Source organism: Panthera tigris, chromosome E2, assembly GCF_018350195.1.
Source record: "Panthera tigris isolate Pti1 chromosome E2, P.tigris_Pti1_mat1.1, whole genome shotgun sequence".
Classification (NCBI taxonomy): Eukaryota; Metazoa; Chordata; class Mammalia; order Carnivora; family Felidae; genus Panthera; species Panthera tigris.
Genome location: NC_056674.1, coordinates 11249316 through 11302731, shown reverse-complemented (window position 1 = coordinate 11302731; position 53416 = coordinate 11249316). Strand labels below are relative to the sequence as shown.

Here is a 53416-nt window from a genome sequence, read left to right as displayed (position 1 = left end):
CCACTGATACAAAGTTCAGGAACGGGCAAATCTAATCTACAGTGCCAGAATTCAGGATAGTGGTTACAGCTGGGAGGATGTGCCCTTTGAGCCAGGTGGACACATCAGATGTGACAGAACCCTCGGTGACCTGCCTCCCTCCAGGTCACAACCGCCCTTACCTGGTGGAGCATGGCCTGAGCACCGCCGTTCCAGGGCGAGGGGATCTTACTCTAAAACCAGGGTCCCAAGTCCAAGCCCGCCACCTCCACTTCCTCCTTTCTCTGGGGGGTCCCGAGTGGACACCAGGAGCGTTCCTTGATGGGGGGAGTCGAGATAAAGAAGGTCAGTGACACAGCACGAGGGCGAGCTCAGTGACGTCAGAGGTTACCAAGGAGGAGAACTGCCTTTCCAGCCCTCGCTGGCTACAATTCAGAATAGCAAAAACCTGCCGCCCAAATCTAAAGCGACCGGGAGATGGGCAAGGGCAGGGCTCTGACTATTTCCTCGTGCCTGGTCCTGCTACGGCCTCCCCATCTTAGGACATGACAGCGTTTCCCTTCTAGGTGCACAGAACAAAAACCTTGAAGCTGTCAATGGCTCCCCCAAGGCCCATCGCTCAGCAAATCCTGTCTGCCCCACCTCTGAAATATTAGTATGCTCAGAACCCCACTTCCCCCCACCTCCACTGTCTCTGCCTGGTCCCGCCACCATGGACACACACGGTCGTCTCTCCACTGGGCTGACAACCTCCAGCTTTGCCCCTTAGAGCCTCTGTCGGGGGGGATCCCAGGTCAGCTCACGTCCCTCCTCTGCGCAGAGCTCCCCGTGGCTCATGTGCCTCGCCTGGAATAAAAGCCAAAGGCTCAAGGAGCCCACTCTATGTAGGTTTGTATAATACATACATATGCATATGCCTTTCTTTATGGAACAGAATACAAGAGAAAAGTACCAGAATGCAACACATATGGTAAGAGCAATTATTGTTTAGAGAAACGTATGTGCTGACAATATATATAACATCTAACATATGACGTTGACATATGTGTTATATATTACATACGATAAGTTCTATATGTTTATGATACATACGAGGTATATATGTGACACGTGTATCTGTAGTTTTTCTTCGTGAAAATACAATACGAAATATCAGACTGCACTGCACGTATTAAGGGTATTTGGTGAAATTTTCATCCCAGTGGGTACACACACAATACATACATATATATATACGTGTATATATATATATATACGTATATATATATATATATATATACACGTATATATATATATATACGTATATATATATACAGTATATATATATACACGTATATATATATACTGTATATATATATATATATATATTTTTTAACGTTTATTTATTTTTGAGACAGAGAGAGACAGAGCATGAACGGGGGAGGGGCAGAGAGAGAGGGAGACACAGAACCGGAAGCAGGCTCCAGGCTCTGAGCCATCAGCCCAGAGCCCGACGTGGGGCTCGAACTCACGGAACGTGAGATCGTGACCTGAGCTGAAGTCGGACGCCTAACCGACTGAGCCACCCAGGCGCCCCTATACTGTATATATATTATACAGTATAATAATATATATATTATACAGTACTATATTACAGATTACATAAAAATATTTTTATATTCCGTTATATACTAGGCCACATAATGCACGAATTATGCCATACTTAGAACACATACAGAGTGTGAACTGTGAATTCTATAAATACGTGAATGGCGGACTGTATGAGCTCTGCTTCCCGCTGTGGCTCGCTGCCCTGGCTGAGATGCAGACTTGAGATCTGTGCGCCGTAGGGTTATGGCGGAATCTTTGGGGAAGGAGACGCGTGCAGGTGGGAGGGGAGGGAAGCCGGGCTGGGTCGGCCGTGGCTGAGGCGCGATGCTTCAGTCAGTCCTGTGGGCTGCCCAGAGCTGGGACGAGCCTCCAGAGCTGTGCCAAATGAGACAAGGTGCCAGCCTTCGCTCCCACCCGATTCCCCTTGCTCACTCTATTCCGTGGGTCAGTAAACTCTTTTTGTGTTGATTTATGGAACCTCTGTGCCCAACGTGGGGCTCCAACTCATGACCCCGAGGTCAAGAGTGGCACCGTCTTCTGACTGAGTCAGCCAGGAGCCCCCGGGAGGCAGTGAACTCTTCACGTCAAGGGCCAGGGGGTAAATACTTTCATCCCTGAAGGCCACAGGATATCCATCGCAAAGACTCAACTCTGCCAGTGGAGTTCTTACAGCTGCCTTTGGGGCTCATCTCAGAAGAGCCATCCTGATTTAAATGAGCCACCCCCATCACCCCAGAACTCTGCCACTGGACTAGCCCTTTACTTCTTGACTGTTCATCCCCTGCACTAGATGTCAGCTCTGTGATGGGGAGCAACCTGGTCTCAGTCCTGCCTGGATTCCAGCCACTAGAATGGGGCCAGGCACACAATAGGTGCTCGGTAAACGTTTGTCTAACGACAGAGTGGAGGATGTCCACTCCATTCTCCTTTGGGCATGCTCCCCTCCCGCTGTCCACTGGGGCCGGGGGCCCAGGCCTGGCCACTCAAGAGTCACAGTGGCTAGCACAGAGATGGTCACGTGGGCCCATGAATCAGGCAGGGGCTGAGCGAAGTCCATTTTCTCTAGGGGTGGCTCTCTTCAGCCAAGGGCCTGCCCAACTGGGAAACCAAGGCAGGGGACAACAGGGCCCGCCAGATGGGAGAGGCGGAGTAAATGGGTTTCTGTTTTTTTCCACCCTAGTCCTGAGTCCCTCAGGTGGGAGGGGTCTGGATTCAGTAAGGCCCCTTCTTCCCTCATCACCGCGGGGCAGGCTAACATTGGAAAAAGAAACGTCTGACTGTGCGGGTCCCCCCACTGGACTGTGAGCTCCACGAGGGCAGGGTTGGGCTGTCTTGTTCACTGCCTGGGACCTCGGCACGACATAGAACAGGGCCGGGCACACAGTGGACACCTGAGCGAAAGTGGGGGAAAAAAATTTAAAAAGACCCTTTTTTTCCTCAGGTTAACGGATTTTTTTTTTAAAGCTTTTATTTATTTAAGTAATCTCTACACACAACGTGGGGCTTGAACTCACGACACCGACTGAGCCAGCCAGGTGCCCTGAGATTTAAAAAAAAATTTTTTTAATATTTATTTTTGAGAGAGACAGAAAGAGAGAGAGAGAGACAGAGAGACAGAGACAGAGACAGAACTTGAGTGGGGGAGGGGCAGAGAGAGAGGGAGACACAGAATCCGAAGCAGGTTCCAGGCTCCGAGCTGTCAGCACAGAGCCCGACGCGGGGCTCGAACCCACGAACCGCGAGATCATGACCTGAGTGGAAGTCGGACGCTTAACCGAATGAGCCACCCAGGCGCCCCCCCGAGATTTTTTTTTAAATATATATTAAAAAATACATCAACTTGAAGACAACAACCTCATTTGCATATTTATTCTACCCTTCTCCCCAAGTCGCAAAGGTAGACAAAAGTTTAGTTAGTAGGAAACCAGAATGATGTCCAGTCCTCCAGCCTCCGCCTCGTGCACTTTGAGAGGGGATTCCTTGCATTTCCACACACCCTGATCCTACCCGCCCCCCAACACTCACACAGTGGGTGAAGCCGCTGCCTCCCACAAGGTCTGGCCACATGGAAGGACACGCGGGGCTGAGTGCTGAGTCTCGGAGCTGTGACAGCAATGCCACGTCAGGGTCAAGACTGGGCAGGGGTTAGGAGCTTGGGCTGTGGTGGAGACTGCCCCTCTCCAGGTCCCGTGTTGCTTCTTCCCTTGCCTGCGTGATCTTGGGCAGGTGACTCCCCCTTTCTGTGCCTCAATGTCCTCATGAATGAAATGACAAAAAATACTGTTAGCAGCCACTTATTTATTGACATAATGGGTGGGGGTGGGGGGTGAGGAGCATCACGGCCCCTGCCTCCGGCAACCTGTGCTCCAGAGCTGGGTCAGTGCCAGAGTGGATCCCTGGGAGCAGCCATGGAAACCAGGCACTGAGGCTGCTCACCCAGCTCTGCCCATCACCCCTCCACACAGTGGTCTCTCTCTCCGTCTTCTCCTCCTTCATCCACTCAGGTCACTTCCAATTTTATGATTTTTTGATTGGTTTATTTATTTGAGAAAGAGCGAGCGAGCACGAGCAGGGAAGGGGAAAAGACAGAGAGGGAGAGAGAGAATTCCAGTTCGGGGCTTGAACCCACGAACCACGAGATCATGACCTGAACCAGGATCAAGAGTCGGGATGCTCAACGGGCTGAGCCACCCAGGAGCCCAAGGCCACTTCCAATTTTAAAGACACCTCCACCCAGGACACCCTCCACATCCGCTTCTCCCCCTCTTCTAGAAAGAATTAAGATGATGCTTCAGAACCCATGTTTCTTGGTTTTCTACCTGGGCAGATCACCCTCCGGGCCCCCACTCTGGCCCCTGGCCCCCTGGAAGCGAGGTGAGGGAGGACAGAGGTGAAAGTAGGCCACGCCCCCCCCCTTCACCTATGGCTTCTGGGAACTGGGCCCAAGTAAAACGGATCTTGGATCTAACCCCATTCATTAAATGCTAAGATTTCAGGTGTGCTCTGGGGCCGCTGTGACTAGGAACTGAGGGCCCCCCGACCCTCAACACCGCCTCTGGGAAATGCTTTGGGCCTCTGTGTAGAGCCCTAACCAACACCCCTCCCCAGTCACTGCCTTCCCGCCCCTCTCTCTTCCTCCTCCGGCATCAGTACCCTCAAGCATCCTGCACCCCCCTCCATTCCCTTCTCTGTGCACCCCCTGCCCCCACTCTGCTCTTACTACTTCACCACCTTGGACTTTGGGGACTTGGGCCAGTCCCCTTGCTTCTCCTGGGCCTCAGGGTTCCAGGCTGGGAAAGGGTTCACAGGATGACTGCCCACGCACGCACATCAGCTTCTCTAATCCTAACGCGTCTCGTTGTACCCATTTTGGAGATCCCTGTGTTCTCAGACACACCCTGAAGATTATTCCAGACAATATCTACAGTCTGAAGCGCAGAAGGCAGACTGGTGGACTGGTGGGACCCACACCCCTCCCACACCAGGGAGATTCCTGGAAGAGACACCAGGTAGTAAAGGCCGGTTCCTGGGCTGTTCCGATCACTCTTGTGGGGAAGGCCAAACGTCCTATGGGGCTGGCAAGAGTCCCAGCGCTCTCTTGGGGTGGGGAGGCGTAGCGGGCTGAATGCTGACTCCCCCAGAGACGTGTCCACATAGTAAACCATGGGATGTGTGACTGCGAGCATATCTGGGGGGAAAAAAACCCCACCTCTGTAAATAAGTTAAGGATCCTGAAGTGAAGTCATCCTAGATTTAGGGCGGGCCCTGAATCCAAGGACAGGTGTCTTTACCAGAGACAGAAGAGGAAACAAAGGCCACGCGAAGAGGGCGCAGAGACTGGAGATCTGCGGCCACAAGCCAAGGAATGCCCGAAGTCACCAAAAGTTAGAAGAGGCAAGGGAAGATCCTCCCGTAGCGCCTTCGGACGGGCGTGGCCCCGCTGACACTTTGATTTCGGATCTCTGGCCTCCAGAACCGTGAGATGGCAAATCAAGTCTGTGGTCATTGGGTATGCTAGCCCCAGGAAACGAATAAAGGTTAAGACCGACTGGTGGCCTAGACCAGTGGGATGGAGGTGGGACGGGAGGCAATGAAGGCCCGGGGGTACTACCGCATGAAGGGGGGCTGGTGGGCCAGCCCGGAGCCCCAGAGGAGAAGGGCAAGGGCACCCAGGTCCCCAGATTTGGATGGAAGCCGAGGAATGTGATCATCTAGCCCATGGCTGGCAGGCCTCTGACAGGCCACTGAAGAACATAGCGCGGAAGGTGGGGAAGGACGGCAGGAAAGGCTCATGGACCCTGAAGGCAGGTACACAGGCTGAAGTCGGATTGGCCAGAGGCGGGGGCGACTTTTCCGCCACGGAAGGGGTGTTGGGAGAGCACTGCCACGGAAGGCCCTGCAGTCATCCGGGCGGGCTGCGCCGTGGACTAGAAGGATTGCGGGCTGGGGGGAATCTGCTGGAATATTCCACTTGGGGTCTCGGTAGGGCACCACAGATCAGGTTAAGGGGGGGGCGTATAACATTCAGTGGATCGACTGCAAGCCAAGATCCCCCTTTTCTTCCCCTCAGAGAGAGTGGTGATGCCCAGCTGGAACCCACCTTAGATGAGGGGGACAGAAAGTCACTGAAAGACACAGCATTTCTTTATAACGGTCTGTACCTGTTGACGAGGGGAAGGGGGTGTTCCGGTGAAAAGGATGAGAGTCCCGGGGAAAGGTGACACTTATCAGGTAACTGGGGGGATGGGAGGGTGGGGAGGAAACAGCTTGATTCGGCTCAAGTCCGGGGTCCCTTTTTTCTCCTGCCAGAAGACTCGGCCCGTTGTCCAGGCTGGGACCCCATAGGTCTGTGTGGTTTGGGGTGGGGGTGCAGTGATGAGCGCTGTGGACTGTACCCACGAGCTGGAGGAAGCCTTGCTGGAGCTTCACCTGCTGGGGGCCGGTCCCGGTGGAAGGTTCCACTGGTCAGTAGGGGATGACCGAATCCAAGTTCCATCAAGATCCCGGTGGTTTCCGCTGGGCCAGCACAGGCAGGGATAGTGTGGGGAGAAGGCCACATCAGAGCACACACAACCACGTCCAAGTTCAGACTTCGGCAGACTCCTGATCCTTGGATGCGGACACTGCCTTGGACGCGGATACCACCTGGGGCACGGACGCTGCTTGGGGCGCATCCCGGGCGCAGAGCTGGGCGCGCACCTCTCGCATCTGCGCCTGCAGCTCCTCCAGGGCGCTCTGCGCAGGCGCGGCCTGCGTCTGTGCCTGCGTCTGTGCCTGCAGGGTCTCCAGCGCCAGGGCCAGGCGGCCCACTTCGTCCCGCATCGCGTCCCAGGCGGCCTGCTGCTCCTCCTCCTTGTGACGCTGGTGCGCCTGGTGGCGCCAGTACTCCAGCACCAGGCAGCCGCCGCCCACGATGAAGATGGTGGCCTCACCCAGCAGCTCGGCGCCCAGCTCGGCGGCCGCGTCCTCATTCAGCGGCTTGATGACCGTGCCCCGGAAGCCCATGATGCGCATCTTGGTCCGCATCTCCACCCAGTGGTACACTGCGGGGGAAGAGAGGGGTCAGGTCCTGCGCCAGGAGCCCCCTACAAGCCCCACCCCTCCGCGTTTCGGTGTCCAGGTTGGCGCAATGGGCACACCACAGCCAGAATCACTGGGGATCGCTTTAAGCAAGACCTGCGCTGGCCTACCTAGCCCAGAGAATGGGAGCCCAGGCGGCTTTTTGAATCGCCCAGAGGATTCTGCCAAGTAGCCAGGAATGAGAAACCCTGGGGGCCGTGCCCCTGTAGGGTTACAAGCAGCTCCCAGGACACAAAGTCCGGGGAAGGTGTAAAGGCTCAGTTGCCAGAGGCTTCTGAGCTCCCTCTGCTCCTCCCCTCAAGCCACCAGCAGGCCAGCCAAGCATCCCCGGACGCAGTCGTCCAACCTGCTTCTCAGAAGCAAGGCACATTCCCCCCCCCACCCCGCCCCACTTTCTTTCTGAATCTTCCCAAAATTTAGAGTTAGGGCTGCAGCGGGGCGGGTACCCTCCTGGGCTCCAAAGAAAGGGCAGCTGAAACGTGGGAATGGATGCGAGGCGACTTGGACCACGGGGTAATTTGCAAGTCTGGTGGCTCCCCTCCTAGATTTTTCACCAGCCCCGAGGACGGAGCTAACAGTCCTGTGCGCTCTCTGCGGTGAGGTTTTGGGCACGTACCTTGGAAGAAGCTCGCGAGTTGACTGGGCGGGTGCTGCTGCAACAAAAGCTTCCTTGCCTAGCTGCCGCTTTGTGCAGGGAAATCCTCAGCATCTGAGTCTTAAAAACCGAGGCAGCACTGACGCTGGACCCTGACTCCTTCCTGGGGTAATTCACACTCATCCAGGACACACGAAATTGCTGGGGACGCCTGTCTAGCTCACTCGGAGATTCATTTCCAACACAGCACTTTACTTTTAATGCTTAATAACTACCCGTGCAAATGCCTCGTGTATGAAATGTTTCGCGTCAATTGTGGGCTCGTCTTTTTAAAAAATCCACAGGAAAATATTTTCACGTTTGCAGCCTTTCGGCCAACGGAAGCTAAACGACAATTAAAATTTGGATTTCTGTGCGTGTTTGGGTTGCTGACACATCCTTTGGTAGACAGCATTCTGCGGGGGAAGTGTAAACAGAAGTTCAAGGACAAAGTTCAAGGCATAATGTGAAATTCCTGACTGCAAAGGAAAAGCTCGTTCATTTTTTTTCCCCTTTAAACTGAAATTGCAGACAGCAAATCGCAGCAGTTATATGGATTGCATTAGATACTTGGAAGGGAAGATGGCACCAATCCGTTTGGAAATATCAATATTCATGCACACCAGAAATTATATCCTCTGCGGCGACTTGAATTCAGGAAGACAAGGCTTAGCTGTCACCTTGAAAATGCGCTAGAGGGTATACAACCTTTCAATTTTCTAAAAGGGCGGGGCGCCTGGGTGGCTCAGCTGGTTAAATGTCTGACTTCGGCTCAGGTCGTGACCTCAGGGTTTGTGAGTTCGAGCCCTGCATCAGCACAGAGCCCGCTTCAGATCCTCTGCCTCTCTCTCTCTGCCCCTCCCCTGCTTGTGCTCTTTCTCAAAAAATAAATAAGATTGGCAAACACAGTATTTTCTAAAAATGGGGTAGGGCAGCATAAAACGTTGGGCGAGCTCTGCCTGCAGCCAGCAGGAAGTAAGATCTGAGGAGGAGCGCACCCGGGGCCCTCCCGTGACCTGCCCGCGGCCGCAGTCACCATTACTAACTACTACTTGTTACGGAGACCCTGGTGGTGTGGGGTTCCTGGAGTCCAGGCGGTGCCGACCCCTCCCACACTGAGGTCTCCGCTTCGGGCCGACCTGGGGTCCACCTGGAGCTCTGCCACCTACAGAGATGACAGCCCACGCTGGGCCACCTCTGTCAAACGAGGAGATGATGACCACACCCCAGCCCCCCCCCCCCCCCGGAGCCAGGCCTGCACCTGTCACATGATCCTTTATGTCTGGCCCACGAAGCACAGTGGCCGGAGGGTGGTGAGGAGACAGTACCAGCTTCTGCTGGCATCCCTGGGCGAATGTCCCAGCATCTCACTGTAGACAAGCGTGAGGACCGGGGCCAGTGGGCGGGGGTCTGGGTGTGCAAACGGGAGCGGGCACGAGGGGTGGGGGCACACGTCCAGGCACAGGAAATTCAGTTGAAGGGTGTGTGTGTGAGAGAGACAAGGCTTTCGGGGCAGGGCTGATGGCAGTCTCTCAGGCTAGTAGCCAGACTTGGGGTTCAGGAAACAAGGCCCATGTGGGAAAGGAGAACTGGGAAGAAGGGGTAGCTGGAAAGAACAGGCCCTCAGATGTCTCCCGGACACCTCACACTCACTGTGTCCAAACCTGACCCCACAGACACTTGTTCCTCCTCCTGGGTCCATCCTGTCAGCAGGCCAGAGACCTGGGACTCAGGTACCCCTCCACCCCCTCAGCCAAGTGTCTAGTCTTCTGCGTGAAGGTCTCTCCCAAACCCTCATCCGCTGTCCGGGTCCAGGCTCTGCCCCAGCTCTGACCGATGTCCCCTCCCTGACCTCCCTATTCAGGGATCTCTATCCCTTCTGCACACGCTGTGTATTTCCTTCAGAGCGTCCATCACAACTGGGAATGATCTGGTCACCCAGTCACTTGTTTGCACCCTAGAGGGCAGGGTCCAGGACCATCACAGCCACTGCTGTGTCCCCCGCACTGGCCAGTAGCAGGCCAAGCACACACAGTGGGTCCCTGTCCCAGCGTCAGCCCCCTGCTGACCTACGGCAGCAGCCAGGAGCCGGTTAAAACAAAACAAAAACAAAAAAAGAAACTACCATTCTTTTCCTTAATAAAAATAACACATTACATGCAAATAAAGTACTCAAACTATAAAGTTGAAAGTCAGAAGTCCTGATCCTTAGGCCCACCCCAGTGGCCCCCTAGATCTCGCCCTAACTAGCCTTTTTTTCTGCTGGCATCATGGCCCTGATATCTGATAACAAGCGTACTTTGCTCACCTCTATTTCTGAATTTTTCAACTGGAAATTCACTGCTATTTACGCATTGTCTATTGACCACCCCTCCCCCCCAGCCCAAATATAAAAGATGAGACCTTTGTCTCCACGTACCTGTCCTTCCTCCGTCCCCTGTCTCTCCATTTTTACAGATGATCTGTATCTGCTTCTTGTACTATATGCTTATCACTGTCTCCCTCCTTTCGAGCTCCCCTCCCCACCCCCAGGCCAGATCATTCTTCCACGTTATCCAGGTTTGACCCACAGGTTGTTCAGTGGTTACAGCAGAACCCTCTGTACTCTGTGCCAAGTCAGAAAAGTGAAAATAAACAGCATATACCATGTGACAATCGCGGACACACTGTCCAGTGGGATGTGCTTAATCTAGAGAGGGGTCCCCCTGGTGGGCTATGTCATGAAGGGGGCCACCCGGAGGAGACGGTCTCAGCAGCGAGGTCGGATGGCATCTCTACTCTGACATTCCATCAAGCCCCTTAGAATTCCACCCCGTGTCAGTCAGCTCTCAGCTGGACAATGATTTTCTAGAACAACTAGGTCTTCCCTCACACGGTATTTCCAAAACCGCTGGTCTTGTCCCATTAGTGGGTCATGGAATCTAATTTGGTCGCAGAGACCGGCATGAAAAATATGATCATGAATATGATAGGAACCATCAGATGGCCCTTGAGGGCATTCCGCTTTAGAGAAGTAAGTCAGAGAAAGGCCAATACCACACAATTTCACTTCCCAAACTCATGGATACAACGTCCCCCACTCCTGCCAGCATATAACAGAAAACATCAAAGGCGATCTTAAGTAGTCAGGACAAGTACTGTCTCACAAAACTTTTTAAGTAGGCTTCTTGCCCGACGCGGAGCCCAACGTGGGGCTTGAACTCATGATCCTGAGATCAAGACCTGAGCTGAGATCAAGAGTCAGACGCTAAATCAACTGAGCCACCGGGGAGCCCTTGTCTCACAAAACTTTTGTTCTTGTTTTGTATGTGAGTCTGTATGTAACTGGAACAGTCAAAATGTTGAAAGCCATTGTCCCAGATTTTGGTTGGAATTCCAATGAGTCTACAGATCATTTTCAAGACAGTGACATCTTCCCGATGTTGAGTCTTTCAATCCATAAATGTAGTATCTGTCTCCATTTCATCTAACTTTCCCTGCAAATCTTTTTGATTATATTTATTCCCAGGCATTTATTTTTTTTGTTATTATCCATGGTATTTTCTTTTTACTTATTATTTTACTCATGGTATTTTAAATTCCATTTTCACTTTGGTTGGGGCTGGTACATAGAAATACAACTGTTATGTACATGATTTTTTTTTTAATCTGGTGACCTCACTACATTTATTTTTTTTCCCTTTTTAACGAAATATAACTTACATAAAATACACAAACGGTAAGTGTAGGGCATGATGATTGAAAAATTTTTTAAAGTTTTTTTTTTTTTTAAGTAATCTCTACACCCAATGTGGGGCTTGAACTCACGACCCTGTGATCAAGGATCCTATGCTCTACTGACCAAGCCAGCCAGCCATAAGCGGGATAATTTTTTTTTTTAATGTTTATTTATTTTTGAGAGAGAAAGAGACAGAGTGCAAGCAGGGGAGGGGTGGAGAGAGAGGGTGACACAGAATCTGAAGCAGGCTGCAGGCTCCAGGCTCCCAGCTGGGGCTTGAACCCAGGAACCGTGAGATCGTGACCTGAGCTGAAGTCAGACGCTTAAAACTGACTGACCCACCCAGGTGCCCCAAGCGGGATAATTTTTTAATATGTAAGCACCATGCAGATTAAGATCTAGAATATTCCTGTACTCCAACAGGCTCCCACCCTCAAGCCGGCTCTCTTCCAGGCAGTACCCCCCAAAACTGCTATTCTGACCTCCCGTGGTAGATGCTATCCCTATACTAAGTCCCTTTCTGATTTCATCGTAAATCGTTTGTACTCTCTATTCTGCCTTCTTTCACTCTGTATTACGCCTGTGAAATCTACACATCACCATGTGTTTCAGTGGCCCCCCTGGTTTATCGCTGAGTAGTCTTCCACTGTGTGGATGGACCAGTCGGGCCATCCACACCCTGCCTGCCCATGGGCATGTAGAGTGCAGACAGTAGCAGGTTTCCCAGCAGTGAAAACGGCTGAGTCACAGGACACTGCCTCACCCAGGAGACAGAAAACGGGGAGGCAGGGCTCCTCACCCATCAGCTGATGTACTCACACAGCCTGGGAGAGCAGCCAGGGCTGGGGCCCTGCAACTGCGGCTGTCCCTGGGGTGTGATAAGGGCCACGGCTCACTGTCTTCAGTGGGTTCCTTTGCTGCTGTCTCTGGATAAGTTCTAGAGGGTCCAGGGGACTGCCTTTTTTTTTTTTAATTTTAATTCATACGGGATGTCTTATTAGCTATTTTCTCTTATCATGCCTAGAATCATGATTGATGATGCTCTCGAGGTCACCAATAAATAAAAAGCTGAGAAAAGGTTTATCATAAAATGAAATGAAATGCTGGTAATGAACAAATGAATTTTAATAACGTGGAGAGGAACCAGCTCATTCAATAACATACAAACTAAAGGACATGGCTCTTACTGGTATGTTCACTATGTACAAAGTGAAACACCATTTTTATTCTCTGATCACAGAAAATCTGAATATACTTTCTGCGTCCTTGAATTCTGGTTGTATCTTTAGAAGACATAAACCTAAATTCTTTGGGGCGCCTGGGTGGCTCAGTCAGTTAAGCGTTCGACTTCGGCTCAGGTCATGATCTCAGTTTATGAGTTCGAGCCCCACGTTGGGCTCTGTGCTGATGGCTCAGAGCCTGGAGCCTGCTCCGGATTCTGTGTCTCCCTCTCTCTCTGCCCCTTCCCTACTCGGGTTCTGTCTCTCTCTGTCTCTCAAAATTAAATAAAACATTAAAAAAATTTTTTCTTAGTGCACTATTATACTAGTTCAGCTTCGTGACTTTTTTTAAAAGTTTATTTTTGAGAGAGAGACAGCACAAGCAGGGGAGGGGCAGAGAGAGAGGGAGACAGAGAATCAACTCCAAGCAGGCTCTGTGCTGACAACGCGAAGCCCAATGCAAGGCTCAAACTCGAGAACCGTGAGATCGTGACCTGAGTCGAAACCAAGAGTCGGACGCGTAACCAACTGCACCACCCAGGCGCCCCTCGGCTCCGGGACTTTTTACATTTGTATGTGTCAGTGGTTCTCAGCTAGGGACGATTTTGCCAGTGGTACCTCACAAGTTTTGACAACCAAAAATATCTCCAGGCATTGCCAACATCCAAGGGAAGGAGCAGTGCGAGGCTTTTTCCCATATGGATATGGAATTGCACTATTTACCGAATGACCATCCTTCCCCCACTGAGCTGCAGGACTCCTTTTGCTGGAAACCCACTTGTTTGTGTCGGTCTCATTTTACACAATCCATTCTGTCCCATTGCTCTATTTGTCGTACCAATACGACTCTGTGTTAATTACTGTAGCTTTCCGGTAAGTCTTGAAATCTGATAGTGTAAACCTTCAAACTTAGTTCCTCCTGAAAATTTTCTATCCCAGGATCTCTAACTTTCCTATAAATTTTAGAATCAACTTGTTTCAAACAACAAAACACGTGTTAGGGTGTTTACCGGGATTACACTGAATCTACAGTTCAATTTGGAGAGCCTTAAAAACAAGGTTACTAAGTCTTCCAGTCCATGAAGAAAGTAGTATGTTTGTTTGCTTTCGTAAATATTTTATTTTTAAGTGCTCTCTACGCTATCATGGGGCTTGAACTCACAACCCTGAGATCAAGAGTCATATGCTCCATCAACTGAGCTAGCTAGGCACCCCTTTATCTATTTTTTAAAGTATTCTTTAATTTCTCTCAGCGATATTTTATGGTTTTCAGAGTAGAGTTCTTGCACGTGTTTTGTTAAATTTATTTCTAGATATTTGAAGAGTTTGAGCATCATTGTGAATGGCATTTTAAAAAATCCACTGTCCAATGGTTAGTTTGTAGCATGTAGAAATACAACTGATTTCTGTATATGGATCTTGTATCCAGCAATCTTCCCCCAAATCATGTCTTTATTTTAATGGTTTGTTTTAGGTTCTTTGGGCTTATTTATGTACATAGTCACATCACATCAATCAAAAATCAGTTCTACTTCTTTTTCAGTTTATAGGCCTTTAACTAGTTTTTTTTGTTTGTTTGTTTGTTTGTTTGTTTGTTTGTTTGTTTTAAGCAAACTCTACCCCAACACGGGGCTGGAACTCACAACCCTGAGATCAAGAGTCACATGCTCTACTGACTGAGCCAGCCAGGTGCCCCTTATGTAGGCATATATATATGTATGTGTGTATATGTGAATATATACATATATGTACGTATTTTTGCCTTTTCACACTAGCTATAACATCCAACATTATGTTGACTGGAAGAGGTGATACTTGTCTTATTCAAAACATTGGGGGAAGTGTTCATGTTAAGTTTTAAGTATAAATTTGGTGTTAAAAAATTGAATTCTTTTGATGATATAAACTTTGTCAGATTAAGGAAGTTCCTTTCTATTCATAGTTTTTGGAGTGCTTTTATCATGATAGGTGTTGAATTTTATCAAATGCTTTCCCTGTATAATATGATCATATGGTTCTTCTCCTTTCTACCATTCCTAAGCTGAATTACATTGCTTTTCAAATGCTAACCCAACCTTCCGGTCTTAGAAAAAATCCCAATAGGTCGTGATTTATTATCCATCTTACGTATTGCTGGATTCTATTTGCTAATATTTTTGTTTAGGATATTGGAATCCATGTTCACAAGAGATCTTGGCCTAAAGTTTTCCTTTCTTGTAATAGCTTTATTAGGTTTTTGGTATTAGTATTCTACTTGACTCATTAAATAAGGAAGTGTCCCCACTTTCTTTATTATTTATTAGAGTTTAGATAATGGTATTATTTCTTTCTTAAATGTTTGGAAAAATTTACCAGCAAAGTCATTTCTTTATGGGAAGGTTTTTAATTATGGATTTGATGTCTCTAACAGATTCAGGACTATTCAGATTTTCTATTTCTTCATGTGTCAATATTGTCAAATTGTGTTTTCTCAAGGAAACTGTCCATTTCTTCTGCATTGTTAAATTTATTGGCTAAGGTTGATCAGTATCCTCTTATCATCCTATAGTTAGGATCTGTACTGATGCCTCCTCTTTCATTCCTTTTAATGGAAATTTGTGTATTTTCCCTTGAGTAGTAGTAACCTTTTCAAAGAACCATCTTTTGATTTTGCTGCTTTTCTCTGCTACATGTCTCCTAACTCCTAGTTGTCCTCAAGGATGCAGCTAAGGTGTTTGCTTCGCAGGACTTGCCTCCTGGGCTTCTACACCCCAGCCCTGATCAATCTTGGGTGCTACTGGTGAAAGATCCTTCTTCCCCACTGGATCATGAGTTCTGCAAGGGCTGGGCTCACGGTTATTTTGCTCACCCTTCCATCTCCGCCAGGGATACTATTCCCTCACTCCTCTTTTCTTACCTCACCCCAATTCATCTTTTAGGTCTCAGCTGGAATGTCCCTTCCTCCCAGAAGCCCTCCCTGATCCCTAGGCCGGGTCAGACATATCCTCTAGATTCCTCAAGCTCCCTGGGCAACCCTCATCACAACACTGTTTATTCTGGGTTGAATGGTTTTTAAAGTATGATGGTGCTTCTTGGAGTGGCTGGGTGGCTCCGTCGGTTAAGCGTCTGACCTCAGCTCAGGTCATGATGTCACAGTTTGTGAGTTTGAGCCTCACATTGGATTCTCTGCTATCAGCACAGAGCCTGCTTCGGATCTTCTGTCCCCCTCTCCCTGCCCCACCCCTGCTCACACTTGTGCTCGCTCTCTCTCTCAAAAATAAACATTACATTAAAAATAAATAAATAAACTATGATGGTCCTGCTTAAAATGGTTGTAGAAATATGTCTCAACTAGCCTTGTGTATCTTGAGGCCTCTGGCAAGTTCTCCCTTCTCCATGGGTAACTCATTTGTCACTGCCTGGAAACTGGACTGTGAGCTCCTTAAGGGCAGGCAGGTTCCCAGAAATACCCAGCCCAGGACTTGGCATCAAGAAGGCACAAGGCAATGTTTAATGAATGGATGAACAGCTCATCCTTCCTTGAAGTTTCCTCAAATTTACTGTACATAATGCCGCTATGAGTGTTCAAATTTTGTCAAAACATTCTTGTCTGTTACTGATTTTATACTTTTACTGAAGTTTGAGGTTTAGCCTGTCTCCAAAGAATCAAAAGAATGCTGCTTTTCCCAAGGGGGAGACCATTTAACACGTTGCTTTAGCGACAGAAAAGGCAATACTTGCCTAACCTATTCATCAGCCCTTAGTCACCCTGCCGGGACTTCAACACCACGCTGTGTTGTTGTACTCTGCTTTCATTTCTTGCTTGTGCACCAGATAAAGGAGGACAGAGGCCACGTTGGGCCATCTCGCTGTGGGCAAAGGAGTGCTCTTCCCTAAGCCTTAGTTCATCTTCAAACTGAGGACCCTTTCACCTGTGGACAGTATTGCCGAAATAACTAAATGAGATCATGCAAAAACCTGTCAGTTCAGGGCTGGGCTTAATAAATGGCAGGAAGGCCTTTGGGGTCATGCAGATCTAGATTCAAATCTCAGCTCTCTCACTTTCTGAGCCTGGGTTCCCCCATCAGTAAACTGGAGACCAAACTACCCAACTGACAGCGGGGGGAGAATGGCAATGAGAGACTAAGTGAGAAATTGCTCGATTCAGTAAATGTCAATCTAGCATCCTCTTCCTGACTCCTGTTTGGAATTTTGTTCCTGGAAATATGTCCCACCCGCTGGTCTCAGCTCTGCCCTTGGGCTACATAAAGTAGTGTTCTGTCTCCTCACTGGTCTCTGTGTCCTGGTTCTTTTTTTTTTTTTTTTTTTTTTTTTTTCCCCCTCCAGGCCTTGAACTCAAATGCTGAGATCAAAACCTGAACTGAGATCAAGAGTCGGACGCTCAACCAACTGAGCCATCCAGGAGCCCCTCTGGGTCCTGGTCTTTTTCCCTTTGATCTGTCCTCCACACCACAGAGTATCTCAGCTCAGATACGCCCTCCTCCACGGAGCCTGCCCTGACTCCCAGACCCCTGGGTTCCCTGCCAAACAAAGCTCCGACCACTCTGGGTAACCACGGTGTGCCGATGAACCTATCTCCCCAGTGGGACCGTGAGCCCCGTGAGGGCCGGGCTGGGGGCTGACTCCCATCGCTGCAGTGGCCCCAGCCCTGGGTAGGACGCAGAGCAGGCATTCAACGAGAGGGCTGATCTGTGGAAGTCCTCAGGAGGTAGCCACGGACCCTAGGCATGGCTCCCTCTCACCCGGCTCCGCCCACGTCCCTCATGCTCTCTATCTCATCTGTCCCCTGACACGACGAGGCACTGCACTCTGGGAGGCGTCCGCTTCTCTTGGCCCTCGTTCCCCATCTGTCCCCTGCTAGATCCCTTTCCTTGGCCTCAGGGGCTACTTCTCAGGGCACTGCCGCCCGAGGCCCACTTCTCGCTCAACCATCACATCCGCTCCCGGGGGCAACTCGGACCCTCACGACCCCAACTCGTGGGCTTGGATCTCTCTCCTCAGCCCCACAGCTCCAGGCCCCCGGGGCACCTCAGACTCCAGCACGACGGCGGACCAGCCCCTGGGAGTTTTCCGAGGGAGCGGAAGACTACCTCGGCCCAGTGAGTCCATTACAAAGAAGCACTTGGCCACGGCTAACTATTGTGGAAGCGTTTTCCTAAGCACGGGACTGCAGGTGGCCGGTATGTAACTCTTCCTCAGGAAACTGTGCAGCTGAGGACAAGGACTCCTCTTCCTCCGCAGTGGGGGCCAGGCGCCTCGGGAGCCTGCTGACAGGAGACAGGACCAGGCGCCTCTTCCCCACGGCTGGAAACACGTCTGCGGGCACGCAACGGCTGCTGCCTCGTAAAGCCAAGGGAAAGTGCTCCTAGTGGGGGCCATCACTCAACTGTGAGCAAGGAAAGAGGCACCGAGAGCACCCTACCTACTAACTAGCACCCACCGCTATCAGCCTGGGGTGATGGAAGGGCCACCACAGGGACACTAAGTACCGAACTGCTAAATGTGACCGAGCCGGTGACGACTGTTAACTATTTGAGAGGGAAGCGGTTTTTTTAAATATGGGGGGAATAAAAGCACTACGTCCTTATTTCCATGTTAGGAGGTCAACGGGCAAGAAAAACCGGAAAGTTTTAAAAAACTCAAAGTGTAAGCACCTCATTGGGAAATACGGTGACAGATACCAAAGTCAGCCGAAAGACTTAAAGCGGTCACCTGTGAGGGACAGGAATTGAGGCGGGAAAGGAAATGGCTGCATCCTCGTCTTCTTTTTTCTTTTTTTAGAGTTTATTTATTTAAGTAATCTCTACACCCAACATGGGGCCCGAACTCATGACCCCGCGATCAAGAGTTGCACGCTCTTCAGACTGAGCCAGCCAGGCGCCCCTGTGGTCTTTACTTTTTATCATGAATCACAGATGTATTTGACTCTTTTAAACTAAGTACTTGTTCTCCTTTGACAACATTAGTAATTAAAGTGATTTCTAAAACAGAAACACGTTTCAAAAACCTGCCCAAGCCAAACATTCCATCCAAAAGCAACAGAATACACATTCTTCCCAGGGCGCCTGGAGGGCTCAGTCGGTGCAGCATGTGACTCTCGATCTCGGGGTTGTGGGTTTGAGCCCCAGGTTGGGCAGAGAGATTAGTTTAAAAATAAAATTTAAAAACAATGCACATTCTTTTCAAGTGCACATGGAACATTCTCCATCACATCCACCTCCAGGGGCAACTTGAACACTTCCTCTGACCCTCAAGATCATACATTAGGCCGCAAAACAAGTTTTAACAAATTTTAGAAGACTGAAATCATACCAAGCATCTTTTCTTCTCTTTTAATTTTTTTTAAAAATTTATTTATTTTTGAGAGACAGAAAGCAAGTGAGGGAGGGGCAGAGAGAGAGGGAGACCCAGAATCTGGAGCAGGCTCCAGGCTCCAGGCTGTCAGCACAGAGCCCGATGTGGGGCTTGAACGCACAGACCGCGAGATCATGACCTGAGCCGAAGTTGGACGCTCAACCGACTGAGCCACCCGGGCGCCCCCCATCAAGCATCTTTTCTGACCACGATGGTGTAAAACTAGAAATCGATTACGAGAAGAAAACTGAGAAATTCATAAACATGCCAACATTAAATAACCAACAACCCAATAAAGCAATCAAAAAAAGAAATGAAAAATACCGTGAGACAAGCAAAAATGGAAATACAACGTCCCAAAACTTAGGGGACGCAGCAAAGCAGTTCTAAGAGGAAAGTACACAGGGATAAACGCCTACAGCAAGAAAGAAGAAAATTTTCAAATCGACAACCTAAGTTCATACCTCAAGGAACTAGAAAAAGTGCAGAGCCCAAAGGCAGTAGGAGGAAGGTAACGGCAGAGATCAGAACACAAATCAATGAAATTGAGGCTAACAAGGCAATATGAAAGACAAGTGAAAACCAAGAGCCGGTTCTTTGAGAAGATAAACCAAACTGAAAAACTTTTGGCAAGACTCACCAAGAAAAAAAAGAGCAAACACAAAATCAGACCCGAAAGGGGAGATGTTACAGCTGACACCACAGAAATACAAAGGCTAAGAGATGACTCCAAACAATTACATGTCAACCAACAGAACGAACTGAAATGGATAAAGTCCTAGAAACATACAACCTTCCAATACTGAAACATGAAGAAACAGAAAATCTGAATAGAATGATCATCGGTAAGGAGACTGAATTCAGTCATCAGAAAACCTCTCAACAGGGACGCCTGGGGGGCTCAGTCGGTCAAGTGTCTGACTTTGGCTCAGGTCATGATCTTGTGGTCTTTGAGTTCGAGTCCTGCATCAGGCTCTGTGCTGACAGCTCAGAGCCTGGAGCCTGCTTCGGATTCTGTGTCTCCTTCTCTCTCTCTCTCCCTCTCTCTCTCTCTGCCCCTCCCCCTCTCATGCTCTGTCTCTGTCTCTCTCTTAAAAATAAATAAACATTAAATAATTACTAAAAAACCCTCTCAACGAACAAAAGGACAAGAAATAACAAGGGTTGGCGAGGATGTGGAGAAAAGGGAATCCTTGTGCACTGTTGGTGGGAATATAAATGGGCCACTGTGGAAAGCAGTATGAAGGTTCCTCAAAAAATTAAAAATAGAGCTACCAAATTAAAAGTAGGCATCTGGGTGGCTCAGTTGGTTAAACGTCCGGCTTTGGCTCCGGTCTTGATCTCATGGTTTGTGAGTTTGAGCCCCACATCAGGCTCTGTGCTGACAGTGCAGAACCTGCCTGGGATTCTCTCTCTCCCTCTCTCTGCCCCTCCCTCACTTGTTCTCTCTCTCTCTCTCTCTCTCAATAAATTAACTTAAAAAAAAAAAATAGAAATACCATATGATCCAGCAATTCCAGTTCTGGAAAACAAAAATACCAATTCTAAAACATATATGCACCCCTGTGTTCACTGCAGGATAATTTAAAATAGCCAAGATATAGAAACCATCTAAGTGTCCATCGACAGATGAATGGATAAAGAAAATATTGAAAGTGTGGTATATATGGACAACAGAATAAGATTCAGCCACAAAAAAGAATGAAATCGCCATCTGCAACAACACTCCTTGAGGGCATTACACGATGTGAAATACATCACAGAGAGACAACTACTATATGATCTTACTTGTACATGGAATAAAGCCAAAACAACAACAACAACAACAACAACAACAAGTTCACAGACACAGAGAACAGACTGGTAGTTGCCAGAAGTGGAGGGCAGCCGGGAGGCCAATGGGTGGAGAGAGTTAAAAGGAACAAAGTTTCAGCTATAAAAGAAACAAGTCACGAGGATGTAACCTACAGCATGGGGACTACAGTTAATACTGCTGTGCTGCAAATCTGCAAGTTACTTAGAGAGTAAATCTTAAAAGTTCTCATCATAAGAAAAAAATAAGTTTTTATCATAAGAAAAGAACTCTATAACTATATACGGTAATATACATATTAACTATACTGTGGTGACCATTTTGCAACCCAAATATCACATCATCATGTCTTATACTTGAAACTAATGTAATGTTGAATGTCAATTACACCTCCAAGGGAAACAAAACAAGACAGGACAACTTGTCCAAGCCAGAAATGTAAGCACCGCCTTTGGGTTTCCAGGCCTCCGCCCTGGCCCAGCCACCTCCCGGATCTCTGGTCCCATCCTCATGCACGTTCCATACCTGAAGCTGAATATCGAATCAAGGTACTCTCCTGCTTAAAATCCTTCACTGGCTTCTACGGACTCTAAAATAAAGTCCAGACTCCTTAACAGACCTAAAGGTTCCCTATGCTCAGCATATTTTTTACTTCCAGTCCTCAATACATGTGGAAGAACTTTCAGTGTTCAAAACAAATTTAAATGCGTGCTCCTTTAGCCCAGGGCTCAGTTCAGAGGCCTCGCCTCCAGGAAGCCCTCCCTGATCCCCAGGCTAGGTCAGGTGCCCCTCTGGGCTCTCCCAGCCCAGCTACGCTCACTTGGGGCCATCACTGTCTAGGGACGAGTCTGTCTCTGTCTCCTCCAACAGACTTGGAATCCTAGGACAGCGGGACGGGGCTGTCTGGTTGTTGCTGTGTCCCCAGTGCTGTCCAGCACAAAATTGGACCCAGAGCGAGTACTCAGAAGGTTTGGAGAATGAAAAAAATAAATGACGGCAACACACCCCAAATTAACTTTTGGTTATTAGCAAGCACTGGTAAATAGGGTGCATGCACTCTCCCCTTCTCTCTCTTACCTATATTTAAAATTTTTTCTACAATAAACATGGATTGCTCCTCTATTTTTATTTATTTTTTTAAAGTTTATTTATTTTGAGAGAGGGAGAGAGAGAGCATGTGCACGCAACAGGGCAGGGGCAGAGAGAGAGAGAGAGAGAGAGAGAGAGAGAGAGCATGCACAAGCAGGGGAGGGGCAGAGAGACTCCCAAGCAGGCTCCACACTATCAGCACAGAGCCTGATGCAGGGCTTGGACACACAAACCATGAGATCATGACCTGAGCCAAAGTCAGGTCTCGAATTCAAAGCTTAACCAACTAAGCCACCCAGGCACCCAATTCTCTAGTTTTAGAAATTAGGAAACAAGGGGTGCCAGGGCGGTTCAGTCAGTTAAGCATCTGACTCTTGATTTCAGCTCAGGTCATGATCTCATGGTTTGTGGGGTTGAGCCCCATGTCGGGCTCGGCGCTGACAGCGCGAGGCCTGCTTGGGATTCTCTGTCTCTCTGCCCCTCCCCTGCTTGTGCTCTCTCTCAAAAAAGAAATAAACTTTAGAACAATTAGGAAAAAAACCACCAATTGCACATCCTTGGAACCACGGTTCTGATTCTAGGAATTTATCATCTCTTCTCTAAGAAAGGAAGTATGGACTTACAGAAAGTATAGAAAGGTACCAGAAAAACACACCCCTGACCCCATCATGTGTGGCCTACTTAGCAATGAGCTTCCTTCAACCTCTAGGCGAGGGATCGGCTCTGCGCTCAGCCGTGAGTGGGGGGCGGGGGGGGGTGCAGCCTGAGCCCCCACCACCCCTGAGGTGTTGACCTACAGCACTGACGGGCCTGGGGGGCAGGGGGGAGTTTATGGGTAACTTGTAGGGTGAGGCCTATGAGTGATGCATGGCACCATCTGGTGACCCAAAGGATTTACGGCCACGTGACAAGATCACTTTGAATAATCCTCATGGGGCCGATGGGTCCTTGGGATGTTAATCAGGAAGTATCTCAGTTGGGATCTGAGCTGCCTCTGGATCTCTATCAGGAAGCTTTGCAGACGGGCGTGGGCCAGCACGGCACTGGGGCCCTCTGCCAGAGCCGGGGTCACGGAGCCAAGGACCTGCTCCAGCTGGAGAAGCTGGTTCCTCAGCTCAGCTGGTAGGTAGGACTTTGTGCTCACCTGGGAACCCCTGTCCCCAGCCCTCCCTCCCCTCTCCCTTGAAGCCCTCTGCCTCCTGCTGTGGCCATTCTCTGATGACCCATGCCACCCCCCTGCCCTCTGTGAGCCTAGAACCCAAAGGTGAGTATCAGGGTTAGGAGGCTGGATCCCCAGTAGATCCTGAGGAGAGGTGAACACGTGAGGTCGGGGCGGGGGGGGGGGGGCATACAATGGTCTGAGCACGAGTTGTTTTTTTTCCTTTTTTAAATTTAGTTATTTACTTTGGAGACTCAAGAGTACAACCACAGATGGAGAAACATCAACCCTTTGAAGGTTTAAGCAAACACTTTCTGTGTGTGTCTAATGTGAGTCCACACCAAAAGAATCAACCAGATGCTCTCAGCAGCAGGTCTTTTTTTTTATAATTTTTTATTTTTTATTTTTTTTATCCTCAAGTGAGTTAACACGCGGTGTAGTCTTGGCTTCGGGAGTAGAAACCGGTGATTCATCGTTTACATAGGACACCCAGTGCTCATCCCAACAAGTGCCCTCTTTCATGGCCGTCACCCATCGTCCCCACCCCCAGCAACCCTCAGTTTGTTCTCTGCATTTAAGAGGCTTTCGTGGTTTGCCTCCCTCTCTGCTTTTATCTTGTTTTTGCTTCCCTTCCCCTATGATCATCTGTTAAGTTTCTCAAACTCTCCATAGGAGTGAAATCATGTGATATCTTTCTCTGACTTATTTCGCTTAGCATGATACCCTGCAGTTCCATCCACGTGGTTGCAAATGGCAAGATTTCATTCTTTTTCGTCACCGAGTAGTATTCCATTATATACATATACACCACGTCTTAATCTATTCATCAGCTGATGGACATTTGGGCTCTTTCCATCCTTTGGCTGTTGTTGATAGCGTTGCTATAAACATTAGGGTGCATGTGCCCCTTCGAATCGCCACTCCTGTATCCTTTGGATAAATTCCTAGTGGTGCAATTGCTGGGTCACAGGGTAGTTCTATTTTTAATTTTTTGAGGAACCTCCACACTGCCTTCCAGAACGGCTGCACCAGTTCGCATTTCCATCAACAGTGCAAGAGGGTTCTCTTTTCTCCACATCCTTGCCAACATTTGTTATTTCCCGAGTTGTTAATTTTAGCCACTCTGACCGGTGTGAGGTGATATCTCAATGTGGTTTGGATTCGCCTTTCCCTGATGATGAGTGATGTTGAGCATCTTTTCATGTATCTGTTGGCCATCTGGAGGTCTTCTTTGGAAAAGTGTCTATTCATGTCGTCTGCCCATTTCTTCACTGGATTATTTGGTTTTTTGGGGGGTGTTGACTTTGGTAAGTTCTTTATGGACTTTTGATACTAACTCTTTACCCAATATGTCATTTGCCAAGTATCTTCTCCCATTCCATCGGTTGCCTTTTAATTTTGCTGATGAGCATGAGTTTTGAAACTGCAGGTCTATGACCATAGGTTGTAAAACTGATCTTGTGTGTGATGACCAGCATCTCTTCAGACAGAAAAAAAAAAAAAAACAACAACAAACAACTTTCATACTGTATAATTCCAATTATATAAACTTCTGGAAAATGCAAACTAATCTCTAGCAGATGAGTGGCTGCCAGGGATTGGGGTGGGGGGAGGGATTACAAGGGGCAAAGGAATACCCTGGGGGTGGCGGGTATGTTCACTCTCTAGAGTGTGGTGACAGTTTCATGAGGATGCACGTCGACCAAAACTTAACAAACTGTACACGTTAAATATGTGTGGTTTACTGTACGTCGGTTATACCTCAATAAAGCCATAAACAAACAAAAGAAACAGAAGAGGATAGAACAGAACAGGGTAGACGAAGCCAGCCAAGAAGGAAGAGGAGTTGGTGTTGGCCGGGGGTGAAGGGGGATAAGAGCTGCACTTGACCCTGTTTGAGGAAACTACCCCAGGAGTTTGGAAAGCAGGAACTTTTTTTTTTTTTTTTTAATTAAAAAAAAAATTTTTTTTTTTTAATTTGTTTTACATTTATTTATTTTTGAGACAGAGAGAGACAGAGCATGAACGGGGGAGGGTCAGAGAGAGAGGAAGACACAGAATCTGAAACAGGCTCCAGGCTCTGAGTTGTCAGCACAGAGCCCGACGCGGGGCTCGAACTCGCAGACTGCGAGATCATGACCTGAGCCGAAGTCGGACACCCAACCGACTGAGCCACCCAGGCGCCCCGAAAGCAGGAACTTTTGAGGAATGCGCTAACCACGCTGCCTCTAGGCTTTCCAGCCTGCTCTCACAACCTACAGACCCTGGACTTGAGCCATGGCTCCGGCTGGGCTTGCGACTGCCCTCCGCGGACCGGCCGCGCCCGTGAGCCAGTTCCTCCATGTGCCCTTCGCCCCTGCCTGGTGGAGATTTTGTGCAATTCAGTGGTTTTCGTCAACCGACAGGCTCTTCCAGTTTGTCTGAAGTCAAGGGGAGGTGTCCAGCAACCAAGGGACCAAGGTCCCATCAGCAACCGAGGACCTCTCCCCTTCGGTCCCAAGTGGGGTTTCCTCTACTTCCAACCCAAGGTTTGACATACATCTTCCTCTCCCTCGAGCTGATTTGCGGCCCTAACTGCGTAAATGTAGGACGGACCTGTCACCCCTAGATTCTCTGATGGTTTAGTATGTTGCATACCCTTCAAGTGATACATTTTAGCTCCACATTTCAGAAACTTTGACATTAAGGCTAGCATATACTTAGGCTCAGCATATAAGGGCGAAATGTGGCTCTGCTCAATAAAACAGGAAACTATTAAACAAAAGGAAGAGCTGAACTTGAGCGAGGAGGGGAGGGGGATCCTAGGGCAGCCCAGGGTGAGCTGTTTCTGGCCCCAGGCGAGGTGCTGGTGATCCACCAGGAGGCCTGGAGGCAGCGTGGCCTGGGCCCCAAGGACGGCATGCGGGGCTCCTGTGGGCGGCTCCCAGCGGGCTGCCCAACTGAGATGAAGGAGCTCCTGGCCATCCCCAAGGGCAATACCAAGTCAGAATGTGACGGCTGCAGGAAATACAACAGGAAGAACTGCTGGGCCCCGGGAAGCATCCTCCCCTACCCCCCACGCCCCCTCTTTCCTCCTAAGCCTTCCACTTTTGAGGACTTGGGACAGGCCCGGTGGCTCTTTCTTTCCAAGAATCGAAATTATAGGCCATAGGTTCCCACAGAGTGCTCTTGGGTAGATCGCCTTGTAGTCTGCAAAACAGACCTAACTAGAGAAGCTTCCAGCCAGGGAAGATGAAGCGTGCTGTTCTGGAACCCCTTACCCAGAATTCTTTGTGGCAGAGGAGATGCCCTTCTCTCAGCAGGTAAACGGGATGAGCTGAAGTTCCCAGGTTGCCGAGTTCACCCCAAGGTGGTGTAGGAACTTCTCTCTGTAGCTCCTCCTCCCCGGCAATTCTCCTGGGCCGAAGGCCTCTCCCTGGTCTTCCTCCTTGCACCTGAGAGGCAACAGGTCCAAGAGGGTAAAGTTGGGAATTCGAGGGTGTTCACCGCACCGAGGGTGAGGGCAGCGTGAAGCGAGGAGACAACCCAGCTGTTGGAAGTAGATGACTGCCATTTCTGCATGTGACAGTCCTCTGTGACCGGGCCTTCCTACACCACGAGGCTGAAATCCTTTGAAGGATACTTCACCAAGGTCCCCGCCACAAAGGTCCAGGATGTGTGAGAGGTGACCCATGAGACACATCATCCAGGATTTGTAAGATGGAAGGAGAAAGGTAACCTGCCCCCTACCCCCAACTGTTACTTCTGCTCAGTTCTGTTGGCAAGGGTGGACTGGGGACATCGGAGTCTCCCAGGTCAATTTCCAGGGTCCTATCACCAACATCGTGGATGTCATGGCTTTTTGGGCTCTGGATGGCATTAAGTTGATGTGTTCTTCAATGCAACATTTATGTGGGCAGCCTCCAAGGCAGCAGTTCCCCTGGTGGGTCAGTCCTGCAGTGTCATTCCGGAGGTCCGGCCAAGAGGCAATTCATCCAGTCCTTCCAACGATTGTGCGCACCTCACTCTCTGTATTAAATTACACCCTGCCTAATTTATTTTGAAATGGATCAAAAATAAGATGGATCGGGGAGCCAGGGCGGCTCAGTCGGTTAAACATGTGACTCTTGATTTCAGCTCAGGTCAGGATCTCACGGTTCGTGAGGTCGAGCCCCACATTGGGGCTGTCAGCGCAGAGCCTGCTTGGGATTCTCTCTCTCCCTCTCTGCTCCTCTCCCCACCCTTCAAAATAAAGAAATAAATATTTAAAAAACGTAAGATGGATCAATGGATGGGTAGAAGGATGGGCCAGGGATCAAAGTGTGATAAAACAAGGATGCTAAAATGTTAGTGAGATTCTATGAAGGTGTTCAGTTTCAAATTCTTTCAATGTTGCTGTATGGTTTGAACACATTCACAATACAATGTCGAGGAGAGAAGTTTCTTCGAAGAACCGGAATGTTTTCTTTTTCCCACAGGTGAACCCTGATGATGCAGGGACCTCAGAAATGATGAGAGAGCTTTCTACGGCAGACGGTGGAAAGGGGTCCTGACATAATAGGTGAACAGAGCAGTTGTTTTGGCCTCGGCTGGGTGCCCGGCTGGGTGCCCAGCGGTGTGGAGAAATCTTCCAGGGAACGGAGGCAGAACTGGGTGCAATGCTAAAGCTCCGCCTACCAATAGGGGCCTCAAGAGTTACTGGCCCCAGGTAGCCCGAGGTGAAGGTGGGAAGCGCTCCTCTGGGCTCCCTCGTGCAGAATATGCTGGTTTCCAGGCTGGGGTCACTGCAACACTCCCTCTCCAAGATTCACTTTCCTCCTTTATCAAGCGGTTTAATAATAATCCTCACCCACAGGGTTATGTGACATCCAGTAAGACTGTGCCTGGCTCCATCCTAAGGTTTCAGTAAAGAGTGGCCATTGTTGTCGTTATAATTAGTCCCGGAGTGGGGCTGCTGAAGCTCCAAACGGAAAGCTTCCATGTGGTGTAGAGGAACATGACAGAAAACACACTGGGGTACGCTCCTGGAGGCCTGGGAGATGAGCAGTCCCCAGAGGGTCCCCTTTCCTCCGGGGACTGTGAAGACCACAGCCTGGAGACAGGCCAGGCCTGGACTCAGACACAATCTCCACTTCCTCCAAGAACACCGTTTCCTGCGCCAGCAGGATGACTGGTAAAACAGCCTCCAAGAAGAATGGACAGCTTTTCTTACAGCAGACTTCTTTTTTTTTTTTTTTTTTAATGTTTATTTTTTGAGAGAGAGAGACAGAGAGTACGAGCACGAGCAGGGGAGGGGCACAGAGACCGTGGGAGATACAGAATCTGAAGCAGGCCCCAGGCTGAGCTGTCAGCACAGAGCCCGACACGGGACTCGAACTCACAGACCGCAAGATCATGACCTGAGCGGAAGTCGGACGCCCACTGACTGAGCCACCCAGGCGCCCCAGACTTCTAATTAATAAATGGAGAAGGAAGGAAGGAAACAGAAATCAACACCAGGCAAATACTACAATAAAAACTGTTGCAGAAAGATCCCCCTGAGGGTTGCTAAAATTAGTGAGCAAAAGTTTGAGAAGAGACAGAACATCTGCATAGTCAAAATATCTTCCCCAGGATATTTACTAACTCACAAAAGGAAAAAAGTAACACAGTGGACAAACCTAGCAGACACCACCTGAACCCCATGACCAAGGTCAATGTGACCAGAAATAAGACAAATTGATGTCATGATGCCCTGATGTGGTGCACTGAGGAGGACACAGCATCGTTCCTGTGGCATCCTTGCCAAAAATGCAGAACCTCTTTCCAATCATGAGAAAGCATCAGACAAACTCAAATTGAAGGACAGTCTACAAAATAACTAATCAGTACTCTTCAAAAGGGTCGAGGTTCCGTAGCAACGTTTTTTTAGATACGTCTCCTGAGGCAAGGGAAAGAAAAGCAAAAATAAACTACTGGGACTCCATCAAAATAAAAAGCTTCTGCACAGCAAAAGAAACAATCAACGAAACTAAAAGGCAGCCCACAGAATGGGAGAAAATATCTGCAAATGATATATCCAATAAAGGGTTAGTATCCAAAATACATAAAGAACTTCTACAACTTGCCCTCCCTCAGGAGCTCACAGTGAGATCCTTTGAGCACACAGCAAGATGATGGCTGCCTACAACCTGAAGGGAAAGCTCTCATCAGACACCAACACCGTGGACACCTTGGTCTTGGATTTCCAGCTTCCCAAACTTGTGGCTACTAGGAAATTTTTAATTACATATATGCTTTCCAGTATATTCTTACTGGGCAACACTGCTGTAGAATGCCAAGTCTTAATTCTTTTTTTTTTTTAATTTTTTTTTTTAACGTTTATTTATTTTTGAGACAGAGAGAAACAGAGCATGAACGGGGAGGGTCAGAGAGAGAGGGAGACACAGAATCTGAAACAGGCTCCAGGCTCTGAGTGGTCAGCACAGAGCCCGACGCGGGGCTCGAACTCACGGACCGCGAGATCGTGACCTGAGCCGAAGTCGGACGCTTAACCGACTGCGCCACCCAGGCGCCCCAGCCAAGTCTTAATTCTCAACCTAGTATTCTCTACATCCTACTTTTGAAAGGGAGAATGTCAGGTGTCTCCTCCTATATTTGGAAGAAGACAAAGACTTCTAATCACTGAAGAAGATTTTCATCGTTGGAGAAGGCACCATTTGAGTCTGAATAATAAACCTTATTAAATAATTCTTATCTCCTGTTAGTTTCCACTATATAGTCACCTTCCCACAATTCAGTACCTCTGCAAACTCCAATTCCCCCACTTTTCTAGTTACTTCTCCACAATTTATCGTCTTTTATTAAAATTGTATATAAGCCTCCAGGTCTACCTGCTCCTTGGAGTTTTTCACTTCTATTCTGAGGAACTTCCTGTGTGCATATAAAATAAGTCTTTTTTTTATTCTGTTAAAAAACAAAACAGAAACCCTCAACAGCCAAAAACCAAATAATCCAATTTAAAAATGAGCAGAAGACATGGGCAGACATTTCTCCAAAGAAGACATACTGATGGCCAACAGACACATGAAAAGAGCTCGATACCACTTATCAGGGAAATGGAAATCATTTGTGCTGGTTTTATGGCTTTTCTGTAAATCTAAATTTAGTCTGAAGGAAAAAGATTAAAAAAGAAATAGGCTTGAGGCACCTGGGAGGCTTAGCCAGTTGAGGTTGAGCTTCTGACTTTTTTTTTTTTTAATTTTGTTTTTAATGTTTATTTAAAAAAACTTTTTTTAATGTTTATTTATTTTTGAGACAGAGAGAGACAGAGCGTGAACAGGGGAGGGGCAGAGAGAGAGGGAGACACAGAATCTGAAACAGGCTCCAGGCTCTGAGCTGTCAGCACAGAGCCTGACGCGGGGCTCGAACTCACAGACCGTGAGATCATGACCTGAGCCCAAGTCGGACGCTTAACCGACTAAGCCACCCAGGCGCCCCAATGTTTGTTTATTTTTGAGAGGAAGAGAGGCAGCACGCAAGTAGGGAGGGGCAGAGAGAGAGAGGGAGACACAGAATCCGAAGCAGGCTCCAGGCTCTGAGCCGTCAGCCCAGAGCCCGACACGGGGCTCAAACCCACGAACCGCAAGATCGTGACCTGAGCAGAAGTCGGACGCTTAACCAACTGAACCACCTAGGCGCCTCGAGCTTCCGACTCTTGATTTCGGGTCAGGTCATGATCTCAGGGTTCGTGAGTTCGAGCCCCACGTCGGGTTCCGTACTGACGGTGCAGAACTTGCTTGGGATTCTCTCTCTCCCTCTCTCTCTGCCCCTCCCGCGCCCACATTCTCTCTCTCAAAATAAATAAACTTAAAGAAAGAAAGAAAGAAAGAAAGAAAGAAAGAAAGAAAGAAAGAAAGAAAGAAAGAAAGAAAAGAAAGAAAGAAAGAAAGAAAGAAAGAAAGAAAGAAAGAAAGAAAGAAAGAAAGAAAGAAAGAAAGAAAGAATAGCCTCCAGGTGGCAAGACTTTGAGGACACGGACCCTGTCAAACTCGCTGCTGTCAGGGTAAATGTGTTGCACACACTCGAGTCAGTAATTGTGCTTGCGGGAACTGAAGCCAGATTTACCTGCACAGGTGGGAGAGGCTTGCCTGGCACGTCAGACCTACAGTATTATTTATACCAACAATAAAAAAAAAAAAGCTGGCAAAAACGCTACAAGACTACCTATGGCCTCAGAAATTACAGTCATTCTCTGAGCAGCTGAAGCACAGAGTGAGGACCTATTTCATGTGCTGACAGATACTCTCTCCGGGATAACGAGGTCACTGAGAAGCGGTGAGGTCTAGCACACTGTAGACTGTTTGCTACACTCACGGAGAAAAAAAAAAGAGGGGGTGCATATTAGCATTTGCTTGGAAATGCAGTTTTTGGTTTTTTTCCAGAAAGGCAGAAGGTAAGAGCGGTTGTCTCCATGGAGGGGAACAGGTGCCTAGAGAACGGAAGTTTGGAGGGAGACTTTACCCTACAGACTCTTTTGAACCTTAAGCCATGTGAACTTATTACCTTTTAAAAGACTGTTGTTAAAACAACAACAACAACAACAAACAAGCCATCCCCGCACCCAGGATCCCTGGTCAAGCCTGTTAGAGTGAACACTCTGCTTTCTCCTCGAGCCCACAAAAATGGCAGTCGGGTAGAAAGAGGCTAGAAGCCACCAGAACAGAAGGAACAGGAGGGAAGTGAAGAAGAGGGAACCCAGACACGCCTAGGGGACGCAGATGGCCGTGAGGTGACTGAGCCAGAAGGGAGGCCGACCTAGGCACCCATGGAGGGGCTGGGGGAGGCGACGAGAGGCAGCTGAATGGAGAGACTAGGACAGCAGGCACCAGTTCACTCTGAGAGTGGGGGTAAGCAGAGGACCCCCAGGACCCCTTGAACCTGATAGGAGACTTCAGAGGATGAAACAGGGGGACTCCAGGAACAGCTCAGGGTGGGATCCATATTGAACACAGGCCGGGCCCTCTGGCATGGGGCTGGTGGCTAATGCACAGAGGTCAAGAGTCTGCTAGACCTTGGCCTTGAGCCTCAGTGACCCTGCATGGATTTGCCAGGGGCGAAACCACACGTTCCAGTGCGGTACAGAAAGGGGCTCTCCTCAACTGTGAGCCTAGGTCATCCCAGAAGCTGGGAACGACGGGGCCAAGGACATCCCGGTGGCTTCTAGACCCCTATTCCCCTCTTCAGGAACACAGAGACCCCCGCCCCTCTCTCCCTCCAAAGCCACAATGAACTGAGTATTCGCTGGTTTTGCTGGCCCGGCATCCACTCCCCTTTCTCTGGAAACTGCCCCTGACTCCCTCTGGGAGAAGCCCAAACGCACTCCCAGTTTTAGGTGCTGGCATTCAGCCCAGAGATTTTCCCCAGCATTTCAGAAAAAGGGGTCCTCTCTTTCCTTTGCTTCGTGAATGGGACACGAACCTGGAGCTACCGAGGCCATCTCCTCCCCAGAATGAGAGAGCTCGCTTGAGAAAGAGGACAGCACAAAGAAACACAGGGCCCAGGGATGGGACAGTGACTTCCAGACATTGTCTGAGTTCCTGAATCTAGCTGAGCTTGAAGCCGTCTACTTCCGGAGCGTTTGGGTATCTGCCCGTTCGAGCACGATTCTGTTGCTTGCAAACAAGAGCGAGGCTTCTTGACAAACAGCAAGAGACAGGGGCTGCAGGTAGCCCGCCAGGGCAAGTGCAGAGAAGAGGTATGAAGGTATGAACATGCATATGTGGAACCAGACACCAGCATCACAGAAAAAAGGCTGGAAGGACATACACAGATAGGCCTTCTGAACGAACGAACAACCGTCACAGAAACCAGCTTTCTTTGAAAAATAAAGCAAGTTCCTTTTAACTCCTGTTTGTCCTCAGTTTCTTTTGTGACCACGACACAGGGGGCCCTTGCCGCCCTCAGGGTCAAGCCTACACGGGTTAACGGGGCCCTGAGGGAGCTGTCCCTGCAGAGCCATCCAATCTCTTCCCTTGACATTTCCGGTTCCACCACCTACATTTCAGCCATGCCAGCCTCCTGGAAGTTCTCCTCGTTCACACCTTGACCCTGGCACGTACTGTTACCTGTGCCTCCATCTTGCCACTTTGTCTGGCTCGCTCTTCCTTGAGCTCTGAGCCATCCGCTTCTCCTGGACGCCCTCCCCAAACCCCAGACTGGCTAAGGACCCTCCCGCCCCAGACTCCCCTGGTCAAGCACTGACCAATTTGGATCATCACTGCCTGAGGACGAATACCTAGCACAGGACCCAAGACGGAGGAGATTCCAGGAAGTGCGGGGTGGACGAATGAGACAGAGATGACTGAACAAGGTAGGGACAGGGTTTGTTTCACTTCTGGGTCCTTAGCACCTAGCACAGAGCATGGAATAAAAAAATGTTCACTGGAGGTACGCTGAAAGAATGAGACTGAAAGTGAAAAGTCTGAGATATAGAAAGATACCAGCTCCATGAGAAAAAGACACATTATTCAATCAATGCTGTTGGGACAACTGGACAGCCAACTATGAGAGAAAATAGGAAGGATCCCTACCTCACACCTAATACCCAAATAAACTGCAAGATGCATCAAAAACTTAAACATGTGTGTATACAAATAAGACTATAAAACTACTAGAAGAAAACTTAAGAGAAATCACTGACAATCTAGAAACATAATCTTTCTACGTATGCCACAAAACCTAAAGATTATAAAAGAAAAAATGAATAGATTTCACTAAGGTTAAAAAAAAAACACAAAACTTTTACAAAATACACAAAGTCAAATGACAGTGTTGGAAAAAAAAAGATTTGCTAACTTTCATACAGAAAGAGCTCCTACAAATTAATTAGACAAAGACCCCAACGACTTGCTAGAAAAACGGGCCAATACTACAAGACTGATTACCGAAAAATTCAAATGACTTTTAACCAGGTGAGAAGACTCATGACTTTGTTCACGACGAAGTAAATATTAAAAGTACACACGAGAGGGCTGCCTGGGGGGCTCAGTCCGTGAAGCGTCCAGCTCTTGATTTCGGCTCAGGTCATGATCTCACGGTTCGTGGGTTCGAGCCCCACGTCGGGCTCCACGCTGATAGTGTGGAGCCTGCTTGGGATTCTCTCTCCCTCTCTCTCTGCCCCTCGCTCACTTGCGTGTGTGCACACTCTCTCTCTCAAAATAAATAAATAAACATTAAAAAAAAAACAAACTACAAATGAGAAACTGATTTCCAACTCTTGGATTGGAAAAGATCAACAAGTGTCCTAGCCCTGTGTGTGGAGCAGGGGGAGGGGATCTTGCCACTGGATGAGGAGGTGACTCCGGGTGGAAAAGCAGCATCCCAGCTCACATTCCCACAGACCCACGCCCAGGAATAACTAAAGGGAGACACCCTTGCGTGGGTAGCCAAACTAGCGACCCTTGCGTCTTGCTCCTGTATACTCATAACAACTTTTGAAAAAACTTAGCACACTCTTGACATCGTTTGAAGACTGTCGTATCCATTTTTCCATCCTAGGCTAAAATAACCATGAAGAGCATGAACTTCTGGTTCAGGATGTGAGAGATATTGGCATTTTATTTTATTTTATATGAAAAAGAATTTTTTTAATGTTTGTTTATTTTTGAGAGAGACAGAGGATGCAAGTGGGTTAGGGGCAGAAGGACAGGGAGACACAGAATCCAAAGCAGGCTCCACGCTCCGAGCGGTCAGCACAGAGCCCGACGCGGGGCTCGAACCCACGAGCTGTGAGATCGTGACCTGAGCCGAAGTTGGACGCTCAACCGACTGAGCCACCCGGGCGCCCCAAGATATTGACATTTTAAAACAAATCTGTTACACTGTTCTTTTTAGCACAGGCAGAGGACTAATAAGCCCATAGAAACCTTAACAGCCACCATCAGTCGTCTGAAAACCCGCCAACCAGCTGCTCTTCAGCTGTGCTCACACAGTTCCTCGTTGTCCTGGAAAGTTCAGTCTACACCGTATTCTGCTTTCTCTATAAAATTTTCTCCTAACATGTTTTTATGCTCCCATGTCCTATTAAGTTCCTCTGAAACAAACAAAAAATGTGTCTATAACTTAGAATCAAAACGTGATATTAATGAAAACTTTTCTCTCACACTGAGGTATCATTACAATTACCATTGGTATACCAGCGATCAAAACAGCGTGTGTTACACAATTTGATGCATGATTATTAAACATAAAGAGTAAATCTGGGGGGCGCCTGGGTGACTCAGTTGGTTAAGTGACCGACGTCCGCTCAGGTTATGCTCTGACAGTTCGTGGGTTCAAGCCCCGCGTCAGACTCTGTGCTGGCAGCTCGGAGCCCGGAGCCTGCTTTGGATTCTGTGTCTCCCTCTTTCCCTGCCTCTCACCTGCTCACGCTCTGTCTCTTTCTCTCTCTCAAAATTAATAGACGTTAAAAAAAAATTTTTTTAAGAGTAAATTTTTATGGGTGAAGGGAGTCAAAAGGTACAAACTTACAGTTATTAAAAAAAATGTATTTATTTTTATCTTTTTAGGTAGGCTCGATGCCCAACACGGGGCGTGAACTCACAACCCTGAGATCAAGAATCGCAAGCTAGGGGCGTCTGGGTGGCTCAGTCAGTTGAGCGTCTGACTTCAGCTCAGGTCATGATCTCACAGTCTGTGAGTTCGAGCCCAGCGTCAGGCTCTGTGCTGACAGATCAGAGCCTGGAGGCTGCTTCGGATTCTATGTCTCCCTCTCTCTCTGCCCCTCCCCTGCTCATGCTCTGTCTCTCTCTCTCTCTCTCAAAAAAAAAAAAAAAAAAAGAGTCACAAGCTATACCAACTAAGCCAACCAGGCACCCCCACCCCCAAATTCTTTTTCTTGGCCAAAGATGCACGCCCTACTACAGTGGGCTGGGAAATGTGTTTCTGTCATTGATATTTCAAATTGTCCTCTTGTGATCCTGGAGGTTTCTACACGTGGAGTAACGCATCAGCATCATCGTGTGATCAGAAAGGGGGAAGACGTTTCTTTTTTTTTTTTTCTTTCCAAAGCTTTGTTTATTTATTTAAAGTGAAATCATTTAGGGGCACCTGGGTGGCGCAGTTGGTTAAGCATCCGACTTCAGCCAGGTCACGATCTCGCGGTCCGTGAGTTCGAGCCCCGCGTCAGGCTCTGGGCTGATGGCTCGGAGCCTGGAGCCTGTTTCCGATTCTGTGTCTCCCTCTCTCTCTGCCCCTCCCCCGTTCATGCTCTGTCTCTCTCTGTCCCCAAAATAAATTAAAAACGTTGAAAAAAAAATTAAAAAAAAAAAAAAGTGAAATCATTTTCTTTTTAAGTTTATTTATTTTGAGAGAGAGTGCGAGCGCCTGTGGGGGAAGGGCAGAGAGAGATGGAGAGAGAATCCCAAGCAGCCTCTGCACCATCAGCACAGAGCCCGTCAGGGGCTCGATCCCACGAAACGAACCGCGAGATGGTGACCTGAGCCGAAATCAAGAGTCAGATGCTTGGGGCGCCTGGATGGCTCCGTTGGTTAAGCATCCAACTCTTGATCTCAGCTCCGGTCATGTTCTCGTGGTTCGTGAGTTTGAGCCCCGCATTGTGCTTTGTGCTGCTGACAATGCAGAGCCTGCCTGGGATTCTCTCTCTCTCCGTTCGCCCCTCCCCACTCCCCAAAAAAATAAATAAACTTAAAAAAAAAAAAAACGAAAACAGTCGGATGCTTAACTGACTGAGCCACCCAAGAGCCCCATTCCAAGAGTTTATTTAAATTTAAGTTAGTTAACAATATAGCGTAGCATTGTTTTCAAGAGTAGAACATCAGAAGACACTTCTGTTCATACTTTACTTCTCCCCTATCTTCTGGAGAGCAGGGTCATTGGAAAGGGAAGAAAGGAAGGAAAACCGAGCATATTCGTCAGGCAAGTCGGGTGAGATTGTGGAGATCTAGAAAGAATTTCTAGAAGGGGTGTGGGGGTGGGGTGGATGAGGGATACGTGTACCTTGGCTCGGAGTCTGCCTGCCAAGTGCCACATAAGCCGGAATGGCTTAAAAATGCTGATGGCAGCATTCTTTGGATAAGCATAACCCAGAGATAACCTAAATGTCCACCAACAGGGGCCTGGGACATCCACACTACGTACTAACTGCTGTGAGGAAAAACGTGGGATAGATTTTCAAAGTAGGCTGTAAACAAGGATAAAATTGGGCACAAAACAGGGTGAATTAATATACTGCCAGTTATGTGAATTAAACACACACATACCTAGACTGGGCTGGGTTGTGCGCAGAAGACCTCTGGAAGGTGGCTGTGACCTCCGGTGACTCCCTCTCTGACCTCTGACCTCCTACTCTTCCATTCACCCTCTGGCCCAGCTACATCCACGGCCACCTTATTCCTGAAACCCCCTCGACATGCTCTGGCCTCAGGGCCTTTGCACTCCCTGTGACTTGTGCCTGAAACACACTTCTCCAAATATTCACACGTCTTCACGTTACTCAAGTCTCTAATCAAACATTCACCTCCTCAGAGAGGCTTTCCTGAACCCAACCTCATGTGTACCTTCTCCCGTTGCACTGAACCCTTCTTCCCTGCTTCACTCTTTCCTACTTAGTCCCACCTGACACAGAATAGATTTTACTTTCTTATCTTGTTTAGTATCTGTCTCCTGGCAGAATCTCAACTCTATAGGGGCGGCAGAGACTTGGGTCTCTTACTAAACGGATACAGCCCCTAGTGCCTGCCAAGTAGTAAGGATTCAGCGAGTATTTCCTAATGAACAAAGGAGAGAAGGAAGACAGACAGGCGACGGGCAGGCAGACAGGGATGGGAAACGTGTGTGCTTTCCACCATATTCAATCCTTCTGTCCACCTGAATTTTTCTATCATGTGCATGAATGATGATCATGATGGGATGAAGTTAGAAATCAATAACAGAAAGCAATCTAAAAGGGCCCCAATATTTGGAAACTAGACAGCCACTTCTAAATAACCCACGGGTCAAAGAAGGAAATCGCTGGAGAAACTGGAAATATACAGAACTGAATGACAATGTAGATACAACACATCAAATTTTATTGGATGCATCTCAGGTAGTGCTTAGAGGGCAATTTTATTTATTCATCCATTCATTCATTCATTCATTCATTCATTTTTGAGAGAGAGCAAAAGAGCGTGAGCAGGGGAGGGGCAGAGAGAGAGGGAGACACAGAATCTGAAGCAGGCTCCGGGCTTCGAGCTGTCGGCACGGAGCCCGACGCGGGGCTCAAACCCAAAAACCAGGGGATCATGACCTGAGCTGATATCGGACACATCGGACACACAGGCGCCCCTAGGGAAATTTATATTTAAATACTTACATAGAAAAGAAGAAAGTTTAAAAACAATAATCTAGGGACACCTGGGCGGTCCAGTTGATTAAGCAACTGACTTCGGCTCAGGTCATGATCTCACGGCTTGTGGGTTCGAGCCCTACGTTGGGCTCTGTGCCGACAGCTCAGAGCCTGGAACCTCCTTCGGATTCTGTGTCTCCCTCTCTCTCTGCCCCTCCGCCAATGCATGCTCTGTATCTGCCTCTCTCTCGCAAAAATAAATATGCATTAAAAAATGTTTACACAATAATCTAAGGTTAAAAAAGGGCAAATGAAACCCAAGACAAGTAGATAGAAGACCATAAGGATAACAGAAGAAATCAATGAAATAGAAAACAGTCAAGTGAGAGGAAAATAACAAGACCAAAGGTGATTTTTTTGATATATATGTTTATAAACCACTAGCAGGACAAATGATCAAGAGTAAAGAAAAACAAAAGCATAAAATACCACTGTCCAGGATGAAAGAGGAGATTTGTCAAGCTCAGAGCTGAGCATGAAGCCTGCTCAAGATTCTCTCTCTCTCTCTCTCTCTCTGTCTGTCTCTCTCTCTCCTTCTGCCCCTCTCCCTCATTCACACACACTCTCTCACTCTCTAAAATAAAAGCAAAAACCAAACAAAAAACCCATAATTTATGAAAACTGACACAAAGAAGTAGAAAACCTGAATAGTCCTATAACTAGTAAGGACACTGAATGTTATTAAAAACCTTCCCTTAAAGAAAACTGAAAGCCACGATGGACGTTTATATCAAATATTTAAGGAGGAAATCGTTCCAATTTTACACAAAATCTTGCAGAAAATAGAGAATAAGGGAACATTTTCCCAATTGTTTAATGAGGTAGGCAAAACCATGATATTAAAACCTGTCAAAGACATCACAAGAAAATAAAATTACATAATACATTACTCATGACCGCAGATGTAAAAAAAAAAAAAAAAAAAAAAAAAAAAAAACAAAACCAAAAACATCTTTAGGAAAATGTTGGCAAATCAAAGCCAGCAATATATAAAAAGGATAACACACCATGACCAAGTGGCATATTTATCCAGGACTACAAGATTGATTTAACAGTCTTTTAAAAAGTCAATAATTTGTGGGGAGACTGGGTGGCTCGGTTGGTTAAGTATCTGACTTCAGCTCGGGTCATGATCTCGTGGTTTGTGGGTTTGAGCCCCACATTGGGCTCTGTGCTGACAGTGCAGAGCCTGCTTGGGATTCCGTCTCTCTCTCTCTCTCTCTCTCTCTCTCTCTCCCTGCCCCTCCCCCACTTGTGTGTGTGTGTGCGCTCTCCCTCTCTCAAAACAAAAAACTTTAAAAAAATAATAAAAATTTAAAAATCAGTATTTTAATTCGTAGTGGTAATAGAATCGTGGTTGCCAGCCGCCAAGATAGCCGCCAATAATCTCTGTCTCCTGGCATTTACACCCCCGTAGTGTCCCTTCCCACATGACACTAGGGTTGGTCTGCGCGCCCAGCAGAATATGATGCAGCTGGCGGTGCATCACTTTTATAACCACAATTACGTTATAAAGACACTGACTCTTCAGTCTGGGACGCCCTCACTCTTGGATCACTCTCTTTGGGGGCAGCCAGCCGCCAGATCATGGGGAGCCCTGAGGAGAGGTCCATGTGCAGAGCAACCGAGCTCTTGGACCAACGGCGAGTGAGAAGCAGACCCACCAGCGGCCGTGGGAGCGAGTCGGCCAGGAAGCCCACCTTCCAGCACCTGGCCAGCCTTCCGCTGGAGAGACTGAGAGCCAGGAGCACTCAACGAGGCCCCACCCCAATTCCCCGATTCTCGGGAACTGTGTGCGCTAATAAGGGTTTCTTACCACGTGAAAAAGTACTCGACGTCACGGTTCATCAGAGAAAAGTTTGACACCCACTGGGCTGGCTAAAATTCAAGCAGTGCAAACAATGATTATTGGCAAGGATGTGGAACGGCCAGACCCACGCGGGAAAACTCTTTGGCAGCTTCGTATAAAGTTAAGAATACCTTTTTCTTTACCGTACGACTCAGGACACCTCACTCCTGGGTATCTCCCCGAAAGAAATGCAAACATACTCCCATAGAGACTCGTTCAAGAACGTTTACAGTCGCTTTCCCGGTAACAGCAACAACAAAAAAGGGACGTCCAAGTGCCCATCACTAAGAGAGTAGATAAAGTGCAGCATGTTTACATATTGGAATAAAGGAATACATAAAACAGCAGTAAAAGAAACAAATCACTGATACACGCAGCTGAAAGATCGCTCAAGCGTCACGTGGATAAAAGCTAGACACTAAGTTCCTATTACCTGATTCCATTTAGATGAAGCTAATGATGATGGTGAGAGAAGTCATACAGGGTGACAGAACAGGAAAGGAAAGAACTTCCAGGGGTGATGGAAACTTTTTTTTTTTTAATGTTTTATTTATTTTTGAGAGAGACAGAGTGTGAGCGGGGGAAGGGCAGACAGAGAGGGAGACAGAATCCAGGCTCTGAGCTGTCAGCACAGAGCCCGACGGGGGGCTCGAACTCGTGAACCCCGTGTGAGATCATGACCTGAGCCGAAGTCGGACGTTTAACCGACTGAGCCACCCAGGCAACCCGGAACTGTTTTTAGATCTTGGAAGTTGGTTATATAGGTACATGCATTTATCGGTGCTAATTAAACCACACATTTCAGATCCGTACACTGCATTTACAGAGACGGTATTAACAAAGAACACGCAAAAACCGAAATAACGAAACGTAAGAGGAGGAGTTTGGGAGGCCAGGGGCTGATTTCTTAGTCTGTATTGCCCCAGGGGACTTGTTTCTTTCTCTCTCTGAGACATTTCCCTACTCATAAAACCAGAATGATCATATAAACTCCCTAATAAAGTGGCTAATATCATTTGTTGAGATCACAGAAAGCATAATAAATGAAAACTGCTATTGGTTAAGAAATCATTATAAAGAGTAAATAGCCTCGAGCCGGTCCCTGCCCTGGACGCCCTTCCCTGGATGTGTTCCAGCCAGCTGAAAGCCCACCCCAACACTGCTCCAGGGGATACGGGATTTGTGGTGCCTCAAGCGGGGCGGCACCTTCCTCCCGCGGACTGACCCCATCCTCTACCACTGCCTCTGGGGCCCGCAGGGACGCACACTGCACCTGTCACCGGAGGAAACACGACTGGCTCTGTCTACCAAGCGACTGGGGGAATCCCACCTCCCCAACACGGGGTCCAGAGGATTCAGCAGTGGTGAACCCTGCCCTTCAGACTGGCCAATCAGACTGCCTTCCTCGGACTGCGGCGATTGGCTCAAGGATGGGGGTGTGGCCGAACCTGAACCACCGATTCAGCCTGGGAATTTGGGCGGAACTGCCGCGAAGAAGGACCTCTCTGCACCCCTGGAGTCACCAGGCAGGTAATGAATAGCCTCAGATGGCAGCTCCCAGAGAGCAGGGATTTTTGTCTGCTCTGTCGACTGCTGAGTTAGTCAAACCTCCTAGAATAGTTCCTGGCGTACAGCAGGTACTGGGCAAAGATTTGTTGAGTGAACTATACAAGCCTGTCCTCGTCCCAGAAAACAATCCCACCTCTAGATCCCGCCGATGCCTGGAGAGACCACCTCAGCTTAGTACAGACAGCGCCTGGGAGTGTCAGAGGCACAAGGGAAGCAGCTAATAAAGGGACTAAGAGTGCTCTAGGGATGCCATCTGGAGTCGGGCGGTCCCGGATTCAAGTCCTGCCTCTGCTACTTACTTGCTGTGGGACCTTGGGCACGTTTCTCAACCTCTCCGCGTCTCCACTTCCTCTTTCTCTTCCTGGCTAGCAGGGAAGCTGGTGCATTCAAGTCCTGTGCATGAACTGACATCAGGTTACTGAGCAGCTCTGCTCAGTTTCTTCATCCACTAAGGTAGTGTATCACGTTTAAGCCTTAGTGCTCGTGATAAGTAATGCTATTTTACATTATTCTTTCTTTTTTAAGATTTTCGTTTTGTTTTCAAGTAACCTCTACACCCAACGTGGGGCTTGAACTCACAACCCCAAGATCAAGGGTCGCATGCTCTACCAACTGAGCCAGCCAGGCGCCCCTACTTTATAGTCTTCTTCTTTTTTTTTTTAGAATGAGATTTTGTGTTTTACTTTATTTATTTATTTTTGTATATTTCTTTTTGAAGAGGGGAGGGGCAGAGAGAGAGAGAGACAGAGGATCTGAAACAGGCTCTGAGCTGTCAGCACAGAGCCCGACGCAGGGCTCGAACTCATGGGACTGTGAGATCATGACCTGAGCCAAAGTCAGACGCTTAACCGACTGAGCCACCCAGGTGCCCCTATGTTATTCTTTACTGTCTTATTAACAATATCTTCTCGGGGCGCCTGGGTGGCTCAGTCGGTTAAGCAGCCGACTTCGGCTCAGGTCATGATCTCACAGTCCGTGAGTTCGAGCCCCGCGTCAGGCTCTGTGCTGACAGCTCAGAGCCTGGAGCCTGCTTCCAATTCTGTGTCTCCCTCTCTCTCTGACCCTCCCCCGTTCATGCTCTGTCTCTCTCTGTCTCAAAAATAAATAAACATTAAAAAAAAATTTTTTAAAAACAACAATAAATTCTCCTGCCATTAGAGTCTAGAAGTGACACTCACCCCCCACTCCCCTCCCATATAGCACGTGGTGGTGTGTGACTGGATTCTGGCCAATCTGCAGTGAGGGAAGTCTTCTGGGGGCTTCTGGGCAAAGACTTCTCTACTTGAAGAACACGCTCTCATTTCCCAGCCCCACCCCCCATCCCTCATACAAACATACATTCTCTCTCTCTCTCTCTCTCTCTCTCTCTCTCTCTCTCTCTGTCCCTTGGACACTGCCATACAAAGGCATGATGTCTGGAGCTCCAGCAGCCCTTTGAAGCCTTGAGGAGAGTTACCGCCTGAACACAAAGATGGAATTGATGGAAAGAGTCCTCAGGTCCCTCATAACATCCCCAAGCCACCAACCCGACCACAGAGCCACCTTCCTCCACCAACAACAAACATCCTTCTGATTTCGGTTTAATTAAGGTTTACTGGCTGGGTTTTCAATTAATCACAGATGAGCGCCAACTGATTTGTATCTGGTTCTTTCTCTCAGGATAAGCATGTATTACTTTTGTAAATTTTAGTAAGTCGCTCCAGAAAACTTCGAAGGAAAAAACAAACAAACCCTAAAACCCAAAAGTAACCAAAAGTGTGATTCCATTAAAACAGAGAGATAATGACGGCAGCACATTCAGCACGGAGTCTGGGGCACACTAAGCCCTCAGCGGAGGGGAGCTGCTGCGGGTATGTGAGCAGCAAACGCAAGGCCGAGGTGGGTTTGGCAGCCGAGGGATAGCTTAGTACAGAGGGGGAGCGAGGGGGCTCCTGAGGCGGGGCGCCTGGGTGGCTCAGCCGGTTAGGTATCCGACTTCAGCTCGGGTCATGATCTTGCAGTTAGTGGGTTCGGGCCCCACGTCGGGCTCTGTGCTGACAGCTCAGAGCCTGGAGCCTGCTTCGGATTCTGTGTCTCCCTCCGTCTCTGCCTCTCCCCCGCTCACGCTCGGTCTCTCAAAAATACATAAATATTAAAAAACTGTTTAAAAGGGGGCTCCCGAGGAAATCACCACCTATATGGGGGCTTAGGGGCCTGAAGTGGGGCCAACCGGAGCTGGAGAGCAGGAAAAGAGGAGAAGCCAAGAAGCTGGAAGCGGGATAAGACTCCAGTGAGGGGCAGAGGCACATCCTGGGGGGCGGAGACATCAGGATAGGCCTCTCAGGAAATGACTAGAGAGTCTCAAGGAGGGGTGAACAAAGAGTAGGTAAGGTTTCTTTGGGGCATAGGAAGAAAATGTCAGGACTTCTGGTCATGTTTATGTTTTGAAGGAGGAGGAGGGAAAAGGGAGGAAGGAAAAGGAAGAGTACCAAGATGAAGGAAGGGGAGGAGGAAAAGGAGAAGAAACTGGGCTTTCCTAGGCGTAGACAGCTATAGGAGCTACCCTCTCAGCAGGCAGGTGCCATCAGCAACCCCGGATGCTGAAAGGGTGACACAGGCGCCCTCTCCTGTCCACTCAGCGTATTGCAGCCCGGGCAAATGGATTCCCGGGGATATTCCCAGGTTGCAAATCAACCAGCCCTCACAAAACGGCTTCTTAAAAAAGACTCCTGCTCAGAAGCCATGGACTAAAAACTTAACAATGTGAGCGCAAGCATAATCCAACAAATGCCTCTGCATAGGAAGGGTGGGGCTGAAAGATGAGCAGTGGGATTAAATAGAGCTGACAGCACACTTCTCTCGTTTGGCTCTCTGTGTTTCTGTTTGTTAGGTCTTTGCCAGCTCTGACCGCCCCACACAAAGAATGTCAAAACTACACTCTCACAGAGAGTTTCCAAACGTATTTAACAACGCCTGTATAAGAAAATATTTTTAGCAAGAGGGAAAATATTTTTAGCAAGAGGAAAAATATTTGGGGGGGGCATGAATAAACTAAACATTTTTATTTTGCTTTCTATTTTTTTAATGTTTATTTATTTGGGGGGATGCCAGTGCAAAGGGGGCAGGGGCAGAGAGACAGAGAGACAGAGAGAGAGAGAGACAGAGGGGATCCAAACAGGCTCCACGCTAACAGCAGCGAGCCCAAGTGGGGCTGGAACTCACAAACAGCGAGATCATGACCGGAGCCGAAGTTGGACGCTCAACCAATGGGCCACCCAGGTGTCCCTAAAAATTTTATTTTTTAAATATTAATTTCACACCTTCCAAGTGTTTAACATTTTTAAGTGCACACAGTATATATTCACAGTATTATATGTCAGCACTATGCATGACTAGGTAACTGCACACACGCACACACACACACACACACACACACACACACACACACACACGAGAACGTGCAACACGTTTCCTTAACGGGACAGCATAATAAAAGCGGCATCTGGAGGTCACCAGTAGCAGCCTGGCTGTCATGCAACATAACTCATGTGGTGCTCTGGAGATTATAAATAGACCCCAGGGAAGTGATTTTCAAATGTTCTCTCGCACAGGAGGATCCTCTCTGGACGGTGGTAGCAATAAAAATGTCCAGCCCTTCCTTCCCCAGATGGACCCAATCAGGACCTGCAGGTGGCACTCCTGGGCAGCTAAGGGGAGCACCCCACACCACTTTTTTCCCTTGAGATGTCTTTCAGCATACCAGTCCTCTCGGCAGCTGTGTTTAATCTGGCGTTTGTTTAGTGCTTGCACTGAATTCTGAACGTCCACTGTATGGGTCATTTCTCAAAGCTCTATTCGGCTCTTTTTCCAACTGCCTGGTAATTTCTGATGGCACTCATGTTTTCACATCCCTCCTAATGCGTCCCTTTCATATACAAACACAGGTATTTTACGTCCACATCTGATCTTTCTGATATCCACAACGTTTCCAGATCTCGCTCGTGGTGCCTGTTTCTCCACACAGTATGTAACTTTTTCTCAGAGGTGCCAGGACGCCACCTGAAGGGATTCTCCAAGGCTCAGGCAGAAAGGGGACTCCTCCGGGGAGGGCTCGTTTGTCCGTGTCAGGTGCACACAGCCTGGGTTCATTCTCAGCTTGCTGTTTCCAGGGCCTTTCAAGGGGTATAATTCAGGCCCCAAACCCACATGAGGGACCATCAGTGGCCACAAATTCTCACAGGAGACTTTTTTAAATCTCCCTCTAGCCCTAAGGCTGTGCCTTCCTCTGCAGGGTGGGTTTTTCCTAGTTCACCCTTTCCCTCAAGGTACCCCTTTCCTGGGATCTGGTTTTGCACCAGATGGTCCCCTGCCCAGAGTTCCCACAGGATAGCTCCTGTCCCCAGGGCCACGGGATTCTGTCAATGTCCCCAGAGTATAAGGCGGCTTCAGTACTTACTCCCCTCCTTGGCTCCTTGCTCTGGGAGGAGTCCATTTCCTTCCTTGCAAGTACCCCATGCATTTCAAAGAATGCTTTAAACATTCTGTGAAGCGTTAGGTAGTGGGAGGCCCTCTCCTAAGCCACACAGCCCTCTCTCTATTTGACTCAGATAACTCTGATCCCAGCTCCTAACCAGACACACATAATAACTGCTCCGTGCTAGTTAGAAATGTGCAGGGGAAAGCCCAGATCCTTCTGCCCGTGGTAAGCCTGTGAGAGCTGGCTGAGGAAGGGGGATCACTACCACCGCGAGGCAGGAAGTCCTGACCGTTCTGTTTGGCTACGACAGCGGGCCAGGAGCGCACAGTGAGAAGGATCCCACCAGAAGGCTTAGCATTAGGAGGATGATGATGATGGTGGCGACGGGAAAACGTTTAGGCAGTGCTTAAGGGCCGGGCACCGTTTAATGCTCTGTGGATATGAACTCATGGCACCGCTGTAACAATACAACATTCAGACAACAAAACTGAGGCCCAGAGAAGCTAAATAACTTGCCAGGGGTCACAAAGAAAGTGGCAGAACTGGGACTCACCCACAGGCAGCCCAGCTGCAGAGGACGGGTGCTTGGTCACTGAGCCACGCTGCTATTTATTGAACTTAGAACGTTCCAGGCCTTTGCTAGGGGTATTCCTGCAAGCAACAGACCCTCCCCATCAGACCTATGAGGTAAGGAGTCTGAAACACATCTCAGGAGGCTGAACTCAAGGTGTCGGCAGGGGAGAACACCTTTCCTTGCCTCTTTCAGCTTCTAGAGACTGCCTGCATGTCTTGGCTCACGGCCCCTCCTCCGTGTTCAAGACCAGCAAGGCAGCATATTCAAATCGTTCCCTCTCCCGTCTCCCTCTTTCACCTATAAGGACCCTTATGATTACACTGGCACACCTGGATGATGCAGGACCCTCTCTCCCTGTCCCCACACCCTTGATTTCAATCACACCTGTAAAGTCCCCTCTGTCACGGAAGTCAACCCATTCGACAGGTTCCTGGGATTAGGATGTGGACATCTTTAGGGGACAATTATCCCGCCGACTGTGAGTAGTAAGCCAGGAAAAATGACCAGTATTTTAGGAATAAACACAAACAAACCGGGATTTTCCCACTGCCCAGGGACGCCCCGCGGCCCCCCCAGAAGTGTCAGCAGAACACTTTGCAAGAGTGCTCCCAACATGCCTGGCGGCACCAATCACCAAACGTACGTATCTCGACCTCTCCCTCACCCCACCACAGAAATCTTTGCTTAAAAAGATCCTTGGGGCACCTGGGTGGCTCAGCCAGTTAAGTGACCGACTTCGGCTCAGGTCATGATCTCATGGTTCGCGGGTTCGAGCCCCGCGTCGGGCTCTGTGCTGACAGCTCAGAGCCTGGAGCCTGCTTTGGATTCTGTGTCTCCCTTTCTCTCTGCCCCTCCCCTGCTCACGCTCTGTGTCTCTTTCTCTCGAAAATAAACAACCATTTAAAAAAAAAAATTTTTTTAATATAAATAAATAAAAAGATCCTTGCTAGCAGACAGTCTTTCCTTTGCTGTCCTGCCCTCTGCTCCTGTGCAGTGTATTCAATAAACCTCTATCTCCTCTGTTCCACTTTCGTGAATTCTTTCCTCGCTGGTGCTGCTGGCCTCCACCCAACCGGGTTGCCCCACATTTGCTGGCCCTCGTGGGAACCCTCTGCCATCCAGATTTTCCAGGAATTTCTTGGGACATTCCCTCGTGGACCGATTCTACCCTCCTTGGGGAACTGACTGACGGTCAAGGTTACTCCTCGGTGAGGATCCGAAGCCCCAGGGGGAACCGGCCACGCTGCCCTTGCCCGAAAGGGTGAGGGATTTCCCCTTTTGCCCTTCAGAGGGATCCCTCCCTCCATCTCCTTTCTCTCTTTGGCCCTTCGGCGGCCTAACCCTAGTGCTCCTCAGACAACTGAAGATCTCTGGCCAGGGTGGCTCCCGCGTGTGGTCGGAACGTCCGAGGGATGACAGGTTGGACTGTCCGCGCCTATGAGGGCAAAAGACCCCTTTCCTCGGCTCTCCCGCTCCCCGAGGCCTCCGGTCCCAACGAGCAGCACAACTGCAGTGGCACCTCGTCCAGGGCAAATCCACACACATTATGGGCTGGTGGGGACCCGTCTCTGACCCTGGCTGACTTCAGCCACCTTGCTTCTTTTGGGTCCCCCCACCTTTTTTTCCTTTGTTCCTGTGGATCCGGCCACCATCTTGATCTATGGGAAAAGCATGTTGCTACACGTCTGAGTGAATCCAACAATTCCATGTACAAGGCACGGTTCAACAAGGATTCTGGCTCATACCATTGGAGGGTCCCCTCCCCCTAAATCCCGTGGACCTGGCCGCCGAGGAATTTCACTCCAATCGCCTATCAGCATGTTAATCTAATACCGTGCTCTGGTCCATAACGGCACAGAACCCCTGATGGGCCGACAAGTGGAGGCAGGGACGGCGCCCCCCAACCCCGCTTCAGCTTGAAGCAGCTACTGAGGATGAGGCCTCTCCCCTAAATGCCAAAGACCTGTCATTGTGGATCTGTCAGCGGGGAATGGAGAGGCCGCTTTTAGGCAACGGGCTTGAGCAATGGAAAAGCAAGTAAGCGAAAAGGGCCCGCAGGGACCACTGGACTGAATGCACACAGGCTCACGAGGTGACCCACCTCAGGACATCCATAGGCCCCAGCTGACCGATGGGCTACTTAACTGGGCACCCGTATCGAAAAAGGGAAATTCCATACCTTCCCATACCTCCTCCCTCTCCCCCCTTAGCTATAGCCCCCCACCACTGCCGCGGAGCAGACGGTCTCTCTTTTGCTGCTCCCTTACAGTGTGTCCGATAACCTTCTATCTCCCCAAGTAAGTAAAAAAATCATAAAGTAAAAAGATCCTTGCCTCCCCAACACAGCGTATCATCGATGACTTACGCTTCTTGTATTTACTGTTCTTTCCTCAGAAGTACCTATCTACCACTCCGGCCTCCGTTGTGAGAACACAGCCAGGCCCGCCCTGCTGAGTCCAAAGCATCTCAGCCAAAGGCACAGATGCTGGATGTGCTGGTCAGCGCCCGGAGGCCTGACCCAGGAGAACGCACAGCTGCCATAGGATCTGGAAAATTCTGCTCACACAGGTTGGGGGCCACGGCACGGGGAAGACAGCAAAGGGAAAATACCAAACGACATGATTTTTAGAGTGTAAATATAGAAGAAGTCCGTGCACTCTAACACCTAATAGCACCTCTAACTAAATCTATTCCCAAGCTGAATTCCTGGTCTTTTCTGTCCAACCTGACCCCTCTTGCAGTCATTGTCACACCCAATCCAGGGGAAATCGTGCCAGCGCCGCCTTCCAAACAAATATACTGGGTATTCATTACTAAGGGGAAGGAAGGAAGGAAGGAAGGAAGGAAGGAAGGAAGGAAGGAAGGAAGGAAGGAAGGAAAAGAAAGAAAGAGAAAGAAAGAAAGAGAAAGAAAGAAAGAAAGAAAGAAAGAAAGAAAGAAAAGGAAGAAAGAAAAGGAAGAAAGAAAGGAAGGAAGGAAGAAAGAAAAGAAAAGAAAAGAAAAGAAAAGAAAGAAAGAAAGAAAGAAAGAAAGAAAGAAAGAAAGAAAGAAAGAAAAAGAAAGAAAGAAAGAAAAGAATGCCGTTATAGAGCAGGATCAGCAAACTTTTTCTGAAAAGGCCACGGCGTAAATATTTTAGACCTGTGGGCCCTAAAACCCAACTCTGCAGCCACAGGCAATATGCAAACAAATGAGTGTGGCTGTGTGCCAATAAAACTTTATTTACAAAGACGGGCAGTGGGCTGGATTGCTAAACCACGTCACAGATTAAACGATACTAAGGAGGCGTGACAATCAGGCGCAGTGCGTGATCCTTGAGCAGACCCTAGATTAAAAATAATAATAAACCACTAAAAAGGACGTTTTGGGGATAACTGGAGAAATCAGAAAATGAGCTATGTATTAAATATTAGCTATATATTAAGTGATATCGCTATCAATATCATTGTTATCAATGTTAAATTTGTGACATCGGTGCTGCGTTATATACGAGAATGTCTTTGTTGTTAGGAAACACAGACTAAAATATTTATGTCCGCAACTTATTTTCAAATTGTTTAGAAAAAGAAGAGTGTGTATACATATGCACACGCATGTATGTATGAGAGCGAAACAAGGCAAACTTGTGGAAAGCGAATAACTGATGAACTAGGTGGTAAAGGGTATGTAACTGATGATCGTACCATTCTTCCTTTTTTTCTTAAATAACTTAAGCTTTTTGTTTTCTAAGTGTATTTCTTTATTTTCAGTGATCTCTACGCCCAACACGGAAGGACTCACAATCCTGAGATCAGCATCTGAAGCACCAGCCAGCTGCCCCTACACCATTCTCTCTTTCAACTGCTCTGCGGGTTTGACATTTTTAAAGTGTTTTTGTTTTCTTTTTAATTTATTTTTGAGGGAGAGAGACAGAGCGTGAGTGGGGGAGGGGCAGAGAGAGAGAGGGAGACGACAGAATCCGAAGCAGGCTGCAGGCTCTGAGCGGGCAGCACAGAGCCCGACACGGGGCTCGAACCCACGAACTGTGAGATCACGACCTGAGCCGAAGTCGGATGGCCAACCCATTAAGCCACCCAGGCGCCCCTGGGTTTCCCAGGTGAAAAAACATCTCCAGAAACGGAGGCCTCCTCCCCACTCACCTTCTACCTAGAGTACTGTGGTCAACTCCTCCCTGCAGCCACCTTTACCCTAAGATTGCCAAAAGGCTCCTGTTAAAATATAACTCAGATCCTGTCCCTCCTTGGCTGATACCTTCCTGGGAGTCCCACCCACTCAAAAGGAAAACCAAAGCACTGCAGGGACCCACGGGCCCTGAGCAACTTGCCCCCACCTTTCCACCCTCAGTTTCCTCTCTACCCTGTCTCTTTGCTCAGCCACACTGGCTTCCTCACTGCTTGTCAAACGTTATCAGGCAAACTCTCACCTCAGGGCCTTTGCAAGTGCAGGAATGTTCGTTCTTTCTCCAGATACCTGCACTGCATGCTCCCTCCTCTCATATTCTCACTGAGGTCTCCCTGCTGCCCTCTCTAAACTTACAACCGTTCCCCCAGACGGTTCTCCTTTTGCAGCCCTGATGCTTCCTCCCAGAGCAAGTACTGCTATCTACTAGAATTCAGAGTTTAACTACTTATTTTATGATCTGGCTCCCCCTGCCCCCGCCCCAAGAATGCAAAATCCCCAAGGCCAAGATTCTGTGCCTTTTCTTCTTTTCTGTATCCATAACATCTACACAACAGCCTTTTCTCAGTACCACAGACTGACTTAGCATTTTACAGCCATTTACTCCTCACAACAGAAGCGTTCTTGACCGCATAAATGAACACGTAGCGGACCCACAAAATGGGAATAATTTTGTGAGGATTTAATGCCAGGAGGCCTGTGAAGTGCTCAGCATAGAGCCTGGCACAAAGTGAGTGCCCATTAAATGTTGCTATTATATAATGCCCACTGCACAGAACACTGAAGCTCTGAGTGACCTGGCCAGGAAGGCGTGGGGTCCAGATTAGAAGCGATGTCAGTGTGACCCAAGAAGCCACTTCCTAAACCACGGTGCTAAGACACGGTGTTGGGGAGAAAGGCAGTGGGAGAACCCAGAAACTAGCGCTGGGAATCCAGAGGGCAGGGTTTTTTTTTAAGTCTTGACTCTGGCCCAAACTCCCATGTGTGACCTCGGCAATTCCCTTCTGGTCTCGAGGCCTCAATGTTCTCTGCTGTAAACTGGGGGAGTCATTTCTCTTCCCTGACATGGGGATGTAACAGTGCGAGGGTCAAATGAGAGAAGTGATAGGGGAGCACTCTGGTAGCTGTGAAACCCGACGCTTTTCCATTCTAAGATCTGCACCTCTGGCAGAGGCCTCACAAAATATCAAAGCACCAAGAATTCTAGGCCCTGGAAAGCAAACTTTAGGTACCCAGACTTATAAGGACGGCCTGGCAAACGACCCGATCAAGTCTCTCCTTGGCCCCGCCCCTAGTTCCTCTCAGTCCCAGAATGTCCCGCCCATATTACTACTGCCCCCTACACTATGGGCTCGTCTAGACGTCAGTCTTCACGTGCTCTCTTCCTCTATTGGCTGATATTCCTAACTCGGGCGAAGGCGCCGTGCCCTGCCCCCTGCTCCACGGCCGTTCTTACTATTGGGCTACCCGCATGCCCCTCTTCCAAGGACCCTCCTTATTGGCTGTAGAGCTTTGCCGGTTCGGGCTGTGATTGGTTGGAAACAGAAGTCCATCCCCTGAGCAACCACCAGAGAGGGGTTGGAGAATGGAAAGGTTGGAGAGATGTGGGGTCAAACTCACGCTGAGCGGGCGGGAGGCAGATATAGGTCTTGAAGAACTCGCTTCGGCGGGCGGCCTCCTTAATGCGGTTGGCAAGCGGCTTGCTGACCTGCCGAATTCCCAGGTATAGCAGCTTCGCCATAGGGAACGCGCCTACCACCATCTTGGCGGTCGCACGGGGCACGCGCAACCTTGCCGACTGGGCGGGGCGCCTCCGATCTCTCCCTCCTCCTCCGCCCGTTCGTCTCCGTGCGTGCGTGCGTACGTGCGTACGCTCGGGGAGGGGGCACTGCAGGGGCGCCCCCTGATGTCACCGCGTCGACGCTGACGCTTGACGTCCGATCGTTGAATATGCAAATAAAAAGCGGAAGTGAGGCGGGTCAGGGGGCGGAGCCGTTAAACTGCTGCTCGCGGGAGCGTGGTTGGGTTCCCACGCCCGCTTTGGCTGTTGTCACCGTGTTCTTTCGTGACGTCTTGTACTTAGGTGGCTTCCCCGCTTAAAGGAGTCTCTTAATTAGTCCTGATTAGGGCTAATGAGTCCCAAATGCACTTTCCCCGCAGGTTAGAGCCCTCACTGGGAATAAGAAAAAACCGACCATGAAGTCATACAGACCTGGGCTGGGATCCCAGCTCCGCCCTTTGCTTGCTTGTGATGTTAGGCGAATGATGTAACCTTTCTGGGCATCA

The 53416-nt window shown here is 48.7% G+C and overlaps 1 protein-coding gene across 1 annotated transcript; it reads right to left on the bottom strand.

The window, feature by feature from the left end:
• Positions 1-6191: 6191 nt before the first annotated feature.
• OPA3 (outer mitochondrial membrane lipid metabolism regulator OPA3) lies at positions 6192-52969 on the bottom strand. Its single transcript, XM_042970613.1, has 2 exons — positions 52751-52969; positions 6192-7112 (listed from the first exon to the last, which is right to left on the bottom strand). Exons 1-2 carry the CDS (start codon positions 52890-52892, stop codon positions 6655-6657), a joined length of 600 nt encoding a protein of 199 aa, XP_042826547.1. The 5' UTR covers positions 52893-52969; the 3' UTR covers positions 6192-6654.
• Between the last annotated feature and the right edge of the window lie 447 nt (positions 52970-53416).

Coding starts and splice junctions, on each gene's coding strand:
- OPA3 (XM_042970613.1), bottom strand. CDS start 52,892: ATGGTGGTAGGCGCGTTCCCTATGGCGAAGCTGCTATACCTGGGAATT. Junction 7,113..52,750: donor CTGCCTCCCGCCCGCTCAGC/GTGAGTTTGACC, acceptor CTTCCCCCGCAG/TGTACCACTGGGTGGAGATG.